The sequence below is a fragment of the Triticum aestivum genome, chromosome 5A (genome assembly GCF_018294505.1).
Source record: "Triticum aestivum cultivar Chinese Spring chromosome 5A, IWGSC CS RefSeq v2.1, whole genome shotgun sequence".
Taxonomy (NCBI): domain Eukaryota; kingdom Viridiplantae; phylum Streptophyta; class Magnoliopsida; order Poales; family Poaceae; genus Triticum; species Triticum aestivum.
Genome location: NC_057806.1, coordinates 67670919 through 67743007, shown reverse-complemented (window position 1 = coordinate 67743007; position 72089 = coordinate 67670919).

The following is a 72089-nucleotide window of genomic DNA, read 5'->3' as shown; positions in this document are numbered from 1 at the left end:
TAACATACCAATGAAAAAGGGAACAACGTATGTTGTTATCTGGTTTGACCGATAAAGATCTTCGTAGAATATGTTGGAGCCAATATGAGCATCTAGGTTCCGCTATTGGTTATTGACCGGAGACGTGTCTCGGTCATGTCTACATAGTCCTCAAACCCGTAGGGTCCGCACGTGATACGTCTCCGTCGTATCTATAATTTTTTTTGTTCCATGCCAATATTCTACAACTTTCATATACTTTTGGCAACTTTATATACTATTTTTGGGACTAACATATTGATCCAGTGCCCAGTGCCAGTTCCTGTCTGTTGCATGTTTTATGTTTTGCAGAATATCCATATCAAACAGAATCCAAATGGGATAAAAATGGATGGAGCTTATTTTTGGAATATTTGGAAAATTCCGGAAGAAAAATCCACGCGAGACGGTGCCCGAGGTGGCCACGAGGCAGGGGGGGCTCCCCTGGCCGTCGTGGGCCACCCGTAAGGGGTTGATGCCCTTCTTCGGCCACAAGAAAGCTAATTTTCGGAAAAAATCACGGCGAAGGTTTCGATCCAATCGGAGTTACAGATCTCCATATATACCCAAAACGGTGAAAGGGCAGCAGAATAGAACACAGAAACAGAGAGAGACGAGAGAAAGATCCAATATCGGAGGGGCTCTCACCCCTCCCATGCCATGGAGGCTAAGGACCAGAGGGGAAACCCTTCTCCCACCTAGGGAGGAGGTCAAGGAAGAAGAAGAAGGAGGGGGGCTCTCTCCTCCTCGCTTCCGGTGGCACCGCAGTGCCACCGAGGGCCATCATCATCACCGTGATCTACACCAACACCTCCGCCATCTTCACCAACATCTCCATCACCTTCCCCCCTCTATATACAGCTGTCCACTCTCCCGCAACCCGCTGTACCCTCTACTTGAACATGGTGCTTTATGCTTCATATTATTATCCAATGATGTGTTGCCATCCTATGATGTCTGAGTAGATTTTCGTTGTCCTATCGGTGGTTGATGAATTGCTATGATTGATTTAATTTGCTTGTGGTTATGTTGTTGTCCTTTGGTTCCCATCATATGATTGCGCGCATGGATCACACACCCTAGGGTTAGTTGTATGTTGATAGGACTATGTATTGGAGGGCAAGAGTGACGGAAGCTTCAACCTAGCATAGAAATTGATGCATACGGGATTGAAGGGGGACCAATATATCTTAATGCTATGGTTGGGTTTTACCTTAATGAACATTAGTAGTTGCGGATGCTTGCTAATAGTTCCAATCATAAGTGCATAGAATTCCAAGCCAGGGATGACATGCTAGCAGTGGCCTCTCCCACATAATACTTGCTATCGGTCTAGTAAAGTAGTCAATTGCTTAAGGGGCAATTTCACAACTCCTACCACCACTTTTCCACACTCGCTATATTTACTTTATTGTTTCTTTATCTAAACAGCCCCTACTTTTTATTTACGTACTCTTTATTATCTTGCAAACCTATCCAACAACACCTACAAAGTACTTCTAGTTTCATACTTGTTCTAGGTAAAGCGAACGTCAAGCATGCGTAGAGTTGTATCGGTGGTCGATAGAACTTGAGGGAATATTTGTTCTAACTTTAGCTCCTCGTTGGGTTCGACACTCTTACTTATCGAAAACTGTTGTGATCCCCTATACTTGTGGGTTATCAAGACCTTTTTCTGGCGCCGTTGCCGGGGAGCAATAGCGTGGGGTGAATATTCTCGTGTGTGCTTGTTTGCTTTATCACTAAGTAATTTTTATTTGCTGTTCTTAGTTTTTTTCTATCTTTAGTTATGGGTAGGAAACGCAAAATACCAAAAAAATTAGTTGTACCTCCTAAACCAATGGTTGAAGAACCACTCAAAATCTATCACACTGCTGAAGCTTATTACTTGGATCATCTTCGATCCCTATGTGCTCGTGCTGAAACCCCAACTAGCTTAGTTGAGGGCAAATCTTTAGATGAACATGCTTGTTATGTGCGACACCAAATATCTGAAAAAGGGAAACTTTTACTGGATCAAATTCATCGTTTGCAATGCTATGCTTGGAATATATGTGAAATATATGATTATATTTGTTGTTCTGAAGACCCTAAGAAACACCTTCCCTACCAATGTTTGTTTAATGATAATGGAATTGTATCTTCTTATGCTAAGGGTGTTTATAATTACTATGATGTTCAACAAATTGAAGAATTTGTTGCTTTTAAGGGTGCTTACGAAATTTCTTCTTTGATTGAAAAGTATGATGCTACTCTTTACAAATCTAAAATTTTTTCCATACTTAAATATTTCTATGATAATTATGCTTCTAATGCCTATGTTGAACCATATATTGAGGACTACTCCGCTGTCCAAGAAGAGACTAATATTTTGCAGGAGTTTATGGAAGAAGAAATTGATGAAACTGTGAGCTCATTGGATGAAAAAGATGATGAGGAGAGCGAAGAAGAAAAGGAGGAAGAGAGGATTAGCTACCCATGCCCACCTTCTAATGAGAGTAACTCTTCAACTCATACATTGTTTAATTCCCCTTCGTGCTTACCGAAGGATGATTTCTATGATGACTATTATGATCCCTTTGATTCTCTTGAAATATCCCTTTTTGATGATGCTTGCTATGCTTGTGGCCAAGATGACAATATGAATTATACTTATGGAGATGAACTTTCTATAGTTCCTTATGTTAAACATGAAATTGTTGCTATTGCACCCACACATGATAGTCCTATTATCTTTTTGAATTCTCCCAACTACACTATATCGGAGAAGTTTGCTCTCATTAAGGAATATATTGATGGGTTACCTTTTACCGTTGCACATGATGATTTTGATGAATATAATATGCATGTGCTTTCTGCTCCTACTTGCAATTATTATGAGAGAGGAACTATACCTCCACCTCTCTATTTTTCCAATATGATAAAATTGCAAGAAAATGTTTATACTATGCATTGGCCTTTACTTTGTGTGCATGAATTGTTCTTTTATGACATGCCGATGCATATGAAGAGAGTTAGACTTCGTCATTACATGATATATGTTACCTTGTGCTCACCACAAAATTACAAATCATTGTTAATTAAAATTGGCTTTGATATACCTTGGGATCCGGGTGGATCCATTACTTGAGCACTACATGCCTAGCTTAATGGCTTTAAAGAAAGCGCTGCCAGGGAGACAACCCGGAAGTTTTAGAGAGTCAATTATTTCTGTTGAGTGCTTTTATATAGTTTAAAAAACAAAAATAAAGAGGGGAATCCAAAACTTTTTCAAAAAGGAAAGCGAAAGTGAGAAAGACAAGCATTGTTGAAGTGGGAGCTAGCCTTGGACTTTGTTCATGCTCACGGAAACTTTGTGAATCTTGATTACAGAAACTTTTCAATAAAAATAATTATCCCCTTGTACAATTCCTTGTATTATAAAAATAATGTGCCAAGGTTTGCCTTTAGGATGTTTACATTTGCTTGATGGTTTGTATGGTGCAGGACAGAAACTTTGGCTGTAGTGCGTGATTTTACATTTTTTGCTGGAATGTCAAATGGTTCTGATTCTTTCTGCACTGTCTTCCTATACAAATTGTTTATTTTCCTAATTTTGGTAGAATTTTCAAGTGTTAGAAGTATGGTGAATGTTCATATTATTACAGACTGTTCTGTTTTAGACATATTCTGTCTTTGATGCATAGTTTGCTTGTTTTGATGAAACTATCAATTCATATCTGTGGATTAAGCCATGAAAAAGTTATATTACAGTAGACACAATGCAAAAACAAAATATCAATTGGTTTACAATAGTAATTAGTGTAGTGATTTTCTTCATTATACTAACGGATCTTACCGAGGTTTCTGTTGAAGTTTTGTGTGGATGAAGTGTTTGATGATCGAGAAGGTCTTGATGTGAGAAGAAGGAAGAGAGGCAAGAGCTCAAGCTTGGGGATGCCCGAGGCACCCCAAGTAAATATTCAAGGACACTCAAGCGTCTAAGCTTGGGGATGTCCCGGAAGGCATCCCCTCTTTCTTCAACAAGTATCGGTATGTTTTCAGGTTCGTTTCGTTCATGCGATATGTGCAATCTTGGAGCGTCTTTTGCATTTAGTTTTCATTTTTATTTTATGCACCATGATGGTACGAGATAGTCCTTGGTTGATTTACAGAATGCTCATTTCACTTCACTTATACCTTTTGAGTATGGCTTTATAGAATGCTTCATGTGCTTCACTTATATCATTTGAAGTTTGGATTGCCTGTTTCTCTTTACATAGAAAACCGCCATTTGTAGAATGCTCTTTTGCTTCACTTATATTTGTTAGAGCGTGGGCATATATTTTGTAGAAAGAATTAAACTCTTTTGCTTCACTTATATCTATTTAGAGAGATGATAGGAATTGGTCATTCACATGGTTAGTCATAAAATCCTACATAAAACTTGTAGATCACTGAATATGATATGTTTGATTCCTTGCAATAGTTTTGCGATATAAAGATGGTGATATTAGAGTCATGCGGGGGCAGGGGGCACCTCTAGACACACAAGTTGATCTGTTGATCTCTCCCAGCCGTGTGCGGTGCCCCCCTCCACCATAATCCACCTCGATCATATCGTAGCGGTGCTTAGGCGAAGCCCTGCGTCGGTAGCATCATCATCACCGTCATCACGCCATCGTGCTGACGGAACTCTCCCTCGAAGCTCTGCTGGATCAGAGTTCATGGGACGTCATCGAGCTGAACGTGTGCTGAGCTCGGAGGTGCCGTATGTTCGGTACATGGATCGGTCGGATCGTGAAGACATACGACTACATCAACCGCGTTGTGCTAACGCTTTCGCTTTCGGTCTATGAGGGTACATGGACACACTCTCCCCTCTTGTTGCTATGCATCACCATGATCCTGTGTGTGCGTAGGAAATTTTTGAAATTACTACGTTCCCCAACAATATTATAGTTCAGCACGAAGTTCTAGTAACTTGGAGATAGTGACTAGAGAACTCTGTCAATCACTATGTTATCTAGAAGATTAACTCCCACTTGATTCAAGTGATTGTAGCACTCAGACAATCTGAGCACAGGCTCACTGGTTGAGCTATTCTCCTCCATCTTGTAGGCAAAGTACTTGTCAGAGGTCTCATACCTCTCGACTCGGGCATGAGTCTGAAATCCCAATTTCATATCTTGAAACATCTTATATGCTCTGTGGTGTTCAAAACGTTTTTGACGTCCCGGTTCTAAGCCGTAAAACATGGTGCACTAAACTATCAAGTAGTCATCATACCGAGTTCTATCAAATGTTCATAATGTGTGCATCTGCTCCTGCAATAGGTGTGTCACCTAGCGGTGCATCAAGGACATAATTCTTCTATGTAGCAATGAGGATAATCCTCAGATCATGGATCCAATCCGCATCATTGCTACTAACATCTTTCAACTTTATTTTCTCTAGGAACGTATAAAAAATAAATGGGGAGCTACATCGCAAGCTATTGATCTACAACATAGATATGCAAATACTATCAGGACTAAGTTCATGATAAATTAAAGTTCAATTAATCATATTACTTAAGAACTCCCACTTAGACAGACATCCCTCTAATCATCTAAGAGATCACGTGATCCAAATCAACTAAACAATGACTGATCATCACGTGAAATGGAGTAGTTTTCAATGGTGAACATCACTATGTTGATCATATCTACTATATGACTCACGCTCGACCTTTTCGTCTCAGTGTTCCGAGGCCATATCTGCATATGCTAGGCTTGTCAATTTTAACCCAAGTATTTCTGTGTGTGCAAAACTGGCTTGCACCTGTTGTATGTGAACGTAGATCTTATCACACCCGATCATCACGTGGTGTCTCGGGACGATGAACTTTGGCAACGATGCATACTCATGGAGAACACTTGTACCTTGAAATTTAGTGAGAGATCATCTTATAATGCTACCATCAATCAAGCAGAATAAGATGCATAAAGGATAAACATCACATGCAATCAATATAAGTGATATGATGTGGCCATCATCATCTTGTGCCTGTGATCTCCATCTCCAAAGCACCGTCATGATCACCATCTTCACCGGCACAACACCTTGATCTCCATCGTAGCATCATTGTCGTCTCGCCAACTATTGCTTCTATGACTATCGCTACCGCTTAGTGATAAAGTAAAGCAATTACAGGGCGATTGCATTGCATACAATAAAGCGACAACCAGATGGCTCTTGCCAGTTGCCGATAACTCCATTACAAAACATGATCATCTCATACAATAAAATATAGCATCATGCCTTGACCATATCACATCACAACATGCCCTGCAAAAACAAGTTAGACGTCCTCTACTTTGTTGTTGCAAGTTTTATGTGGCTGCTACAGGCTGACCAAGAACCGTTCTTACCTACGCATCAAAAACCACAACGCTGTATAGTGATTGCTTTTTGATCTTCATAAAGAACCCTGTTCATTGAATCTGATTCAACTAAAGCTGGAGAAACAGACACCCACTAGCCACCTGTGTGCGAAGCACGTCGGTAGAACCAGTCTCGCGTAAGCGTACACGTAATGTCGGTGTCGGGTGGTAGGTGCGACATATGCCAACGGGTGGCTTATCATTGTGGGAACCAGTAAGACGTCGCCGGTGCCTGGAAGCGGGATGAGGCGAAGACATGCATGCCGGCGAATCTTACCCAGCTTCGGGGCTCTCCGTGGAGATAACACCCCTACTGCTGCTTGGCGGGGTCTCCGCATGATCGCTAGATGAACAAGTAGCTACACGATGCTCCTTGAGCTGTTTTGTGAGGAGAAGAAGTAGAGCACGGCTAGCCCTCCTCCCCTCTCTATGTGGTGTCTAGAACTAGCTTGGATCAACCCTTTGCATGGGTGTCCCGGGGGGTTTATATAGGCCTACCCCCCGGGGGTACAATGGTAATCCGGCTAGGTGTGGGGCCCAGCCGTCTGGGTCTACACTTGCCGGCTTCTGCGCCGGCTGCTGGGGCTCGCCGGCTGGTGGGTCCCGCCGGCTGCCAGCTCCTTGGTCGACAGGCAGGCCCCACTATCCAGTGCCTTGTCGGTGGCTGGTTGCTGTTGCTCAATCCTGGTGACGAGGGCTTCGCCGAGGTGGGCGTGGCTACAGTGCCGCCGTCCGGCGGGTGATCGTTGTAGCCTCACCGCGTCTTGTCTCCTTAATGGGGCGTCTCCTTCGAGGGAGGTGGCAAGCCGGCTGTGGAGAGCCGGCTCTGTCTTGGGCCGACTGGGGGAGGCCTGGCCGCCTTCGGGTGTCTCTCTGCCTAAAAGGGCCCACCGCCCGTGGGCCACACTGGCAGCCCGTCATGGATGACATCAGGGTCAATGTGGCGACAGTGCCGCGCCAGACGGGTCATGGCCACCCGTACGGCGCACTGTGCCAGGCGTGCTCCGGGATTCGGGGGTGGCAGGCTTTACTGTAGCCACGCCCCGTCACGTCGCCGTTATGTGGATGCAGACTTCGAGGGTACGATCTTGACCGCTTTGTGGGATCCGGCTTCTTGGAGTTGACCTTCTCGCGGCCGGCTTCTCGGAGCCGGCCCTCCCGCGGCTTTCTTCATGAGGGCTAAAGTCGGGTCGCCTTCCGATAGCCGGCTTGGGAGACAACCGGCAAGGGGAAGGCGGACCCACGTCTTGGATTCTTGAGGGCTGGATCAGCTCGTAATTTTTTCAGAAGGGCTAGGGGGAGCCGGCTAGGCTACCCGTGGTCATTTACTCCGACAGTAGTCCCCGAAGCTGATCGAGCTTCAAGGCTGACAAAGGGACGAGAAGCTTGGTCAGCCTCCTATCCTGAGGGGCCAGCTTTGCTTGTGTGCGCCTCCTTCGGAAAGCCCCGTTCCTCATAGGCGGGAACGCGGGTCGGCCCGCGAGCTTACTGCGCGCCATCACGCGGGCCACGTGGCAAGGAAATCCTGCCAACGCACGCGCGCGACGGGACGCCGCCGCAGGCCCGGGCCCGCCACTCCCAGGCCTCGGCCCGAGCGCGGATCTTCTGCGGCCCACACGGACCACTCGCCTTCCCGCGGTGGTTTTATTACGCCATCAGGGCGCAGTAATCGCGGGACATGGGGGAGTGGGCGCAGTTGATCCCCACGTTCCCCCACGCCACGCCTCCTCGGCTCCGCCGCGCGGGTCTATAAGTAGGGGGAGGAGGGGGAGCGGCAGAGGCTCGCACGCTCTCCCTCGCTCCGCCCCTTCTCGCCTTCCTTCTTCTTCCTTCCGCCGCCGCAGCAACCCATTGCCGCGCCGTTCCGCCGCCGGACCTCTCGGCTCCCTCGGTCCCGCCGCAGCGGGGTCGTGCACGTCTCCGCCGTCGCATCGTCTTGCTCCTCTCCGTGTCGCTCCCATGGCGCTGTCGATCTCGTGGGATGGCTCCAACGTCCACGAGGACCACGTCGAGTTCCTCCACCGGACGCAGCGCCTGCTGGGCGAGAACTTCATGCGGGTTCGTTAAGCGCCGGCGAGGGAGATTTCGCCGGCACCGGAGGAGGGCGAGCGGGTGATCTTCCGCTCGCACTGCCTGCGTGGCTTCGGCCTCCCGGCGAGCGGATTCCTTCGAGTCTTCCTTGAATTCTACCACCTCCAGCCGCATCACCTCATGCCCAACACGGTGATGCTGCTATCGGCTTTCGTCACCCTGTGCGAGGGCTTTCTTGGGGTTCTCCCCACGCTCGAGCTCTGGGGGGAATTCTTCCAGAGCAAGCTCAGCACCGTCGTCGCGGGCGTGCCCGCCCCCTGCGGAGCCTTCATTGCCATGAGGCGGGCGGGCGACAACAATCCGTTCCCGCCCATCCCGCTGATCCAGTCGGTGAAGCTCTGGCAGAAGTCCTACTTTTACGTGAAGAACGTCGCCCCGCAAGACGACTACGTCAACCTGCCGGCTTACGTAGCCGTCCTGCTGGCTGGGAGGCAACCTTCGTGGAGCTACCGGACCAGGTCGCTGTCTCAGGCCGGGAACGCAGCCGTCTCCCGGCTCCGGGTGATGATCCAGTCGGAGGGCCTGACCGGAGCCGACTTGGTGGCCGCCTTCATGGAGCGCCGGGTACTTCTGCTCCAAGGCCGGCCTCATATGATTTGCCAGATGAGCGGCCGCTTCGACCCATGCTGGCTGAGCACCAGGGAGATGCCTCATGTAGAGGTGTCTTACATGGTGAACTACATCTCCAACTGCAAGATCGCCGAGGACTGGCGATACGGCAAGGAGCCATATTCTCGCGCCAACCCTCCGCCTGCCGTAAGTTTTTCTTCTTTTCTTCCTTTTTGTAGCCGGCCTCATGATAGCCGACCTCTGATCAGTTGGTTTGCCTTTAGCAGAACCCTCTTCTTCGTCCGACAGCCGGGGCCATAGGGATAGAGCGCCAACTCCTCCCCGACCGCACGGTGGACGACGCCGACGAGCTGGACCTGGGAGCGGCCGCCATGGAAGACGCCATCGTGGGGGAAGGCGATGAGGCCGGAGGCGCGGGGCTCGGGGCAGGCTTCGAGGACTGGCCGGACGACGATGAGGTCGAAGCCGCCCCACACCGCCAGCCGGCGCTTGATCATCAAGGCACGGGCCCGTCTGCCGCGCCGGCTGCCCGTGGCGGCGCGCAGAAGCGCCGGGCCGCGTCGACCTTCTTCGGCAGCCGGCCGAAGAAATCCAAGGCTTCTATGGCGGCGACCAAGCGGGATGAGGTGGCCGTGAAGGCGGCCCGCTTCCGCAAGGCGGTGAAACAGCCGCAGGCGATCTCGGCGTAAGTCGTCGAACGTCTTGTGTATATATATTTTTTGTTGTCCTTTTCGATTGAAGCTCTTCTAAAACTTTCTTTGCTCGCAGGACAGGGCACTGCTTTCCCTTGAGCGGGGTCCTGGCGGCTCCGTAGTTGGGCCGACTGGAGGGTCTTCAGGCTCCCACCGCGTGGATCCCCACGCCGACCTTAGGGAGGCCACGGAGCAGAACGCACGGGAGGCGCGGGAGGAGCGGGAGGCGGCGGAGCGAAGGACCGCCCAGGCGGCGAAGGAGCAGGCCGATGCGGCAGCCAAGGCCCGGGCGAAGGCGGCAGCCGCGGAGACGGAGGCGGAGGCCTCGCACAACCAGCCTCCGCTGCTCGTCGTTCCCCTCCGCGCCGTGGCCCCCGACATCCCCGTGCCCCCGTCGGAGGAGGTCGACCAAGACCCGCCGGTGATGGAGAGGAGGAAGGACCACGTGATCTTCGTGGAGGGGGCGCCGCAGGCGGCGCTGACTCGAGCGGGCCAAAGCGGCCAATCAGCTGCGGCGCCAGAGCAGCCGGCCGGGGGCGAGCCGGAGGCAGGGGCCGGCCTCGAGGTGCAGCCGGCAGTGCACCGGCGCGCAGGGGGAGGCACCTCCGCGCCGGAGCCGCACCGAGCTGCGGGCGCCAGCCAGACGGCGGAGGCCCTGGAGGCGGCCAGCGCCAGCACGTCCGAGTGGACTCCCAGCGGAGGGACGGGCGAGCTGAACGCGGCGGCCCAGGAGGTCCGGAACCGGCTTCAAGCCCAGGCCGCCTCGCTGCAGCGATACACCCAAGAGTTCCTTGCGACGCGGGCCGTCATCCGGGTGAGTCTTCTGGCCTTGGTTGTTTTGCTCTTTTTGATTTCTTTCGTGGGGGCGCGTCAGTGCACCCACTGGGTGTAGTCCCCGAGTTCTGAGTCGGCTGCTGCGCAGGAGGCATGGAACTTACTAGGTCCTGACAACTGTCTTATTCTCGCCTCCTGTCTGATTTTCCGCGCTGCTGCCTTCAACTCCCAGGCTCAGGAGCTGGGCCAGAGAATCGAAGACCTGACCAGCAGCAGGAGTGCGTGCTTGGTTTCGTTCATTTCCTGTGGGGGCGCGTCAGCGCACCCACTGGGTGTAGTCCCCGAGATTCGGGCCGACTGCTGAGCAGCCGGGTCGGATCTTCCTTGACGACTTCTTCCTTATTGATTTTTCCTTTGTCTTCATGCTTCTAGGAGCCAATGCCGACTTGAGGGGGCAGCTCAGCGGGGCCTAGGCCGCCCTTCGCGCCAAGGAAGCCGAGTACAATGCCTTGGTCCTGGAGCGTGACCGCCTGGCCAAGAAGTTGGCCGACCAGAAGGAGAGCCACAAGGCGGCCCTGAAGAAGGCGCAGGACAGCGAGGACGCCCTGAAGGCCGATTTCGAGACCGAAGCGGCGGGCTGGGCTGAGGCGAAGCAGGCGTTGAGCGAGGGCTTCGGTCGTATCGAGGATCTGATCGATGGTAAGCCGCCTTCTTCACTCCTTGCTTGCCCCTTGATCCCTGATTTGTGTTCTGACTTGTGTTGCTTTTTGTTCTCTGTGCAGACTACTTTCCCGGCTATCGCTCAGCGCGCTTCAACGATCGCCGAGTGCACTGACATCAGCGTCTTCGCTCCTAAAATTAATGACGACGGCGTTGCCCAGCCAAAGGAGTGGTTCGGGCTGGACCCGGCAGCGGGTGAGGACTCGGCAGAGGAGATCGCCTCCAGCGATGAAGGCGAAGACGACGAAGGAGAGGAAGGCGAAGACGTTGAGCCGGCCGGTAGAGCGGCCAGCCAGCCTCAGCCTGACCGTGCTTCCAGCAACGAGGCACGTGCTAGCGCGCCCTCTGCGGGAGGCGGTGATCATGCCGAGGTTCGTCAGCCGGCCACTCCTCCAGCCGGCACTACCGTCTCCATCGACCTTCCTGACTCGCCAGTCGCTCCCCTGGCTTAATCTGCCATCCTTGTTTTTCCTGCTTGTTATCCTTTGAACAATTTTTATTAAACTTGCGCAGTTCCACCCACTGGGGGTGTATTCGAACTATGTTGAATGCTGGCCTTTTGAAGGTCTTTTGTGTAAATATGATTGTGTGCGTGTTTGGTTTCCATTCATGTATGCTTTTTATCCTTAGGATGTTTCCTTTGTTGCCTTCCCCTTTTGGGAAGGCAAGTACTCGAGCTTTCTTAGATTGAAGCGAGGTGAATGGAAGCCGGCCGGCCAGCTACTCTGGTAGTCGGTCGGTGGTGGGAGAAAAATCGGCTTTTGTTATATTAGTCTGTTAGTCCCTAGCCGTTTTTCGTGTGGGCGTCCTTTCCTGCCTTTAACTCTTGCCAGCCGGACAGCCGGTTCTTCGAACTGCGACTTTTGGCAAGAGAAGGCTTGGGTGCCAGCACACTACTTGTCTGGCCGCGGGTAGGACTTTTAATATAACTCTAGGCGGCCAGTCCCTGGGCCGACTAGTCGAACCCGGTGCCGGACGAAAAAAGTAAATGTAATGACAAGGTCATAAGCATGCTATTCTTCATTCATAGATAAAAGATGGCAGTCCCTGAGCTCTCCTCGGGGGGCCTATTGTCTCGTACTTAGTACAAAAGTTAGCGTGATACATACTGCATTTCAACAGTAAAATCTTCGGAGGAGGTTGGCGTTCCATGGTCGTTCCGACTCCTTGCCGGAGTCGTCTCTCTTTCGTGCCTTCGGCTTCTGCGCGTCGATCAGGTAGTAGGAGTCGTTGCCTAAAGCTTCGCTAATGAAGAAGGGGCCCTCCCAAGGGGCCGAGAGCTTGTGCTGGCCGGCTGTTCGCTGGATCAGCCGGAGCACAAGATCGCCCTCTTGGAAGGATCTTGGCTTGACCTTCTGGCTGTGGTAGCGGCGCAGGCCCTGCTGATAGATGGCGGACCGGCTGAGGGCTAACAGCCGGCCTTCTTCCAGCAAGTCGACGCTGTCTTCTCGTGCTTCCTTGGCCTCTGCCTCCGTGTACATGGTTACCCGAGGCGAGTCGAGCTCGATGTCAGTTGGGATGACCGCCTCGGCACCATACACGAGGAAGAAAGGAGTGAAGCCAGTTGACTTGTTTGGGGTAGTGCGCAGACTCCAGAGGACGGCCGGCAGCTAACGAGCCAACAGCCGGCCGAACGCTCTAGTGGTACGACCAGTCGGGGTTTGATGCCAGAAAGGATGAGGCCGTTGGCTCGCTCGACCTGGCCGTTTGACTGCGGGTGGGCAACGGACGCCAAGTCCAACCGGATGCCTTGCGTCACGCAGAAACGTGCCAAGGCTCCCTTGGCGAAATTCGTGCCATTGTCGGGGATGATGCTGTGTGGCACGCCGTACCGAGTTGTTATTTCTACGATAAATGTCACGGCACTCGGCCCATTCAGCTTCTTGATCGGCTTTGCCTCAATCCATTTGGTGAATTTGTCCACAGCGACAAGCAGATGTGTCATGCCTCCACGCGCCGTCTTGAATGGGCCCACCATGTCTAGTCCCCAAATGACGAAGGGCCAAGTGAGGGGAATGGTCTTGAGTGCTGAAGCCGGCATGTGTTGCTTGGAGCTGAAGAGTTGGCACCCTTTGCAATTTTTAACTAACTCCTTGGCGTCATCCAAAGCAGTCGGCCAAAAGAAACCATGGCGGAAAGCTTTGGCGACGAGTGATCTTGAGGCCGCATGGTGGCCGCATTCTCCTTGGTGGATGTCTCTGAGGATTGCAATGCCCTTTTCTTGCTCGATGCATCGCTGGAGGACTCCAATGACACTGCGCTTGACGAGCTCTCTATTGATGATAGTGTGTGCTCCGGCTCGGCGTTGGACTTGTCTTGCCTCTGTTTCGTCAGCCGGCAGATCTTGGTTTATTAGGAAGTTGAGGATGGACTGAGCCCATGATGGAGCTGCGACTTCTTCTATTGCCAACACGGCTACTGCGACCAGGGTGGGCGGGCTGGGTGGTGAAATGCTGGAGTCGGCCGCCGCCTGCTGTGTTGGTGCAGTCTCCGGGCCGACTACCGCAGTCCCCGAGCCGGGTGTGGCAGTCCCCGGGTCGGGTGTAACTACGGAAGTCCCTGAGCCTCCTGCTGATGTCCCCTGGCCGACTATCGAAGTCCCTCGGTCACCCTCTTGGTTCTTCGAGCCGGTCCCGGCTGTATCGGGGTCAGGCGGCACGAAGATGGAATCGGACTCTGGAGACGGCTTGACAGACGGCTTCAGGAGGCGTTGTAGAGAGACACCGGTTGGTATTGCTTGCCGAGTGGAGCCTATTCGAGCCAGGGCATCAACTGGCTCGTTGTTGGCTCACGGTACGTCGAGGAACTCACATCCTTCAAAATACCCACTGATCTGCTGAACGAGGAAGCGGTAGCTTGCCATATTTGCATCCTTGGCATCCCAGTCGCCGGATGATTGCTGGACCACCAAGTCCGAGTCGCCATAACATAGGATCCGGCGAATGCCGAGCTCTTTGGCAAGCCAGAGCCCGTGTATGAGCGCCTCGTACTCGGCCACGTTGTTGGAGGCGGCAAAGTGAATTTGCAGCGTCTATCTGAGCTTGTCGCCTTTGGGAGAGGTGAGGATGACGCTGGCTCCCAAGCCGGTGCGCATCTTGGACCCATCGAAGTGCATGCGCCAATGAGTGGAGTCGGGAGCTGGCGGCAGGTACTGGGTCTCGGCCCAGTCGACGAGGAAGTCGGCCAATGCTTGGGACTTCATGGCGGTGCGAGGCTGGTAGAAGATCGTGTAAGGGGCCCGCTCGATGGCCCATTTCGCCACCCGGCCGGATGCATCCCGGCTGCCTATGATCTCGGCCAGTGGGGCGGTGCATACGACCATGATGGGATGCTCTTGGAAGTAGGGCTTCAGCTTCTTGGCGGCGAAGTACACGCCATAGCACATCTTCTAGTAGTGCGGGTAGTTCTGCTTCGAGGCGGACAGCACCTCGCTCAAGTAGTACACCGGCCTCTGGACCGGCTGGGCTCGGCCCTCTTCTGGGCATTGGACTACGATGACGGTGCTGACCACCCGGCTGGTTGCGGCAATGTAGAGGAGCATGGGCTCTTTCTCAGTCGGTGCCGCCAGGATAGGCGGCGTGGCCAGCATCTTCTTCAGCTCGTAGAAAGCTTGGTCGGCTTGGTCATTCCACTCGAAGTGAGTGGTCTTCTTCATGAGGCGGTAGAGGGGGAGAGCTTTCTCTCCGAGCCGGCTGATGAAGCGGTTCAGGGAGGCCAAGCATCCGGTGAACTTCTGGACGTCTCGAAGTTTGGTGGGAATCGCCATTCTCTCAATGGCCTTGATCTTTACTGGGTTGCATTCGATGCCGCGTTCGGAAACCAGGAAGCCTAGGAGTTGGCTGGCTGGCACTCCGAACACGCATTTCTCGGGGTTGAGCTTGATTTGGAACCGGCGTAGGTTCTCAAATGTTTCCTTGAGGTCTTCCAACAAGGTGCCGCGCTTCTCCATCTTCACCACAATGTCGTCTACGTCGACGTGGGCATTTCGGCCGAGCTGCTTGAGGAGGCACTTCTGCATGCAACACTGAAAAGAGGCACCGGCATTTCTCAAGCCGAATGTCATAGTCAGGTAGCAGAAGGCTCCGAATGGCGTGATGAAGGCGGTCTTCAGACGGTCTGCCGGATCTAACTTTATCTGGTGGTATCCTGAGTAAGCATCCAAGAAACTCAACAGCTCGCATTCGGCCATGGAGTCTATCACTTGATCAATTCTTGGCAGGGCAAAGGGATCTTTGGGGCAGGCCTTGTTGAGGCTCGTGTAGTCTATGCACATGCGCCACTTGTTGTTCTTCTTTAGCACGAGGACCGGGTTGGCGAGCCATTCTGGAAAGAAAACTTCCATAATGAAGCCGGCTGCCAGAAGCCGGGCTATCTCTTCTCCTACGATCCTTCTTTTCTCCTCTGATAATCGGCGGAGGGGTAGTTTGACTGGTTTTGCGTCTTCTCGGACGTGTAGCTTGTGCTCGGCGAATTCCTTCGGAACGCCCGGCATGTCCTTGGGGGACCATGCAAGGATGTCCCGATTCTCACGGAGGAAATCGGCGAGCTCGCCTTCCTATTTGCTGTTTAGGTTTGCCCCGATGATGGCAAACCTCTCTGGGTGCTCGGGGACAAGAGGTATCTTCTTCGTCTCCTTGGCCGGCTAGAAAGATCCTTGGGCATCATACTCCTTGGGATCGGGGGACAAGGCCGACTGTTTGCCGGCCATGGCCATGACTCGGTCCAACATCTTCTTTTCTTCGGCAATCACAAGGGACTTGGCCAACCGGCTGCTGGCTGCTGCGCACTTGGAAGATTTCTTGTAATCGCCGGCTATGGTGATGATGCCTTTGGTGCTCGACATCTTCATCTTGAGGTAAGCATAGTGGGGAACAACCATGAACCTGGCCAAGGCAGGTCGGCCAAGCAATGCATGGTAGGGGCTCTCCAGGTCCACCACTTCAAACCAGATCGCCTCCCGGCGGAAATGCTCCTTGTCCCCAAAAAGTACATCAATCTTGATCTTGCCAATGGGGGCGCATGACAGGCCGGGTACGATGCCATGGAACACAGTCCGAGTAGGCACGAGTTGCTTCGTCTTGACGTTTAGCTTCTCCAGGGTGTCACGGTACAGGATGTTGATGCTGCTCCCGCCGTCTATCAGCACGCGGGAGAAATGGGCGGCGCGTCTATCCGTTGCAAGGGTGGCATCCAGAACCAACACATAAGAGCCGGGAGATGGCATCACCTCTGGGTGGTCGGCCCGGCTCCAGCTGATAGGTTTTTTTGACCAGTGCATGTGCTCGGCAGGGTTGGCAGCGACCATGCTGACCTCCTGGTGCTCTTGGCATCTACCGCGCCGGTCTTCGGGCTGGCTTGTAAAGACGACATAAGCGGCATGCTCGTCGGGGAACTCATCATGCATGGCTCCGACTGCAGGCCGAGCGGTCGGCGGCTGAGGGAGTCCTGGATTAGGGGGTGTCCGGATGGCCGGACTATACTTCCAGCCGGACTCCTGGACTATGAAGATACAAGATTGAAGACTCCGTCCCGTGTCTGGATGGGACTTTCCTTGGCGTGGAAGGCAAGCTTGGCGATGCGGATATTCAAGATCTCCTACCATTGTAACCGACTCTATGTAACCCTAACCCTATCCGGTGTCTATATAAACCGGAGGGTTGTAGTCCGTAGGCAATCAACTCCATATACAACAATCATACCATAGTCTAGCTTCTAGGGTTTAGCCTCCTTGATCTCGTGGTAGATCTACTCTTGTACTACCCATATCATCAATATTAATCAAGCAGGACGTAGGGTTTTACCTCCATCAAGAGGGCCCGAACCTGGGTAAAACATAGTGTTCCTTGCCTCCTGTTACCATCCGGCCTAGACGCACAGTTTGGGACCCCCTACCCGAGATTCGCCGGTTTTGACACCGACATTGGTGCTTTCATTGAGAGTTCCTCTGTGTCATCGCCTTTAGGCCCGATGGCTCCTTTGATCATCAACAACGATGCGGTCCAGGGTGAGACTTTTCTCCCCGAACAGATCTTCGTCTTCGGCGGCTTCGCTCTACGGGCCAATTCGCTCGGCCACTTGGAGCAGATCGAAAGCTACGCCCCTGGCCATCAAGTCAGGTTTGGAAGCTTAAACTACACGGCTGACATCCGCGGAGACTTGATCTTCGACGGGCTCGAGCCACGGCCAAGCGCGCCGCACTATCTCGAGGGGCATGATCTAGCTCTGCCCCCGGATTGTGTCCTGGAGGCCGCACACGCATCGGTTCCGACCCCTAAATCGGAGCCTATTGCACCAATCGAGGATGGGCGGTTGGACGTCACCTCGGGGGCTGCGATCCCGAAAGCGATCGAGCCGAACGCTAGCCCCGCACTCTGCACGACCCGTGACTCCGAGGATCCGGACTCCTCCCTGGACTCCGAACCCCCCGCGCCCCTGCCAATCGAATCCGATTGGGCGCCAATAATGGAGTTCACCGCCGCAGACATCTTTCAGCATTCGCCTTTTGGTGACATCCTGTACTCTCTTAAGTCTCTCTCTTTATCAGGAGAGCCCTGGCCGGACTACGGTCAGCGAGGGTGGGATACGGATGATGAGGAAATTCAAAGCCCACCCACCACCCACTTTGTAGCCACTGTCAACGATCTAACCGACATGCTTGACTTCAGCTCCGAAGACATCGACGGCATGGACGACGATGTAGGAGACGAATAGGAACCAGCACCTGTAGGGCGCTGGAAGGCCACCTCGTCATATGACATATATATGGTGGATACTCCAAAAGATGGAGATGGCGATGGAACAGTGGGGGATGACGCCCCCAAGAAACAGCCAAAGCGTCGGCGTCAGCGGCGCCGCTCTAAATCCTGCCAAAGCAAAAACGGTGATTCCGGCACGGGAGATAATACTACCCCGGATAGCGCCGAAGAACACCCACCTCAGCAAGATTCGGCACAGGAAGATGGAGAAGCCAGCCCTCATGAGAGAGCGGCAGACCGAGAGGTCGAGGATGATAACTATACGCCTCCCTCCGAAGATGAGGCAAGCCTCGATGACGACGAATTCGTCATACCATCAGACCAAGACGAACAAGAGCGTTTTAAACGCAGGCTTTTAGCCACGGCAAGCAGCCTCAAGAAAAAGCAGCAACAGCTTAGACCTGCCCAAGATTTGCTAGCTGACAGATGGACTGAAGTCCTTGCAGCCAAAGAGTATGAACTCGAACGCCCCTCCAAGAGTTACCCGAAGCGCAGGCTGCTACCCTGATCAGAGGAGGAAGCACCTACATCACCAGCGCATGACATGGTAGACCGGTCACCTCGCGGCCGCGATAGAGAGGCCTCTCGGCCCTCCACCCAAGCCATGCCCCGACGCCGCTCAACTAAGGCACGGGAAAATGTGCCCGACCTGCGAGACATACTGGAGGATAAGGCAAGACAAACAAGATCGATCTACGGATTGCGCAGGCGCCCTACGGCATGTGACAATGATCTTCACTCCGGATACAACAAATCCGGCCGGGCCGAACACAACAGACATAGCTCTTCCGAGCTGCGCTGTGATATAGCCCAGTACAGAGGCGCTGCACACCCGCTATGCTTCACGAATGAATTAATGGATCATAAAATCCCAGAGGGTTTCAAACCCGTAAACATCGAATCATACGATGGCACAACAGATCCGGTGGTATGGATCGAGGATTATCTCCTTCACATCCACATGGCACGCGGTGATGATCTACACGCCATCAAATACCTCCCGCTCAAACTTAAAGGACCGGCCCGGCATTGGCTTAACAACTTTCCAGCAGACTAAATCGGTTCTTGGGAGGACCTGGAAGCCGCATTCCTCGAAAACTTCCAGGGCACTTACGTGCGACCACCGAATGCTGACGACTTAAGCCACATAATTCAGCAGCCAGAGGAATCGGCCAGACAATTTTGGACACGGTTCCTAACAAAGAAAAACCAGATAGTCGACTGTCCGGATGCAGAGGCCCTAGCAGCCTTCAAGCATAACATCCGCGACGAGTGGCTTGCCCGGCACCTGGGACAGGAAAAGCCGAAATCCATGGCAGCCCTCACGACACTCATGACCCGCTTTTGCGCGGGAGAATACAGCTGGCTAGCTCGCGGTAACAACCTATCAAAGAACCCTAGTAATTCGGATACCAAGAAAAAAAGTGGCAGGACACGTCGGAATAAGCAAAAACGCCGCATTAGCAGCGACAACAATGAAGACACGGCAGTCAATTCCAGATTCAAAGGCTATAAATCCGGTCAGCGAAAAAAGCCATTCAAAAAGAATACTCAGGGCCCGTCCAGTTTGGACCGTATACTTGATCGCTTGTGCCAGATACATGGCACCCCCGAAAGGCCAACCAATCACACTAACAAGGATTGTTGGGTGTTCAAGCAGGCATGCAAGTTAAGGGCCGAAAACAGAGACAAGGGGCTGCACAGCGACGACGAGGAGCCCAAGCCGCCGAACAACAATGGACAGAAGGGCTTTCCCCCACAAGTGCGGATGGTGAACATGATATACGCAACCCACATTCCCAAGCGGGAGCGGAAGCATGCGCTACGGGACGTATACGCGATGGAGCCAGTCGCCCCAAAGTTCAACCCATGGTCCTCCTGCCCGATCACTTTTGATCGAAGGGACCATCCCACTAGCATCCGTTATGGCGGCTTCGCCGCATTTGTTCTCGACCCAATCATCAACGGATTTCATCTCACAAGAGTGCTCATGGACGGCGGCAGTAGCCTGAACCTGCTTTATCAGGATACAGTGCGGAAAATGGGCATAGATCCCTCAAGGATTAAGCCCACAAGAACGACCTTTAAAGGCGTTATACCAGGTGTAGAAGCCAACTGTACAGGCTCAGTAACACTTGACGTGGTCTTCAGATGCCCGGACAATTTCCGAAGCGAAGAGTTAATCTTCGATATAGTCCCGTTTCGCAGTGGCTATCACGCCCTGCTCGGACGAACCGCATTCGCAAAGTTCAATGCGGTGCCGCACTACGCATACCTCAAGCTCAAGATGCCAGGCCCTCGAGGAGTAATTACGGTTAACGGAAACACCGAACGCTCCCTCCATACGGAGGAGCATACGGCGGCTCTCACAGCGGAGGTACAAAGTAGCCTTCTCAGGCAATTCTCCAGTCCGGCCATTAAAAAGCCAGACACTGCCAAGCGTGACCAGAGTAACCCATAGCAGGACTGCCTGGCACACTCTGAGCAAGCGTAGCAATGCGGCCCCAACCCCAGCTTTCGCAACATAGCGAAACCAGTACCTCGCGTACATAACTACGCCCTTGAAATACCATGGGCATAGGGGAAGGGGCACAATAACGGCACGCCCAAAATACGGCTTAAAACGTACTAGGGGCTGTCAGATTCTTTTTTTAATTTTTTTCTTACTTTCAGGACTCCATACTTCGGACGACCTGTTCGGCAATTCGACTACCGCACAAACGATACAAGATCCAGGGAGGCAGACAAGCCATGTCGCATTATGGAACTCCCAGGTGGTCTCTGTTACGAGCGGTATACCTGTTTTAAACACAATTCCGCGGCCTGCCCCTGGTCAGGACATACTGAATAGTCCAATATCTTTTGCTTAGCGCACTATTTGTATCGTTTGGCTTTGATAAATAGCCTCTCTATAAACAATGCTTAGCTTCTTGTCTATTTTTTGCATTATCTTCTATTCACATTTATGTTTATTAAATGACATGATTGCACCCGTACACCATGGTACGGCAAACACGCCAGGGGCTTCAGTACCCCTCATAATGGTGTGAGAAGTCCGTACACTTTCACAAGTGCGGCACCCCGAACTTATAGCACTATATGCATCGGCTCCGAATCATGATTTGGGTCAATAGTTGGGTTTGCCCGGCTCCTATGTTTTGGTGCCTTACGTTCCGCTCTATCGGCTAAGGTAGCACTAGGAGAACCACTGCGATTGTGCCTCGGTTCAGCTGGGTTAAGCACCTCAGTGGAGAAAGCTAAAACTGACTGTCATGATGTGGCGAGAGACCGGTCGCTGTTGGAGAGGTTTTTCGAGTCCCTAAAGGCTTACGCCGCTTCGAGCGAGGAGCTGGCTTTGTCCGGCCAAGGCGTGGATAGCGCCCCGAACTCGGTCTTCCGAACTAGGGGCTTCGCCGAAATTTAAAATTATAGAGTTCTATGGCTAAGTGAGAGTGTTCAAGCATTATAGTCCGATTGCCTGGTTCGTTGTGCTGAGTGCCTCCCTCGAAGGACCCAACTATGGGAAAAAGAGCGCTCAGGTTTATCCCGAACACCCCAGCACTAGTGGCATGGGGGCAGAAGCCGACGACTGGCCATCTCTCAATTTTTGATAAACGGCCGCACAGAAAGTAATATTTTAAATTCAATAAGCATTGCTTAGCGCATATGAACAAGTTTTCAGCGCACAGGATAAACACGAGCGAGTTCATTCAAATATCACATCCTTGGTACATTCATCCACCACAAGGCGGGCACCTGCAAGAACATCCTTGTAGTAGTTCTCGGGCTTGCGATGCTCCTTCCCCGTCGGCGGCCCGTCCTTCACAAGCTTCTCACCGTCCAGCTTACCCCAGTGCACCTTTGCACGAGCAAGGGCCCGACGGGCACCTTCGATGCAGACGGAGCGCTTGATGACCTCAAGCCTCGGACAGGCCTCCACCAGTCGCTGCACCAGCCCAAAATAGCTCCCAGGCAGGGCCTCTCCAGGCCACAGCCGCACTATGAAGCCCTTCATGGCCTGCTCGGCCGCCTTGTGGAGCTCGACCAGCTGTTTCAGCTGGTCGCTCAAGGGCACAGGGTGTCCGGCCTCAGAATACTGAGACCAGAACACCTTCTCCGTCGAGCTACCCTCTTCAGCTCGGTAGAATGCGGCGGCGTCGGATACGCTGCGGGGAAGATCTGTGAATGCCCCTGGAGAGCTCCGGATTCGGGTAAGTAACAGGTTGTTCACTTTTATATTTCTGCTTTGCATAAAGAATGCCTTACCCGCTGCTATCTTCCTCATCCCCTCCAACTCTTGGAGGGCCTTTTGGGCTTCGGCCTTGGCAGACTTGGCAGCCTCTAGGGCCGTTGCAAGCTCGGATGCTTGCGCCTTCGACTCCAGCTCCAACCTCTCATGTTTTTTCATGAGAGCGTCAAGCTCATGCTGCACCTCGCCGACCTGAGCCCCAAGTCTGTCTCGCTCGGTGCGCTCCGCGGCTGTTTTCTTTTCAGCCTCAGACAGCGCCTGCTTAAGGGTCACCACCTCAGTCGTGGCCCCTACAATAAGCAGTACAATCCTGTTACTCTTTTTTGCAATCAAGCCTTTTTATAGGCACTTTTTCTGTAAGGTATTTCTTACCTTCTTCCTCCTCGAGCCGCCGCTTGGCAAGGCCGAGCTCTTGCTCGGTCCGCTCGAGGTCCTGCTTTAGGACACCCACCTCCGCAGTCAGTGTGGCGGTGGATAGCAACGAAGCCTGCATACGCATATTGACTCTTTTTTTAGACTCCTGCGAAATTTAATAGATCCTCTATTCGGCTTTTCTTTCCGAACGCCAAACAGAGCATCAGGGGCTATTGTCTATGCAGTAATATTTTTACATATTTTTACTTACCTCGAAGCCTGTTAGAAGGCTAGCGCAAGCTTCAGTCAGTCCGCTCTTGGCGGACTGAACCTTCTAGATCACCGTACTCATAATAGTATGGTGCCCCTCGTCGATGGAGGCGTCGTCAAGCACCTCCAGCAGATTGTCCGGCACCTCCGGTTGGACGGAGGCCGCCGGCTCAGAAGGCTTGCTCCTCTTGGAAGGAGTTCGCCTACCGCGGTCCGGAACTGATTCCGGCGCGGTGTCCGGCACAAAGCCGGACTTAGATCCCTAGGGAGCCTTATCCACTTCACTCCTGGAGTCTGGGAGGTTCCCTTGCGGCTCCTCCGGGACCACCTCCTCCTGCCCCGGAGCTTGTCATGACGCCACTTCGGCGTCGTCTGCAGTGCGGGGGGAGACAGCGGGCGGAACTGAGTTCACGTCCGATGAGTCCAGGGAGCCGCCCGACGATTCATCGAATTCGGCCCAGGGCGGACTGCATAATTACATTCGACATTAGGGAAAGCTGTGCAACAAAGGAACATCATGAGTTACTCTGATATCCGAACTTACGATCTCGCCGGACGCTTGGCCCTGTTTGGCCACTCCTCTTTGCCCTCTTCGGCGTTGGGGGCGTAGTCCGGTGGAGGGGACTTCCTTTTCCTAGACCCTTCGGCCTCCCCCGTTGGGGCGGCCTTCCTCTTCTCTCCTCCCTCCGCTGGGGGGGGGAGTTTTCTTCTTCCTCCTCCTCGTTTTTGCGGGAGGAGGGCGTCTCGGATTCGTCAGATGACGAGTCCGACACCAACAGGTTGCGGGCACTCTTTCGAGTCCCCGTGGTCTTCTTCTTCTTGGACTTCTTCTCCAGAACCACATAAGGCGCCGGAACCAGTAGCTTCACTAGTAGAGATGGGGCTGGGTCTTCGGGCAGCGGAGCCGGACAATCAATCGGTCCGGATATCGCCCGCCAAGCCTGTCAAAGGTAAGGGAGTTTAGATCCCGCATAGAGTCAAACTATGAAAAAAGCTTAACATCCTGTAAAAGGTGTAGATGGCTTACCTCGCTAGCGTGACGCTGCGAGCTGTATCCGTGGTCCTCGGAAGTGGATGCGGGAGCCTCGGCACCCTTGAATAGCATCTTCCAGGTGTCTTCGTATGTCATGTCGAAGAGCCTGCTGAGGGTTTGATGCTGCGCCGGGTCGAACTCCCACAGATTAAAATCCCGTTGTTGGCACGGGAGGATCCGGCGGACGAGCATAACCTGGATTATATTAACAAGCCGGATTGGCTTGTTCACCAGGGACTGGATGCATGTTTGCAATCTGGTCACCTCTTTTTCGTCACCCCACGACAGGCCCATCTCTTTCCAGGACATAAGCCGCGTGGGGGGTCCGGATCGGAACTCGGGGGCTGCGGTCCATTTCGGAGCGCGCGGCTCGGTGATATAGAACCACCCGGATTGCCATCCCTTTAGGGTCTCCACGAAAGAGCCCTCGAACCATAGGACGTTGGCCATCTTGCCCGCCATGGCGCCTGCGCACTCCGCCTAGCTGCCGTGCACCACCTTGGGCTTGACGTAGGGGCGGAATGGGGGCGGACGCGGAGAAAAGCCTCGCACACGACGATAAACGCCGAGATGTTGAGGACGAAGTTCAGAGCCAGATCGTGGAAATCCAGGCCGTAGTAGAACATGAGCCCCCGAACAAATGGGTGGAGTGGAAAACCCAGTCCGCGGAGGAAGTGGGGGAGAAATACTACCCTCTCATGGGGCCTTGGGGTGAGGAGAAGCTGCCCCTCTTCGGCAAGCCGGTGCGCGATGTCCTTGGACAGGTATCTGGCCTTCTTTAGCTTCTTGACTTTACCCTCCGTGAAGGAGGAGACCATTCACTTGCCTCCCGCTCCGGACATTGCTGGAGAACGTTGAGGTGGGAAGTGCGGGCTTGGGCGCTGGAGCTCGGGTGCGCAGGAGATGGATAGGCAAAGGAGGAAGAAGGCGTAGGTAAAAAGGTGGATCCTTGTCCCCGTATATGGGCGGATGCGATTGTGCGTCCCCACCTGCCTAGTAAAACTCGCTTGCCTCCCAAGTGCCGTGATAAGTGGCGCGGTTGGGTTACCCACGTCCGTATTGATGAGAATCCCATAAAAGGGGGGTACACGATCTCTGCTTTGACAAGACATGCCAAGGAAACCGCCTCGCAAAACACGCTGAGGTGGAAAAGTGAAAACGATTCGAGTGAAGGACTTGGCTGTAGTGTGATGACGCACTACGGAATACGTCAGCAGATTTGATTTGTGTTAATATTATTCTCTCTATGGCAATATGTGGAAGCTTATTTTGCAGAGCCAGACACTACTCTTGGTGTTTACAATCTTCTATGAAGGACTTGGAGGAGGAACCCGCCTTGCAATGCCGAAGACAATTTGCGCGCCGGACTCGTCGTCATTGAAGCCTGGTTCAGGAGCTACTGAGGGAGTCCTGGATTAGGGGGTGTCCGGATGGCCGGACTATACTCCAGCCGGACTCCTGGACTATGAAGATACAAGATTGAAGACTCCGTCCCGTGTTCGGATGGGACTTTCCTTGGCGTGGAAGGCAAGCTTGGCGATGCGGATATTCAAGATCTCCTACCATTGTAACCGACTCTATGTAACGCTAACCCTATCCGGTGTCTATATAAACCGGAGGGTTGTAGTCCGTAGGCAATCAACTCCATATACAACAATCATACCATAGGCTAGCTTCTAGGGTTTAGCCTCCTTGATCTCGTGGTAGATCTACTCTTGTACTACCCATATCATCAATATTAATCAAGCAGGACATAGGGTTTTACCTCCATCAAGAGGGCCTGAACCTAGGTAAAACATCGTGTTCCCTGCCTCCTGTTATCATCCGGCCTAGACGCATAGTTCGGGACCCCCTACCCGAGATCCGCCGGTTTTGACACCGACAGCGGTCGCGGAGCCGGAGGCGGCGGACCGGCAGGCGGAGGCGGCGCGAGCCCTTCGCCTTTGGAGATTCGGGTGAGCTAATGGCACTTCCGGGTTGTCTGGTTGGACGGCTTCGCACCACTGTGGAACTTGCATGGGGCGTCGAGAGTTTGCTCGTAGGAGAAGGCCGGCTGCCACGCCGGCTTGCCGCCCCTCTGCTTCTTGGGTGCGGGCCGCCTTTCGGGCTGCTCGTCTTCGACTGTGGCCACCTGCCGACTGGTGGAGGGCGACACGGGGCCCTTGCGCTTGTGGTCGTTCTGGTGTGGGTGTCGGCCGGAGTCCCCAGCCGGCGTCTTGGGCACCGGGTTGAGTACTTTCTCGGACGCGTCTACCCGGAGCTTGGTCTTCAATGAGGAGTCGGCGGTGGCGTACTTGTCCGCTATGTCCAGTAGCTCGTCGAGGGTAGTCGGCTCGTTGCAGAGAAGCTTGTGCTTGAGGAGGGTGCCTTCTCGGCACCCGGCAGTGAAGTATTCTATGGCTTGCACCTCGTGCACCCCTTCGCAAGAGTTGCGGAGCTTGGCCCAACGCGTGAGGTAGTCGCGAGTGGACTCGGCGGGGCCTTGTACACATAAGGAGAGCTGTCTGGGCTTGGGAGCCCGCTTGTAGGTGCTGGTGAAGTAGCGGACGAAGGCTTCTGTGAAGTCTAGCCAGCTGTTGATGCTGTATGGCTTGAGGCTGTTGAGCCAGGTCCGCGTTGTGCCTTGCAGCATGAGGGGCACGTACTTCACGGCAATGCGCCTGTTGCCGTTTTCTATGCTAACCGCCGTGGAGTAGTCGATCAACCAATCTTCCGGCTTCATGGAGCCGTTTTACATGGGCGTGTCTCTTGGGAGCGAGAACCCTTTGGGGAAAGGCTCGTCGCGGATGCGGGGGCCGAAGCAAGGCGGGCCGACATCATCTTCTTCTTCCATCGCCAGGGATCGCGCTAGGCGGTCGATCCGATGGCGGGCGTCGTTCTCGCCGACTCCTTCGCGGCGGGCTAGTCGGCCGCTGAGAGTCGGATGCGCAACAGGCGGTGGGGTGGGATATCTCTCCCCACGGGGCCGAGGCGGAGGCGGGTTGCCCCGCCACTCCACGGCCTGGGGATGGCCTTCTGCGTCTCGCTCGATGGAGATTCAGGTTCGGCTTCGGCCGGCAGCCGACTCTTTCTCGTGCCGCGCGCGGGTTTTACCTGCAGTCAGCATCCGGGACGTCGCGCCGTGATCTCGGCGCGGGGGAGGGCTTTGCGCGCGGGCGTCGGCTTCGTGTTGCTGCGTGGCCGCATCGATTAGCTGCTGGATGTGTCTGGTCATGTGGGGGAGTTCTTCGGCCCCCAATCCGTCTAGCTCGTCTACGGCCGCCTGGGCGGCACGCAGGTTCTCGAGTGGAGTGGCGTAGACTGGGCGGTCGACTCCTAGCGTGTCGGCGACGACAGCGCCGCGCTGCCTGACAACACTGGCCCGGTTGGGCCCGCCTGGGGGCGGCGTGCAAAAGGCGGCGCGGTCGGCTTTGCGCCGGTGGGCCTCAGTGAGGCGTCTCATGGAAGCCAACTTCCGGCCCTCCGCGAGGAGGGCGAGGCGGCGAGCCTCCAGTGCTTCGGCATCGGCATCGGCCGGGAGGGGGATGGTCAAGTCGCGGACCGCCGCATGTGGGGCGTCGTGGGCGCTCTCGTCAGAAGCGTCGCCGTGGCCGATGACCATCACCTCGGTGGTGACAGCGTCGCAGCCATCGGCCCGGGGAAGCGGGTCATTGTAGATCGTGACGTCGGTGGGGAAAGTGTCGAGTGAGGCCGTGTTGGAGTCGACAGGCATCGGATCGGTGGAGCCGACCGACTCCAAGTCCACAGCAGGCTCGCCAGAGACGTGGAGCTGGCCGAGGAGGTTGACGAGGTGGTCGGTGCCCGCGTCGGAGGCGAGCTCGTCAGAGATGAGGGTCTTGTCAAGGAAATTGGCGAGGCCGCTCGCTGCGCAGACCTTGGTGACGCCTTGCAGCGCGTCGTGGCAAGCGCCATCGGGCGTGCCAGGCTGGCTACGCTCGCTGGGGAGGAAGAGGGTTCCCATCCAGAACATGTCTCCGGGCGACGGTGCACCTGGCCCCACAGTGGGCGCCAAATGTCGGGTGGTAGGTGCGACATATGCCAACGGGTGGCTTATCATTGTGGGAACCAGTAAGACGTCGCCGGTGCCTGGAAGCGGGATGAGGTGAAGACATGCACGCCGGCGAATCTTACCCAGCTTCGGGGCTCTCCGTGAAGATAACACCCCTACTGCTGCTCTGCGGGGTCTCTGCATGATCGCTAGATGAACAAGTAGCTACACGATGCTCCTTGAGCTATTTTGTGAGGAGAAGAAGTAGAGCACGGCTAGCCCTCCTCCCCTCTTTATGTGGTGTCTAGAACTAGCTTGGATCAACCCTTTGCATGGGTGTCCCGGGGGGTTTATATAGGCCTACCCCCGGGGGTACAATGGTAATCCGGCTGGGCGTGGGGCCCAGCCGTCTGTGTCTACACTCGCCGGCTTCTGCACCGGCTGCTGGGGCCCGCCGGCTGGTGGCTCCCGCCGGCTCCTTGGTCGACAGGCAGGCCCCACTGTCCAAGGCCTTGTCGGTGGCTGGTTACTGTTGCTCAATCTTGGTGACGAGGGCTTCGCCGAGGTGGGCGTGGCTACAGTGCCGCCGTTCGGCGGGTGATCGCTGTAGCCTCACAGCGTCTTATCTCCTAAATGGGGCGTCTCCTTCGAGGGAGGTGGCAAGCCGGCTGTGGAGAGCCGGCTCTGTCTTGGGCCGACTGGGGGAGGCCTGGCCTCCTTCGGGTGTCTCTCTGCCTGAAAGGGCCCACCGCCCGTGGGCCACACTAGCAGCCCGTCATGGATGACATCAGGGTTAACGTGGCGACAGTGCCGCGCCGGACGGGTCATGGCCACCCGTACGGTGCACTGTGCCAGGCGTGCTCCGGGATTCGGGGGTGGCAGGCTTTACTGTAGCCATGCCCCGTCACATCGCTGTTATGTGGATGCAAACTTCGAGGGTACGATCTTGACCGCTTTGTGGGAGTCGGCTTCTTGGAGTCGGCCTTCTCGCGGCCGGCTTCTCGGAGCCGGCCCTCCCGCGGCTTTCTTCATGAGGGCTAAAGTCGGGTCGCCTTCCGATAGCCGGCCTGGGAGACAGCCGGCAAGGGGAAGGCGGCCCCACGTCTTGGATTCTTGAGGGCCGGATCGGCTCGTAATTTTTTCAGAAGGGCCAGGGGGAGCCGGCTAGGCTACCCGTGGTCATTTACTCCGACAGCCGGTCTGGGCCGCTTCATCCAACAATGCCGCAGAATCAAGAATCAACTAGTGACAGCAAGCAATATGTATATACCCATGCCCACAACTCCTTTATGTTCTACTCGTGCATATGACATTTACGCATAAACCTGGCTCGGATGCCACTGTTGGGGAACATAGTAATTTAAAAAAATTCCTACGCACACGCAAGATCAAGGTGATGCATAGCAACAAGAGGGGAGATTATGTCTACGTACCCTTGTAGACTGAAAGCGGAAGTGTTAATTGACGCGGTTGATGTAGTCGTACACCTTCACGATCTGTCCCGATCAAGTACCGAACGTACGGCACCTCCGCGTTCAGCACACGTTCATCTTGATGACGTCCTCGCCTTCTTGATCCAGCAAGAGGGGCGAAGTAGTAGATGAGTTCTGGCATCACGATGGTGTGGTGACGGTGTTGGTGAAGAACAATCTCCGTAGGGCTTAGCCTAAGCACTACGAATCTACGAAAACTATTATGGAGGATAAACTAGAGCGGACGGGGTTGCCGACACACGGCTTGGTGTTTCTTGATGTGTCTTGGGTGCTAACCCTACCCCTCTATTCATATGTTGAGCCTTGGGGTCAAAACATGGAGTAAAAGCCTCCACAAAGTTGGTTTCACCTGAAAGGCAAGAGTCCTTCTCGGACTCTAGGGCCAGACGCCAGGGACCCTGCCGTCTGGCCCCTGGACTCCGCAAAACTTCCTTTTGCGCTTTCCAAAAACCTTGTGGGCTTTCCCATTTGGCCCAAATAAAGTGTTCTTGTACCCAAACATTTTGGGAAACATCCGGAACCCCTTCCTGTGAATTCTCCGGACAATTCCGGAGACCAAACACTATTATCCCATACATCAAACTTTATCTCCGGACAATTCCGGAGTTCCTTGTCATGTCCGTGATCTTATCCGGAACTCCGAACAACATTCGTTTACCAACATACATAACTCATAAATACTATATTGTCAACGAACGTTAAGCGTGCTGACCCTATGGGTTCGAGAACTATGTAGACATGACCGAGACACTTCTCTGGTCAATAGCCAATAGCGGAACCTGGATACCCATATTGGCTCCTACATATTCTACAAATATCTTTATCGGTCAAACCGCATAACAACATACGTTGTTCCCTTTGTCATCGGTATGTTACTTGCCCGAGATTCGATTGTCGGTATCTCAATACCTAGTTTAATCTCGTTACCGGCAAGTCTCTTTACTCGTTATGTAATGCATCATCCCGCAACTAACTCATTAGTTGCATTGCTTGCAAGGCTTATAGTGATGTGCATTACCGAGAGGGCCTAGAGATACCTCCCCGACAATCGGAGTGACAAATCCTAATCTCGATCTATGCCAACTCAACAAGTACCATTGGAGACACCTGTAGAGCACCTTTATAATCACCCAGTTACGTTGTGACATTTGGTAGCACACAAACTGTTCCTCCAGTAATTGGGAGTTGCATAATCTCATAGTCATAGGAACATGTATAAGTCATGAAGAAAGCAGTAGCAACAAACTAAACTATCATCGTGCTAAGCTAACGGAATGGGTCAAGTCAGTTACATCATTCTCTAATGATGTGATCCCGTTAATCAAATGACAACTCATGTCTATGGCTAGGAAACTTAACCATCTTTGATTCAATGAGCTAGTCAAATAGAGGCATACTAGTGACACTCTGTTTGTCTATGTATTCACATATGTACTAAGTTTCTAGTTAATACAATTCTAGCATGAATAATAAACATTTATCATGATATAAGGAAATAAATAATAACTTTATTATTGCCTCTAGGGCATATTTCCTTCAAGATAGACATCCCTCTAGTCATCTAAATGATCACGTGATCCAAATCAACTAAACCATGTCCGATCATCATGTGAGATGGAGTAGTTTTCAATGGTGAACATCATTGTGTTGATCATATCTACTATATGATTAATGCTCGACCTTTCGGTCTCAGTTTTCCAAGGCCATATCTGCATATGCTAGGCTTGTCAAGTTTAACCCGATTATTCTGCGTGTGGAAAACTAGCTTGCACCCGTTGTATGTGAACGTAGAGCTTATCACACTCGATCATCATGTGGTGTCTCGGTACGACGAACTATAGCAATAGTGCATACTCAGGGAGAACACTTATACCTTGAAATTTGGTGAGAGATCATCTTATAATGCTACCATCGTACTAAGCAAAATAAGATGTGCTACCTCTTTAGCACTGCGTTGATTTTCCCTTGAAGAGGAAAGGGTGATGCAGCAAAGTAGCGTAAGTATTTCCCTCAGTTTTTGAGAACCAAGGTATCAATCCAGTAGGAGATCATGCTCAAGTCCCACGCACCTACACAAACAAATAAGAACCTCACAACCAACATGATAAAACATAATTTTTGATGTGGAATGCTACCTAACATATTTATCTATGTAATTCTTTTTATCGTGGTAATAATATTCAGATCCATAAGATTCAAGACAAAAGTTTAATATTGACATAAAAATAATAATACTTCAAGCATACTAACTAAGCAATTATGTCTCTTCAAAATAACATGGCCAAAGAAAGCTATCCCTACAAAATCATATAGTCTGGGTATGCTCCATCTTCACCACACAACATATTTAAATCATGCACAACCCCGATGACAAGCCAAGCAATTGTTTCATACTTTTGATGTTCTCAAACTTTTTCAATCTTCACACAATACATGAGCGTGAGCCATGGACATAGCACTATAGGTGGAATAGAATGGTAGTTGTGGAGAAGACAAAAAGGAGAAGATAGTCTCACATCAACTAGGCATATCAACAGGCTTTGGAGATGCCCATCAATAGATATCAATTTGAGTGAGTAGGGATTGCCATTCAACGGATGCACTAGAGCTATAAGTGTATGAAAGCTCAACAAAAGAAACTAGTGGGTGTGCATCCAACTTGCTTGCTCACGAAGACCTAGGGCATTTTGAGGAAGCCCATCATTGGAATATACAAGCCATGTTCTATAATGAAAGATTCCCACTAGTATATGAAAATGACAACATAGGAGACTCTCTAACATGAAGATCATGGTGCTACTTTGAAGCGCAAGTGTGGTAAAAGGATAGTAGCATTGCCCCTTCTCTCTTTTTCTCTCATTTTTTTATTTGGGCCTTTTTATGGCCTCTTTTTTTCTCTCACTTTTTCGTCCGGAGTCTCATCCCGACTTATGGGGGAATCATAGTCTCCATCATCCTTTCCTCACTGGGACAATGCTCTAATAATGTTGATCATCACACTTTTATTTACTTACAAATCAAGAATTACAACTCGATACTTAGAACAAAATATGACTCTATATGAATGCCTCCGACGGTGTACCGGGATGTGCAATGACTCAAGAGTGACATGTATGGAACAATTATGAACAGTGGCTTTGCCACAAATACGATGTCAACTACATGATCATGCAAAGAAATATGACAATGATGAAGTGTGTCATAATAAACAGGATGGTGGAAAGTTGCATGGCAATATATCTCGGAATGGCTATGGAAATTCCATGATAGGTAGGTATGGTGGCTGTTTTGAGGAAGGTATATGGTGGGTGTATGGTACCGGCGAAAGTTGCACGATACTAGAGAGGCTATCAATGGTGGAAGTGTGAGAGTGCGTATAATCCATGGACTCAATATTAGTCATAAAGAACTCACATACTTATTGCAAAAATCTATTAGTTATCGAAACAAAGTACTACGCGCATGCTCCTAGGGGGATAGATTGGTAGGAAAAGACCATCGCTCATCCCCGACCGCCACTCATAAGGAAGACAATCAATAAATAAATCATGCTCCAACTTCATCACATAACGGTTCACCATACGTGTATGCTACGGGAATCACAAACTTCAACACAAGTATTTCTCAAATTCACGACTACTCAACTAGCATGACTCTAATATTACCATCCTCATATCTCAGAACAATCATTAAGTATCAAACTTCTCATAGTATTCAATGCACTCTATATGAAAGTTTTTATTATATCCCTCTTGGATGCCCATCATCTTAGGACTAGTTTCATAACCAAAGCAAATTACCATGCTGTTCTAAAGACTCTCAAAATAATATAAGTGAAGCATGAGAGTTAATCTATTTCTACAAAATAAAACCACAACCGTGCTCTAAAAGTTATAAGTGAAGCACTAGAGCAAATGACAAACTACTCCAAAAGATATAAGTGAAGATCAATGATTAGTTGAACTATTATGCAAACATATGAAGACTCTCTAACATTTAAGAATTTCAGATCTTGGTATTTTATTCAAACAGCAAGCAAGTCCTAACAAAATAAATTGACGCTCCAAGCAAAACACATATCATGTGGTAAATAAAAATATAGCTCCAAGTAAAGTTGCCGATGAACACAGACGAAAGAGGGGATGCCTTCTGGAGCATCGCCAAGATTAGGCTCTTGGTTGTCCTTGAATATTACCTTGGGTTGCCTTGGGCATCCCCAAGCTTAGGCTCTTGCCACTCCTTATTCCATAGTCCATCTAATCTTTACCCAAAACTTGAAAACTTCACAACACAAAACTTAACAGAAAACTCGTAAGCTCCGTTAGTATAAGAAAATAAATCACCACTTAGGTACTTTTGTGAACTCATTCTAAATTCATATTGGTGTAATATCTACTGTATTCCAACTTATCTATGGTTCATACCCTCCGATACTACTCATAGATTCATTAAAATAAGCAAACAACACATCGAAAACAGAATCTGTCAAAAACAGAACAGTCTGTAGTAATCTGGATCAAACGTATACTTCTGGAACTTATAAAATTCTATAATAAATTTCTGGACGTGAGTAATTTATCTATTAATCATCTGCAAAAAGAATTAACTATATACCACTCTCCAATAAAAAATGGCAGCAATTCTCGTGAGCGCTAAAGTTTCTGTTTTTTACAGCATGATCGCAAAGACTTCACCCAAGTCTTCCCAAAGGTTCTACTTGGCACAAACACTAATTAAAACATAAAACCACATCTAAACAGAGGATATATAAATTATTTATTACTAAACAGGAGCAAAAAGCAAGGAAAAAAAATAAAATTGGGTTGCCTCCCAACAAGCGCTATCGTTTAACGCCCCTAGCTAGGCATGATGATTTCTATGATGCTCACATAAAGGATAGGAATTGAAATATAAAGAGAGCATCATGAAGAATATTACTAGCACATTTAAGTATAACTCTCTTCCTATGCATACAGATTTTGTGAGCAAACAACTTCTGGGAACAAGAATCAACTTGCATAGGAAGGTAAAACAAGCATAACTTCAAAATTTTAAGCACATAGAGAGGAAACTTGATATTATTGCAATTCCTACAAGCATATGTTCCTCCCTCATAATAATTTTCAGTAGAATCATGAATCAATTCAACAATATAACCAGCACCTAAAGCATTCTTTCATGATCAACAAGCATAGAAAATTTACTACTCTCCACATAAGCAAAATTCTTCTCATTCGGAATAGTGGGAGTATCGTAAGAGACTTGAATACAATAAATTGTTTCCACATTAAAAGATTAATGTTTAGAGAATGGGTAATCATAATCATGACAAATTTTATAAATATAATCACTACTTTTTATAGCATAAGTATCATCACAATAATAATCGTAAATAGGAGGCATGCTATCATCATTATAAATTTGCATATCAAAACTTGGGAGACTAAAAATATCATCTTCATTAAACGTAGCATCCCCAAGCTTGGGACAAACATTAATTGCAGCAAATATATTCTCAAAAGCATCATCTTCGTCAAACATAGCATCCCCAAGCTTGGGCCTTTTCATATCATAAGCATAATCACTCTCATCATTAATAGTATGGATAGCACCAATAGTATAGCAATTATCATATTCTTCCAAGAAAGTGCCAAAAAGATTTTCAAGATCATAAGAAGTATCATTATCTTCCACAATTATATTTTCATGAGGCACAATAGTAATAGGAGCAGCACTATTTGGGATAGATATCTTTTTACCTCTCTTCCTTTTTCTTTTCTTCTTCTTCACCACATCATGTGTGGGTTCAATCCTCCTTTTGGAGCTCCTTATTAATGAGATTCGTTGAATAGGAGGCTCCTCCTCGTTACCTGATTCATCATAAGAAATAATAGGAGGATATTGGGAAGTCTCTTCCCTTTCATTAGTATTCTCTTCATCTTCTATTTGTTTTCTTTTCTTTATGTAGTTGGCAATATAAGGATTTTCAATACAATTCACCGCACAATACATATAAATTTCATCTAGATCAAAATGAAGAACTCTATCAAGGGCAAATTTTGGAATATCCTTAGTTATACTTTTCATTTCTTCATAACCCAAGAGCAAACTAAGTTCATTATGATGTGCAAGGGAAATCAAGTCATCACAATTTTTGGACACGATACGATCATGAAACAATTTGCATTGGGTAGTGAAATGATCATGTTCATTGCAACGCTCACAAGTATGGCCAAGATAATTTAAATTTTCAGCACATTCATCTAGCCTTTCTTGCAACAATTTAGTTTCTAAGTACTTATGCCTCTTGCAACATCTATCTTCCCTATTTGGTGTGTACTTACAAACCCAATGTACTCCACAAAAATTGACATGTTTATACGAGACATTTTCATCATAACTAGTGCAATCATCATTAGTATCATGGATATTCAAATAATTCGTACTAACAACATTGCAATCATGCTCATCATTCACATATTTTATGCCAAGCATTCTATGTAATTCTTCTTCTAGTATTTGAGCACAATTTTCCTTTCCATCATACTCACAAAACATATTAAAAAGATGAAGCGTATGAGGTAAACTCAATTCCATTTGTTATAGTTTTCTTTTATAAAATAAACTAGTGCTAAAACAAGAAACTAAAAGACTCGATTGCAAGATCAAAAGATATACCTTCAAGCACTCACCTTCCCGGCAACGGTGCCAGAAAAGAGCTTGATGTCTACTACACAACCTCCTTCTTGTAGACGTTGTTGGGCCTCCAAGTGCAGAGGTTTGTAGGATAGTAGAAAATTTCCCTCAAGTGGATGACCTAAGGTTTATCAATCCGTAGGAGGCGTAGGATGAAGATGGTCTCTCTCAAGCAACCCTGCAACCAAATAACAAAGAGTCTCTTGTGTCCCCAACACACCCAATACAATGGTAAATTGTATAGGTGCACTAGTTCGGCGAAGAGATGGTGATACAAGTGGTATATGGATGGTAGATAAAGGTTTTTGTAATCTGAAAATATAAAAACAGCAAGGTACCTAATGATAAAAGTGAGCGTAAACGGTATTCCAATGCGTAGAAACAAGGCCTAGGGTTCATACTTTCACTAGTGCAAGTTCCCTCAACAATAATACCATAATTGGATCACATAACTATCCCTCAACATGCAACAAAGAGTCACTCCAAAGTCACTAATAGCGGAGAATGAACGAAGAGATTATGGTAGGGTACGAAACCACCTCAAAGTTATTCTTTCCAATCAATCTATTGGGCTATTCCTATTAGTGTCACAAACAGCCCTAGAGTACGTACTAGAATAACACCTTAAGACACAAATCAACCAAAACCCTAATGTCACCTAGATACTCCAATGTCACCTCAAGTATCCGTGGGTATGATTATACGATATGCACCACACAATCTCAAATTCATCTATTCAACCAACACATAGAACCTCAAAGAGTGCCCCAAAGTTTCTACCGGAGAATCATGATGAAAACATGTGCCAATCCCTATGCATAGGTTCATGGGCGGAACCCGCAAGTTGATCACCAAAACATACATCAAGTGAATCACGTGATATCCCATTGTCACCACAGATACGCACGACAAGACATACATCAAGTGTTCTCAAATCTTTAAAGACTCAATCCGATAAGATAACTTCAAAGGGGAACTCAATCCATTACAAGAGAGTAGAGGGGGGAAGAAACATCATAGGATCCAAATATAATAGCAAAGCTCGCGATACATCAAGACCGTACCACCTCAAGAACACGAGAGAGAGAGAGAGAGAGAGAGATCAAACACATAGCTAGTGGTACATACCCTCAGCCCCAAGGGAGAACTACTCCCTCCTCATCATGGAGAGCACCGGGATGATGAAGATGGCCACCGAAGAGGGATTCCCCCCCCCCTCCGGCAGGGTGCCGGAACGGGTCTAGATTGGCTTTCGGTGGCTACAGAGGCTTCTCGCGGCGGAACTCCCGATCTATTGTGTTCTCGGATGTTTTTAGGGTATATGGAGATATATAGGCGGAAGAAGTACGTCAGGGGAGCCACGAGGGTGGAGGGCGTGCCCAGAGGGGGTGGGTACGCCCCCCTGCCTCGTGGCCTCCTCGTTGATCCCCTGATGTGCACTCTAAGTCTCCTGGGCTTCTTCTGATCCAAAAATGGGTTCCGTGAAGTTTCAGGTCAATTGGACTCCATTTTATTTTCCTTTTCTGCGATGTTCTAAAACAAGGAAAAAAACAGAAACTGGCACTAGGCTCTGGGTTAATAGGTTAGTCCCAAAAATCATATAAAATAGCATATAAAACATCCAAGGTTGATAATATAATAGCATGGAACAATCAAAAATTATAGATATATTGGAGACGTATCATGGATATATATAGGAGGAAGAAGTAAGTTGGTGGAGCAATGGAGGGCCCACGAGGGTGGAGGGCACGCCCAGGGGGGTAGGCGCGCCCCCCCTGCCTCGTGCCTTCCTAACTTGTTTCTTGACGGCCACTCCAACTCTCCTGGGTCACGTTTGTTGAGAAAATCATGTTCCCGAAGGTTTCATTCCGTTTGGACTCTGTTTGATATTCCTTTTCTTCGAAACCCTAAAATAGGCAAGAAAACAACAATTTGGGTTGGGCCTTCGATTAGTAGGTTAGTCCCAAAAATGATAAAAGTGTAAAATAAAGCCCATTGACATCCAAAATAGATAATATAATAGCATGGAGCAATCAAAAATTATAGATACGTTGGAGACGTATCAAGCATCCCCAAGCTTAATTCCTGCTTGTCCTCGAGTAGGTAAATGATAAAAGAAGAATTTTTGATCTGGAATGCTTTCTAACATATTTCTCAATGTAATTTTTCTTTATTGTGGCATGAATGTTTAGATCCGAAAGATTCAAGATAAAAGTTTAATATTGACATAAAAATATTAATACTTCAAGCATACTAACTAAGCAGTTATGTCTTCTCAAAATAACATGGCCAAAGAAAGTTATCCCTACAAAATCATATAGTCTGGCTATGCTCTATCTTCACCACACAAAATATTTACATCATGCACAACCCCGATGACAAGCCAAGCAATTGTTTCATACTTTTGATGTTCTCAAACTTTTTCAATCTTCATGCAATATATGAGCGTGAGCCATGGATATAGCACTATGGTGGAATAGAATGGTGGTTGTGGAGAAGACAAAAAGGAGAAGATAGTCTCACATCAACTAGGCGTATCAACGGGCTATGGAGATGCCCATTAATAGATATCAATGTGAGTGAGTAGGGATTGCCATGCAACGGATGCACTAGAGATATAAGTATATGAAAGCTCAACAAAAGAAACTAAGTGGGTGTGCATCCAACTTGCTTGCTCATGAAGACCTAGGGCATTTTGAGGAAGCCCATCATTGGAATATACAAGCCAAGTTCTATAATGAAAAATTCCCACTAGTATATGAAAGTGATATCATAGGAGACTCTCTCTATGAAGAATATGGTGCTACTTTGAAGCACAAGTGTGGAAAAAGGATAGTAACATTGTCCCTTCTCTCTTTTTCTCTTTTTTTATTTGTGACTTCTTTCTTTCTTTTTTCTTCTTGGCCTCTTTTCTTTTCTCTCTTTTTATTTTCGTCCGGAGTCTCATCCCGACTTGTGGGGGAATCATAGTCTCCATCATCCTTTCCTCACTTGGGACAATGCTCCAATAATGATGATCATCACACTTTATTTACTTACAACTCAAGAATTACAACTCAATACTTAGGACAAAATATGACTCTATGTGAATGCCTCCGGTGGTGTACCGGGATGTGGAATGATGCATCAGTGGCATGTATGAAGAATTATGAACGGTGGCTTTGCCACAAATACGATGTCAACTACATGATCATGCAAGCAATATGGCAATGATGAAGCATGTCATAATAACGAAACGGTGGAAAGTTGCATGGCAATATATCTCGGAATGGCTATGGAAATGCCGTAATAGGTAGGTATGGTGGCTGTTTTGAGGAAGGTATATGGTGGGTTTATGGTACCGGCCAAAGTTGCACGATATTGGAGAGGCTAGCAATGGTGGAAGGATGAGAGTGCGTATAATCCATGGACTCAACATTAGTCATAAAGAACTCACATACTTATTGCAAAAATCTATTAGTTATCGAAACAAAGTATTACACGCATGCTCCTAGGGGGATAGATTGGTAGGAAAAGTCCATCGCTCGTCCCCGACCGCCACTCATAAGGAAGACAATCAATAAATAAATCATGCTTTGACTTCATCACATAACGGTTCACCATACGTGCATGCTACGGGAATCACAAACTTCAACACAAGTATTTCTCAAATTCACAACTACTCAACTAGCATGACTCTAATATCACCATCTCCATATCTCAAAACAATTATCAAGTATCAAACTTCTCATAGTATTCAATGCACTTATATGAAAGTTTTTATTATTGCCATGTTGTTCTAAAGGACTCTCAAAATAATATAAGTGAAGCATGAGAGAAGTTTCTATAAAACAAATCCACCACCGTGCTCTAAAAGATATAAGTGAAGCACTAGAGCAAAAGCTATATAGCTCAAAAGAGATAAGTGAAGCACATGGAGTATTCTAATAAATTTCAATTCATGTGAGTCTCTCTCAAAAGGTGTGTACAGCAAGGGTGAATGTGGTAAACTAAAAATCAAATACCCAAATCATACAAGACGCTCCAAGCAAAACACATATCATGTGGTGAATAAAAATATAGCTCCAAGTAAAGTTACCGATAGACGAAGACGAAAGAGGGGATGCCTTCCGGGGCATCCCCAAGATTAGGCTTTTTGGTGTCCTTGAATTTTACCTTGGGGTGCCTTGGGAATCCACAAGCTTAGGCTCTTGCCACTTCTTGTTCCATAACCCATCAAATCTTTACCAAAAACATGAAAACTTCACAACACAAAACTCAAAATAGAAAATCTCGTGAGCTCCGTTAGCAAAAGAAAACAAAAAACCACTTCAAGATACTGTAATGAACTCATTCTTTATTTATATTGGTGTTAAAACTACTGTATTCCAACTTCTCTATGGTTTATAAACTCTTTTACTAGCCATAGATTCATCAAAATAAGCAAGCAACACAAGAAAAACAGAATCTGTCAAAAACAAAACAGTCTGTAGTAATCTGTAGCTAACGCAAGTTATGGAACCCCAACAATTCTAAAATAAATTGCTGGACGTGAGGAATTTATCTATTAATCATCTGCAAAAATAATTAACTAAATAGCACTTTCCAAATAAAAATGGCAGAAATTCTCGTGAGCGCTAAAGTTTATGTTTTCTACAACAAGATCAAAAAGACTTTCCCCAAGTCTTCCCAACGGTTCGACTTGGCACAAACACTAATTAAACACAAAAAACACAACCAAAACAGAGGCTAGATAAATTATTTATTACTAACCAGGAGCAAAAAGCAAGTAATAAAAATAAAATTGGGTTGCCTCCCAACAAGCGCTATCGTTTAACGCCCCTAGGTTGGCATAAAAGCGAAGATAGATCTAGGTATTGCCATCTTTGGTAGGCAATCCATAAGTTGCTCTCATAATAGATTCATATGGTAATTTAATTTTCTTTCTAGGGAAGTTTTCCATGCCTTTCCTTAACGGAAAGTGGAATCTAATATTCCCTTCCTTCATATCAATAATTGCACCAATCGTTCTAAGGAAAGGTCTACCAAGAATAATAGGACATGAAGGATTGCAATCTATATCAAGAACAATGAAATCTACGGGCACATAGTTCCCATTTGCAACAATAAGAGCATCATTAATTCTTCCCATAGGTTTCTTAATAGTGGAATCCGCAAGGTGCAAGTTTAAAGAACAATCATCAAAATCACGGAAACCTAGCAAATCACACAAAGTTTTTGGAATCGTGGAAACACTAGCACCCAAATCACACAAAGCATAGCACTCATGATCTTTAATTTTAATTTTTATTGTAGGTTCCCACTCATCACAAAGTTTTCTAGGGATAGAAACTTCCAACTCAAGTTTTTCTTCATAAGATTGCATCAAACCATCAACGATATGTTGAGTGAAAGCTTTATTTTGACTATAAGCATGAGGATAATTTAGCACGGATTGCAACAAGAAATACAATCTATCAAAGAGCAATTATCAGAATTAAATTCCGTGAAATCTAAAATAGTGAGTTCATTGATATTTAAAGTTTTGACCTCTTCAATCCCACATTTAACAATTTTAGCATCAAGATCTAAAGACTACGAATTTTTGGAATGCCTTCTAGGTAAAGGTGGCTCATCTTCAGCCCCATTATTATCAAGATTCATATTGCAAAAGAAAGATTTAATAGGAGACACATCAATAACTTTTAGAACTTCATCTTTATTATCGTCAAAACTAGAAGAACATGCTTTAACAAAGAAATCTTTCTTGGCACGCATCCTAGCAGTTCTTTCTTTGCACTCATCAATGGAAATTCTCATGGCTTTGAGAGACTCATTGATATCATGCTTAGGTGGAATAGATCTAAGTTTCAAGGAATCAACATCAAGAGAAATTCTATCAACATTCCTAGCCAACTCATCAATCTTAAGCAATTTTTCTTCAATCAAAGCATTGAAACTCTTTTGCGAAGTAATAAATTATTAGAGGAATTACTAGGAAACAGCCTAGAATTAAAAATACTCTATACATAGACATTATTATTCTCAATTGTTCCTACCAACAAAATTCACATCCATTATTATTCTCAATCAAAGTAGACAAAGGCATATCATTAGGATCATAGGAGCACTCTTATTAGCAATCAATTTCATAAGTTCATCCATCTTTCCACTCAAAACATTAATTTCTTCTATCGCATGCACTTTTTTATTAGTAGATCTTTAGGTGTGCCATTGAAAATAATTAACCATAATATTATCTAGGAGTTTATTAGCTTCTCCTAAAGTGATTTCCATAAAAGTACCTCCCACGGCCGAATCTAAAAGATTTCTAGAAGCAAAATTCAATCCGGCATTAAAGTTTTGTATAATCATCCAAAGATTCAAACCATGTGTAGGGAAATTACTATCATTAATTTCATCCTCTCCCAAGATTGTGCAACATGTTCTTGATCAAGTTGCTTAAAATTCATAATATTGTTTCTAAGAGAGATGATCTTAGCGGGAGGGAAATACTTAGAGATAAAAGCATCTTTGCACTTATTCCATGAATCAATACAATTTTTTGGCAAATACGAAAACCAAGCATTAGCACGATCTCTAAGCAAAAACGGAAATAGCTTCAATTTAACAATATCATTATCCACATCTTTCTTCTTTTGCATATCACACAAATCAATAATGTTATTTAGATGGGTAGTGGCATCTTCACTAGGAAGGCCGACGAATTGATCTTGCATGACAAGATTCAACAAAGCAGCATTAATTTCACAAGATTCAGCATCGGTAAGAGGAGCAATCAGAGTGCTAAGAAATCATTGTTGTTGGTATTGGCAAAGTCACACAATTTAGTATTATCTTGAGCCATCGTGACAAGCAAGCAATCCAACACACAAGCAAACAAGAAACGGGCAAAAGAGGCAAATATAAAAAGAGAAGGGGAACGGAGAGAGAGGGCGAATAAAATGGCAAGGGTGAAGTGGGGGAGAGGAGAACGAGAGGCAAATGGTAAATAATGTAATGCAAGGGATAAGAATTTGTGATGGGTACTTGGTATGTATTGACTTGACTTGGTGCGAATCTCCCCGGCAAACGTGCCAGAAATCCTTCTTTCTACCTCTTGAGCACTGCGTTGGTTTTCCCTTGAAGAGGAAAGGGTGATGCAGCAAAGTAGCATAAGTATTTCCCTCAGCTTTTGAGAACCAAGGTTTCAATCCAGTAGGATATCACGCTCAAGTCCCACGCACCTACACAAACAAATAAGAACCTCGCAACCAACGCGATAAAGGGGTTGTCAATCCCTTGACGGTCACTTACGAGAGTGAGATCTCATAGATATGATAAGATAATATTTTTTGTATTTTTATGATAAAGAGAAATAAAGATGCAAAGTAAAATAAACGGGAAAGGAAATAACTAAATGTTGGAAGATTAATATGATGGAAGATAGACCCGGGGGCCATAGGTTTCACTAGTGGCTTCTTTCAAGAGCATAAGTATTACGGTGGGTAAACGAATTACTGTTGAGCAATTGATAGAATTGAGCATAGTTATGAGAATATCTAGGTATGATCATGTATATAGGAATCACGTCCGTGACAAGTAGACCGAAACGATTCTGCATCTACTACTATTACTCCACACATCCACCGCTATCCAGCATGCATCTAGAGTATTAAGTTCATAAGAACAGAGTAATGCTTTAAGGAAGATGACATGATGTAGAGGGATAAACTCATGCAATATGATATAAACCCCATCTTTTTATCCTTGATGGCAACAATACAATATGTGTTGGTTCCCTTTCTGTCACTGGGATCGAGCACCGCAAGATTGAACCCAAAGCTAAGCACTTCTCCCATTGCAAGAAAGATCAATCTAGTAGGCCAAACCAAACTGATAATTCGAAGAGATTTGCAAAGATAAACCAATCATACATAAAAGAATTCAGAGGAGAATCAAATATTGTTCATAGATAATCTAGATCATAAACCCACAATTCATCGGATCTCGACAAACACACTTCAAAAGAAGATTACATCGAATAGATCTGCAAGAAGATCGAGGAGAACTTTGTATTGAGATCCAAAGAGAGAGAAGAAGTCATCTAGCTAATAACTATGGACCTGTAGGTCTGAAGTAAACTACTCACACATCAGCGGAGAGGCCATGGAGTTGATGTAGAGGCCCTCCGTGATCAATGCCCCCTCCGGCGGAGCTCCGGAAAAGGCCCCGAGATGGGGTCTCTCGAGTACAGAAGGTTGCAGCGGTGTAATTAGGTTTTCATGGTGCTCCTAGATGTTGGGGGGGGGTACGTGGATATATATATAGGAGGAAGAAGTACATCGGTGGAGCAATGGAGGGCCCACGAGGGTGGAGGGCGCGCCCCCTGCCTCGTGCCTTCCTCCCTTGTTTCTTGACGGCCACTCTAAGTCTCCTGGGTCACCTTTGTTTAGAAAATCACATTCCCGAAGGTTTCATTCCGTTTGGACTCCGGTTCATATTCCTTTTCTTTGAAACCCTAAAATAGGCAAAAAACAACAATTTGGGCTGGGCCTCCGATTAGTAGGTTAGTCCCAAAAATGATACAAAAGTGTAAACTAAAGCCCATTGACATCCAAAATAGATAATATAATAGCATAAAAGATACGTTGGAGACGTATCAAGATGCATAAAAGATAAACATCACATGCAATCAAAATAAGTGATATGATATGGCCATCATCATCTTGTGCCTTTGATATCCATCTCCAAAGCACCGTCATGATCACCATCGTCACCGGCTTGACACCTTGATCTCCATCGTAGCATCATTGTCATCTCGCCAACTATTGCTTCTCTATCACTACCGCTTAGTGATAAAGTAAAGCAATTACATGGTGATTGCATTTCATACAATAAAGCGACAACCATAAGGCTCCTGCCAGTTGCCGATAACTTCTACAAAACATGATCATCTCATACAACAATTTATATCTCATCACGTCTTGACCAGATCACATCACAACAAGCCCTGCAAAAACAAGTTAGACGTCCTCTACTTTGTTGTTGCAAGTTTTACGTGGCTGCTACGAGCTTCTAGCAAGAACCGTTGTTACCTACGCATCAAAACAACAATGATTTTTCACCAAGTGTGCTATTTTAACCTTCAACAAGGACCGGGCGTAGTCAAACTCGATTCAACTAAAGTTGGAGAAACAAACACCCGCCAGCCACTTGTGTGCGAAGCTCGTCGGTAGAACCAGTCTCATGAACGCGGTCATGTAATGTCGGTCCAGGCCGCTTCATCCAACAATACCGATGAATCAAAGTAATACGTTGCTAGTAAGCAGTGTGACTATTATCGCCCACAACTCTTTGTGTTCTACTCGTGCATATAACATCTACGCATAAACCTAGTTCTGACACCATTGTTGGGGAACACCGCATTTCAAAAAAATTACCTACGACCACGCAAGATCTATCTAGGATATGCATAGCAACGAGATAGGGAGAGTGTGTCTACATACCCTCATAGACCGAAAGCGGAAGCGTTTAGTAACGCATTTGATGTAGTCGAACGTCTTCGCGATCCAACCGATCCAAGCACCAAACATACGGCACCTCCGCGTTCAGCACACGTTCAGCTTGATGACGTCCCTCGAGCTCTTGATCAAGTTGAGGATGAGGGAGAGTTCCGTCAGCACGATGGCGTGGCGACGGTGATGATGAAGTTACCAGCGCAGGGCTTCGCCTAAGCACTACGATGATATGACCAAGGTGTCTAACTGTGGAGGGGGGCACCACACAGCTAAGAGAAGACTTGGTGTGCCTTTGGGGTGCCCCCTTCCCACGTATAAAAGGGGGGAGGAGAGGTGGCCGGCCCAGGAGGGCGCCAATGGGGGAGTCCTACTTGGAATCCAGGTCCAAGTAGGATTCGGCACCCTCCTTTCCTTTCCGGAGAAGGGGGAAGGGGAAAGAGGTGGAGGAGAAGAAGGAAAGCCCCCCAACCCTAGTCCAATTCGGTTTGGGCTTGGGGGGCGCGCGCCTGCACCTGGCCGCCGCCTCCTCTCTCCACTAGGGCCCATGAAGGCCCATTAACTCCCCGGGGGGTGGGGGGGTTCCCGTAACACCCAGTACTCCAGAAAATGTCCGAACCTTTCCGAAACTATTTTGGTGTCCAAACATAGCCTTCCAATATATTAATCTTTATGTCTCGACTATTTCGAGACACCTCATCATGTCCGTGATCTCATACGGGACTCCAAACAATCTTCGGTCATCGAAACACATAACTCATAATACAAATTGTCATCAAACGTTAAGCGTGCAGACCCTACGGGTTCGAGAACTATGTAGACATGACCGAGACACATCTCCGGTCAATAACCAATAGTGGAACCTGGATGCTCATATTGGCTCCTACATATTCTACGAAGATCTTTATCGGTCAAACTGCATAACAACATATGTTTTTCCCTTTGTCATCGGTATGTTACTTGCCCGAGATTCGATCGTCCGTATCATCATACCTAGTTCAATCTTGTTACCGGCACGTCTCTTTACTCGTTCTATAATGCATCATCCCACAACTAACTCATTAGTCACATTGCTTGCAAGGCTTATAGTGATGAGCATTACCGAGAGGGCCCAGAGATACTTCTCCGATACACAGAGTGACAAATACTAATCTTGATCTATGCCAACCCAACAAACACCTTCGGTCCCAACTTGAGGTATGCTGGGATTCGTGAAGAGCAGCACCTTACGATGTTCATGACCAATCGAATCTTGACGTACCAGTAGGTACCAGAGGAGATCGCTATGATGGTTACTGTATCCATATAGAAGAGATGCGACAAAGTGTTCAAATCATTGTGGAATGTCCTAATCAAATGCATAGTGTTATGGTCAAAGCCAATGATCGTAAGCTATGTCCTCCATCATGATCTCGAATGAAACTATCCATGAAATCATGCGTCGTGTGAAACGTAGATCATCGCCATTCTTAACCGAGACTCAGGTTAAGCTCCGTCTCGAAACCGCCGTGGGGTTAGGAGTAAAGTATCCCGAGGTTGGCGCATCTCGTTGGGCATGGAGAAGCATTGGGAACCCCAATATCTTTCTTTGAAGCAGTTTCTTTTCCCGTCCCCTCACCCCAGCATAGCGCTTCGCTTTCGGCTCTTTGAAGGAATCAACTGACTTCTCCCTTCTTCATTGATCTGGGGGAAAGGGAAACGTCTACCAGTTGGGAAGCTAGACATCAAGGTTGTGGCTTGATGAGGATAACTAAGCTGACACGCCGGAGTTGGTTGCTGGCGCAACAGGGTGGTGCCTTGCCGCACCGCAGGCGCATGCACGGTAACATTCGTGGTGGTGCTTCAGGATTCCAATGTACTGCGTCCAGGATCAGAACGAGCTTGCCGGCGGACCACTGTCGTCCCATTCTTTAGTGAGCTGGAGCACTGCCATCTTATCCACGGAAAATGCGTCAAGCTATACGCCTGTAGAGCATCTTTATAATCACCCAGTTAAGTTGTGATGTTTGATAGCACACAAGGTGTTCCTCCGGTATTCGGGAGTCACATAATCTCATAGTCAAAGGAACATGTATAAGTCATGAAGAAAGCAATAGCAATAAAACTAAACTATCATTATGCTAAGCTAACGGATGGGTCTTGTCCATCACCTCATTCTCTAATGATGTGATCCCGTTCATCAAATGACAACACATGTCCATGGCTAGGAAACTTAACCATCTTTGATTAATGAGCTAGTCAAGTAGAGGCATACTAGGGACACTCTGTTTGTCTATGTATTCACACATGTACTAAGTTTCCGGTTAATACAATTCTAGCATGAATAATAAACATTTATCATGATATAAGGAAGTATAAATAACAACTTTATTATTGCCTCTATGGCATATTTCCTTCATCTCGGTCATGTCTACATAGTTCTCGAACCCGTAGGGTCCGCACGCTTAACGTTCGTTGACGATATAGTACTAGATGAGTTATGTATGTTGGTGACCAAATGTTGTCCAGAGTCCCGGATGAGATCACAAACATGACAAGGAGCTCCGAAATGGTCCAGAGGTGAAGATTGATATATAGGATGATATGGTTCGGCCAAGGGGTAAAGCACGCGGGGCTTTAGGTCGGTGCAAAAGGAGTCTTGCGGAGGCCAGGGGGCCAAACGCATGAGACCCTGGCGTCTAGGCCAGACGCCAAGGACTGTGGCGTCTAGTCTTGGAAGTCCGAGAAGGACTCTTCCTCGCAGGTAAAACCGACTTCGAGGTGGCTTTTACTCCAAGTTTCGACCCCAAGGCTCAACATATAAATAGAGGGGCGGGGCTAGCACCCAAGAGACATCAGGATTCACCAAGCCATGTGCTGGCAGCCCCGTCCCCTCTAGTTTATCCACCATCTAGTTTCTGTATTGCTTGGTGAAGCCCTGTGGAGATTGCTCTTCATCACCAACCGTCACCACGCCGTCGTGCTGCCGGAACTCATCTACTACTTCACCCCTCTTGCTGGATCAAGAAGGCGAGGACGTCATCGAGCTGAATGTGTGCTGAGCGCGGAGGTGCCGTACGTTCGATACTTGATCGGGACGGATCGTGAAGGTGTATGAATACATCAACCGCGTTGATAAACGCTTCCGCTTACGGTCTACGAGGGTACATAGACACACTCTCCCCCTCGTTGCTATGCATCTCCATGGATAGATCGTTGTGTGTGCACATATTTTTTTGTTTTCCATACGACGATTCCCAACATCAAAACCTCTGACAGCAGGACCTACATGTGCAAGACCAAATTGTTAAAAACCTAATATTTTTAAAAAAGAAGTGGAAAGGTGTGCTATTACCAACATGCCTAATGTTTAAAAACAAGCAAACATAGTCATTCAAACTTGTATTGTGCAGGTCTAAGTACACTAATTATTGTCCCTGTTTGGATCCATGGGTTAGAGTTAGTTTGGGCTCAAATAGCCCTAAAGTATCCAAACATGAGGGCTAGTTTGAGCTACTTGCGTCAAACCCACCCAAAACAACTACCACCCAAGAGGTGCTGATTGGGGCTAGTTCTGCTAGTGCATTTATTGTCAATCTAACACTAGCATCCAAACACCTCTTTGGCTAGAGTTAGTTCAGGGTTAGTCATTGTTGAGGATCATTGTTATTTAGGAAATGTAGGATAGCATAGGATTTATTCTACCTTGACCTGTACTCTCCATGATGACCATGTACTCCTATATATATGCCCACGAGGCTCAAGCAATACAATCAACTATTCCACCAATCTCTCTCTCTCTCTCTCTCTCTCTCTCCCTTTTAACTGTCATGAGCTATAAACTAACTCTAACCTCTAGCTAAGCTATTGTATCCAAACAGTGCCATTGTTAAATCAAATGGAAAGGCATGTTCAATACTCCCTTCGGTCCTTTTTACTCTGCATATAAGAATTGCCTGAAGTCAAACTTCATAAAGTTTGACCTTATTTATATGAAAAAATATCAACATATAGCATGCTAAAGTTATACAATATGAAAATTTAAGTCATGCCACATGTACTGATATTTATTTCATATTGTGAATGTTCATATTTTGTTCTATAAATTTGGTTAAACTTTAAGAGGCCTGACTTTAGACAAATCTTATATGCGAACTAAAAAGAGTCGGAGGGAGTACAACATGCTTAACAACAACCAAATATAGTCATTCATAGAGCTATTGTTAATTTTGGTATTGATGAAATTGAACTGCACAGTTCATACTAGCACATATAGAACATCACACTGTTAATAGCTGAAATAAACAAGGCATACTACGAACAACCAAAGATGGCAATTGAAACTGGACATATGCTAACTACAAACAACCGAATAACCATAAACCGTAAAAATAAACAAGGCATAATGCAAATGACCTAATATAGTAATAAATACCGGACAAGTTTTCACTACAAAAGGGGTTCAAGAAAAGTAATCATGGGTTTCCACACTTGTCACAGGTTGGCTCCCTCCTCGTGCTCGCCGTCGATGAGGCCTGACTTGCCAGTTGAGGATCCCAGGCCAGTGTCGCAGAATGTGTCCTTCAAAAATGACAAAAGGGGCTCCATGGTGATGAAGGATGGCAAATTTCTCATAACGAGCCGCGGGAGATCAGCGGCAGGGCCATCGATGAGATCGACGGCTATAGAACCCGAAGAGTTGGGGGTGGGCAACTTAACCTGTGACATAACCCACGTCAAGCCATCGGTGCTGACGACCTCGATGTCGTAGCCGGTGTCCGAGACATGGCAGAATACTCTAGCACGCTAATTGAAAGGCTTAATCCTGGTCCAGTCATCGTCGTCAGCTTCCTCGGCGGCCACCTCGCCGATGTCGGGCGAAGAGGCCGCAATAAAGCTCTTTTAGGCCATTCGCTCCTCGAGCTCCCCGGGAAGCATAGCCAGGCTTAGGCTGCGACGCTCTAGAGTGGGGGAGGGAGTGGGGATGGGAATCTTTGGGAAAGGGGGGTTTCGCAGGCGTCATCTAAGAAACTCAGGGCGGCGAGGGTATGTATATCGGTGGGTAAACTGCACGGGCAGACCTAGCTAGGTTTGTAGCGAGGGAGGGGTGGTGTGTATGTGTGTGAGCGAAGGATTTGGGGTGTGTGTGTGTGGAGGGGGTCCAAGGTGGTGTTTGAGGAAATGTCATGGGTACTGAAAATTTTACTAGGCGGGAGTAAAATGGCGGGGCTACCAAAAATTTGGATCAAGGGATTGAAGCAGAGCGGGGCGGGAGTAAAATGTCGGGGCTACTGAAAATATGGATCTACCGATTGAAGCAGAGCGTGAGTAACAGACATCACACACGGTCCAGACACACTAATCGTGTCCCATCAAACAGAAAAACCATCTACGCGGATGCGCGTAGATATTTTTGAGATTGCGAGGGAGTAGATATTTTCAAGAGGGGGAGGGAAGCCTCGTGGATCCCAATCTACTGTGATCATGTGGGTGACAGGGGCAGGGGCACGGCATACGGGTAGTCCTAGTTAACCGTGTTTGTTTTGTACCCGATCGCAGACGGTTGCTATGTCTGACTCATCTGTTGTTTATAAATTTGGCCAAAAACGCGGGAAAGGGTCAGAACACGAACACACTTGCATGTGGACCAAATATATGTATGAAAAAGGTGGTTTGATGTTCAAATACCCAATGCACAACTTTGATGTGGCACTTGTCGCACAAAGCGCACGTTATTATTGATAGCCCCCCCAAACACACACACTTCATGTGCCGGGAGGGGAATCCTAGCTATGAACGCATGCCCCCAAATAGCTAGGTCTGACATCTCACCGTACCGTAACATAAAACCAAAAGAAGTACATCAACCCCGACCCCCTTCCCCCTTTGCTTCCGATCAAATGTGGACCATGTGCGGGCCCACAGATGTGTTCTTCTGCGTTAGATGGGTGACACCACTTACCAACCACACCTGCAGGCGGCCCAATGTGTGTGTGCTTGTGCGCGTGCGTGTGCACATGTGTGTGTGTGTGTGTGTGTGTGTGAAAACGATGTGCTATGACATTTAAATAACCAAATCACAAATTTGATGTGGCACATTTGCATCGAAAATTAACCGGGCATCCCCAACCCCACGGAGGTTCATATAGTACGAAGTAGTACTGTGCCCCCCCCACACACACACTTTGAGTCGGTGGGAGGGGGCTGAGGGAGTCCTGGACTAAGGGGTCCTCGGGCGTCCGGCCTGTTAGCTATGGGCCGGACTGATGGGCTGTGAAGATACGATGACCGAAGACTGCACCCGTGTCCGGATAGGACTCTCCTTGGCGTGGAAGGCAAGCTTGGCGACCGAACATGTAGATTCCTTTCTTTGTAACCGACCTTGTGTAACCCTAGATCCTCCCGGTGTCTATATAAACCAGAGGATTTAGTCCGGAGGGGAGAGATACTCATTATCATAACCATACAAGCTAGACCTCTAGGGTTTAGCCATTACGATCATGTGATAGATCAACTCTTGTAATACTCATATTCATCAAGATCAATCATGCAGGAAGTATGGTATTACCTCCATAGAGAGGGCCGGAACCTGGGTAAACATCGTGTACCTTGTCTGATGTTACCATCGACCTTAGACGCACAGTTCGGGACCCCCTGCCCAAGATCCGCCAGTTTTGACACCATCATTGGTGCTTTCATTAAGAGTTCCACTGTGCTGTCACCAAAAGGTTTGATGGCCCATTCAATCGTCAATAATGACGTTGTCCAAGGAGAAACTTTCCTACCCGGACAAATCTTTGTGTTTGGTAGCTTCGCACTGCGGGCTGATTCGTTCGGCCATCTGGAGCAGATCAAAAGCTACACCCCTAGCCGTCAGGTCAGATTTGGGAGCTTGAATTACATGGCGGACATCCGTGGAGATTTGATCTTCGCCGGATTTGAGACCGTGGCTACCACTCCTGGTCACCCCGATGGACATGACCTAAATCTGTCATCGGACCGCATCCTGGAGACAGCTCCTGTTACCGCTCCGGCCTTAGATCCGGGGCAGACTGCGCCATCCAAGGACGGGAAGCTCAACCCCTCCATGGAGGCCACAGATTCCCCGGTGTTGGAGCCGCACATAGACTTAATCTCACACGATACCTGTGCCACCGGAACTCCGGACTTGTCTCCGGTCATAATTTCCGAACCATGTGAGCTCACAGATGCCGAACTTGATCGTTTATTAATCTTCAAATTCAACGCTGCAGATATCTTCTAGCACCCTCCTTTGGGCGATGTGCTAAATTCATTAAAGAACCTGTCCTTCGCAGGGGACTCACAGCCGAACTATGTTCGGTTCGAACTAGGGGCTGATGACGGAGAATCTTGTTTCCCACCCGCCACCCACTCCATAGTCACTGTCGAGGACTTAATCAACATGCTCGATTACAGCTCCGAAGACTTCGACGGTATAGACGACAATGCCGAAGAGGAGTAGGGCCGAAACCCACCACTCACCGGACGCGTGACGGTCACTTCTTCATACTACGTATACATGGTGGATACACTTGAAACTAACGACGATGACAAAGAAGATCCAGTTGAGGATAAACCTCCTGAGACACAGCCCAGACGCCGGCGTCAGCGGTGCCGCTCTAAGTCACGTCACGCAAAAGACAGCAATACCGGCACCAGAGAAAACAACACCCCAGACGATACCGAAGACAATGAAGCCCTTGTTGGGGCAACATCTGAACAGGATGAACTGGAAGACGGGCACGACAGCTCGTATGAACAGGCCACACACGAAGACTCGGAGGACAATAATTATCTTCTGCTCTTCGAGGATGAGGAGAACCTCGGCAACGAGGATTTCACCGTGCCTGAGGAACCTCTTGAGCAGGAGCGCTTTAAACACCGGCTATTAGCCACGACAAGGAGCCTGAAAAAGAAACATCAGCAACTTCAAGCGGACCAAGATCTGCTCAATGATAGATGGACTGAAGTCCTGGCCGCCGAAGAATACAGCCTTAGTGGCCCAGCCAAAAGCTACACAAAGCGTAGATTGCTACCTCAGTGCGACGACAAGGCGCTGGAGCCCATACCATCATCGCACAATGCGGCAGGTCGACCACAACTTGGTCCAGATAAACTGACAACTCAAGCCAAACACCAAACCGCCCCACCTCGCCGTAAAGACAAGAATAAAACAGCTCGGGGTGGTACATACGACCTTCAACAGGACTTGGATAGTAGAGCAGGACACACAAGATCGATCTACGGATCGCGAGGACATGCCTCAACACGCGACGACGGCTACCTATTCGGACGTGACAAACCTAGCCACGCCCGGGCCGAAAACCGCAAATAGACTCCATCGGAGGTACGTCATAGTGTGGAACAACATAGAGGCGCCGCACACCCTCTTAGCTTCACCAACGAAGTAATGGAGCATGAATTCCTAGACGGGCTAAAACCCATGAATATCAAATCATACGACGGAACAACGGATCCCGCGGTATGGGTCGAGGACTTCCTCCTCCATATCCACATGGCCCGTGGAGATGACATTCATGCCATCAAATACCTACCACTAAAACTCAAAGGACCAGCTCGGTACTGGTTAAACAATCTGCCAGAAAACTCTATTGGCAGCTGGGAAGATTTGGAAGACGCCTTTCGCGACAACTTCCAAAGAACATATGTCCGGCCACCGGACGCCGATGACTTAACTCACATTGTCCAGCAGCCCGGAGAGTCAGCCATGAAGCTTTGGACTAGGTTCTTAGTTAAAAAGAACCAAATCATCGACTGTCCGGACGCGTAATCCCTTGCGGTCTTCAAACACAGCGTTTGGGATGAATGGCTTGCACACCACCTCGGTCAAGAAGGACCTAGATCCATGACAGCCCTTACCACTCTAATGACCCGCTTTTGCGCGGGAGAAGATAGCTGGCTCGCTCGTAGAAGCAACCACGCCAACGATTCGGGCACTTCTGAAATCTGAGACGGTAATGGCAAGCCATGACCAAGCAAACACAACAGTCGCAATGATAATGAAAGATCACGTGACACAGTGGTCAACGTCAGATTTAGCAATCCCAAGCCCGTCAACGGAAAAAGCCGTTCAAGGCGAACAGAGACGGACCATCCAATCTAGACAGGATACTGGACCGACCCTGCTAGATTCACGGCCACCCCGATAAACCAGCTAATCATACCAACAGAAGCTGTTGGGTCTTCAAGCAGGCCGGCAAGCTCAACGCCGAACACAAGGGAAGGGGGCCGCCAGGCAACATGGATGACAGAGTAGTTCACCAGCCAAATGCCGGGGGTCAGAAGCAATTCCCCCCCGAGGATAGATCAAATTCGGAGCAGAAATAGCAGTTCGGCTTCCGCTGCCCACCTCATATACCCGTTAAATCTGTACCATGCATACATAACTACGCACTCAAGATACAATGGGCATTGGCGGAAGCACAATACGGACAAGCCTGCAAGTACTCCGATAACCTTCTCTTTTTCTAACTATTTTTTCTTCTTCCTTTTTTCTTGTTCCCCTCCATAGGTGGCTCAATGGCTGGCCTCGGACTCTATCAGAGTTCGGGTTCGTACACTCACCCAAGAGCTATTTCCGTCAAGGAGTCCCTTCACCGAGGACAGGTGGCACAGACGTGCGACGGGAAGTCCAACATAACTTTTTGCAACCGCACTCTCTATTTCGAGCCTGTAAAGTGCCTTTTTCCTCCGCCTTCGACCTCTGGCATATCAAATAGTCGGGTTTGCGGCTTTTTATCTATATACACGAGTGGCACATCGCTCAGATCCCAGTAAAAATAAATCCATTCTTTTCTAAAGGACCGAGTTTTGCCCCTACGGTTGTTTCAAACATACACCTCGGCATAACTTGCCAGGGGCTCGATATGGGAACAAACGAGTTGCCGACAAGTCCGAACAGCCCTATAAGCGTACCTCGGCGTCACGAGTTTGGCCTTATATGCATCAGCTCCAAATCATGTCTTGGGTCAATAGTTGGGTTCCCGACTCCTATGCTTGCTATCCTATGTTCCGCTCTATCAGCTAGGGTTGTAAAGGGAGAACTACTACGATTGTGCTTCCGGTTCACCTGGTTAAGCACCTCAGTAGAGAAAGCCAAAAACTGACTGTCATGATGTGGCGAGAGCTGGTCAACCATTCGATGACTTATTGGAATCTTTAGAGATTCCTCCGTGTCACATGAAGGACCTCTTTTCGGTCAAATATGTAAACACATCATATGAATAAGCCACATACATACCAGGGGCTATGTCGTAGACCTGCCATAAAACTGCTATGGCTAAGTGAAAGTGTTAACGCCCTATAGTCTGGTTGCCTGGTTCGCCGCATTGACACCTCCTTCACGGACCAAGACGTTGGGCCAAGAGTGATCAAATGCTTTTTCGAACATCCCCGTACTTCCTACGAGGGGGCTGAAGCCGACGACTGGAAAACTTTCAGATTATATTAAAACGGCCGCACAGGAGGAACACAAGCTTTCGAGCAAAATATAAAAATAGATTAACTATAAAATTGTCTTTTACAATTCTCATACACCCCACTCGAACATTATGTCTTTCGAGCATTGACCCTCTATCAAGCGGGCGGCCTCTAGGACGTCTTCAAAATAATGCTCCAGTTCATAACGGTCCTTGCCCTTGGGTGGACTCTTCACCGCAAAACATCGATGGCCTTCATCTTCCCCCAGAATGTCTTGACTCGGGCAAAGGCCATCCGTGCACCCTCAATGCACACCGACCGCTTCACAACATCGATACGTGGCACCACATCAACAAGCCGCTGCACCAAGCTGAAGTAGCTATTCGAAACAGGCTCAGTTGGCCACAACCAGATTATGACGTTCTTCATGGCAGCGCCAAATATCCTATGAAGCTCGGCCCATTGGGACATCTGTTCATTCAGCAACAGAGGGCACTTCGACGCGCGAAATTGTGACCAGTAAAGCTTCTCCGTTACATACCTCTCTCGCACCTGGTAAAACTGCGATGCATCGAAAGAACTCTTCGGCAAGTCTAAAAATTCGTCTGGAGAACTCCACACTTGGTTAAGCTGAGCATAGTTAGGATCGCCGAACTTAGTCCATAACAAAAACGACTTACCAACCGCAATCTCCCCAGCTTGCCAGATCTCCTCACGGCCTGCTCTGGATTCAGACCGCTCTTCTCTTGCCTCTCGTAAGGCCTTGTCAAGTTCAGCCGTTTTGGCTTCATTCTCCTTCCCAAGAAGTTCACAGCGGCTAGCAGCATTTTTTAGTTCGAGCGCCATCATGGATATCTTCTCCTCCTCTTGGCGCCGAGCATCCTGTTTGGCTTTTAACTCAGCCGATGCCTTTTCAGCAGCCGCATTACTAAACCAGGCCTGCTCCTTGGCCTGGGCCAGCCCCGCCCGAAGAATTTCAACGGCGGCATCACCATCTGCAGCCATGCATATTCCACTATATAACTTTCAGCGTCATGCTTATATCACAAAAATGTATGTGAAGGGACTGCCTCGAATACATACCTTGCGACTCGTCAAGATGCATATTGATTAATGCAATGTCATCTCCGGCCACATCAAGCTTCCGCTGCAGCTCGGCAATATCCGTAGTCTGGGAAGTAGCCAGGGGGAAGCAGCCTGTGTTCAAGCTAATCATATTAGTCCTTGAATGATTCTTCTTGATCCTCCGTTCGCCTCCCATGGGAAGCCAACCCGAGTGCCAGGGGCTACTACCTATACACAGGCGCATCTTTGCAAATAAAATATAGTTGAAAACATTACATCACAAACCTCGAAGCCTCTTAGCAGGCCCATGAAGGCCTCATTCAATCCGCTTTTCACGGAGAGGACCTTTTTGACCATCGTGCCCATCAAGGTACGACGTTCCTCTGAGACAGTCGTGTGCCGCAGCATGTTCGTCAATATATCCGGTGCCTCTGGGTCTCCGGAGGCTGGTTCGGGGCCTTCATTATTGGTCCTCGGACCCTGGGCCACCGATGTATCGCCTTCGGGTAGTATCTTCGTCATCCCTCTCACCACCTATTGATCGGGGGAGACCCACCATGATGACACCTCGAAGTCGTCCGCCCTGTTGGGCGAGGAGACCGGTGGAGGCTTTTCGCTTTCCATCATCTCCGGGAGAAGATCCCCCGAGGAAGAGGATTGTTGACTGCATGCCGAACTGCAAAAAACATATATTCTAGACGTTACAAGAAAGGAACGAGACGTGTTTAAAACACTCTTGTTCACTTATGGTTCGACCGGAAGCTTATCCTTGTCACGGGACTGCGCAACGACATCGTCCTCCAAGTCCAGGCCACCCGTCAGAGGCATCTTGCCTCGCTTAGGAGCCTTTCCTCCCAATCTTCGGAGGCGACCCTTTTCTTTCCATGGGGGGAAGAGACGTTGACTTCCCTTTCAATTTTATCTTCAGACGTGGGAATCTTGATTCCTCTGGACACAATGTCTGATACACCTTCAGGATGGAGGCCATCTTTGGTCCCCTCTGCCTTGCCCTCCTTCACAGGTATCTGGTATGGTGCCGGGGCCAGCATCCTTGTTAATACAGGATCCGCTGAACCTTCGGGAAGGGGGGCCGATGATACGTATCCGTCGTATCTACTTTTCCAAACACTTTTGCCCTTGTTTTAGACTCTAACTTGCATGATTTGAATGGAACTAACCCGGACTGACGATGTTTTCAGCAGAATTGCCATGGTGTTATTTTTGTGCAGAAATAAAAGTTCTCGGAATGACTTGAAAATCAACAGAGAATTATTTTGGAATATATAAAAAAATACTGGAAGGAAGATCCATGTCAGGGGGGCTCCACCTGTCCACGAGGGTGGGGGCGCGCCCTACCCCCTAGGCGCGCCCCCTGCCTCGTGGGCCCCCTGACGCTCCATCGACCTCAACCTTGACTCCATATATTCACTTTCAGGGAGAAAAAAACCAAGGAGAAGGATTCATTGCATTTTACCATACAGAGTCGCCGCAAAGCCCTAAACACTCACGAGAGGGCTGATCTGGAGTCCGTTCGGGGCTCCGGAGAGGGGAATCCGTCGCCATCGTCATCATCAACCATCCTACATCACCAATTTCATGATGCTCGCCGCCGTGCGTGAGTAATTCCATCATAGGCTTGCTGGACGGTGATGGGTTGGATGATATTTATCATGTAATCAAGTTAGTTTTGTTAGGGTTTGATCCCTAGTATCCACTATGTTCTGAGATTGATGTTTCTATGACTTTGTTATGTTTAATGCTTGTCACTAGGGCCCGAGTGCCATGATTTCAGACCTGAACCTATTATGTTTTCATCAATATATGAGAGTTCTTGATCCTATCTTGCAAGTCTATAGTCACCTACTATGTGTTATGATCCGGCAACCCCGAAGTGACAATAATCGGGACCACTCCCGGTGTTGACCGTAGTTTGAGGAGTTCATGTATTCACTATCTGTTAATGCTTTGGTTCGGCACTCTATTAAAAGGAGGCCTTAATATCCCTTAGTTTCCAATAGGACCCCGCTGCCACGGGAGGGTAGGACAAAAGATGCCATGCAAGTTCTTTTCCATAAGCACGTATGACTATATTCGGAATACATGCCTACATTACATTGATGAACTGGAGCTAGTTCTGTGTCACCCTATGTTAGGACTGTTACATGATGAACCCCATCCGACATAATTCTCTATCACTGATCCATTGCCTACGAGCTTTCCTTATATTGTTCTTCGCTTATTTACTTTTCCGTTGCTATTGTTACAATCACTACAAAACACCAAAAATATTACTTTTTCTACCGTTACTTTTGCTATCCTTACCACTACTATCATATTACTTTGCTACTAAATACTTTGCTGCAGATATTAAGTTATCCAGGTGTGGTTGAATTGACAACTCAGCTGCTAATACTTGAGAATATTCTTTGGCTCCCCTTGTGTCGAATCAATAAATTTGGGTTGAATACTCTACCCTCAAAAACTATTGTGATCCCCTATACTTGTGGGTTATCAAGACTATTTTCTGGCATCGTTGCCGAGGAACATAGCTCTATTCTTTGAGTCACTTCGGATTTATATCTGCTTATCATTATGAAGAACTTGAAAGATCCAAGTACCAAGATTTATCCCTCAACTACGAGGGGAGGTAAGGAACTGCCATCTAGCTCTGCACTTGATTCACCTTCTGTTTTGAGTAAACTTGCGACACCTACACCTGCTATTTATTCTAATATGTCGTGTGTTACGAATGATGCCACTTCTGCTATGCATGATACTTATGATGAAACTACTTCTATGCTTGATACTACTGTGCTACTTGGTGAATTTCTTGATGAACAACTTGCTAGGGTTAGAGAGAATGAAAATATTGAAACCGATAATATTGATGAAAGTGATGATGAAGACTCTCCCTGGATATGAATTACTTGTTGTGCCTGAGGGCTATGTTATGGATGAAGAAACTGCTAGAGATTTTCTTGCTTGCAATGATAGGAGTGATCTTAAGAAACTTTTAGCTAAGCTGAAACAAAAGACTTTGAATGCTAGAATGAAATATGATCCTGCTTATGCTACTTCACCTATCTTTATTACTGATAAGGATGATGAATTCTCCGTCGACCCTGAGATAATTACTTTAGTTGAATCTGATCCTTTCTATGGCTATGAATCTGAAATTGTTGTGGCACATCTTACTAAATTAAATGATATAGCCACCCTGTTCAGTAATGATGAGAAAACTTGCTACTATTATATCCTTAAGATATTTCCGTTCTCATTAAAGGGTGATGCTAAGATATGGTTTAATTCTCTTGATCCTGGTTGTGTGCGTAGTCCCCAGGATATGATTTATTACTTCTCTGCTAAATATTTCCCTGCTCATAAGAAACAAGCCGCTTTAAGGGAAATATATAATTTTGTGCAAATTAAAGAAGTGAGTCTCCCACAAGCTTGGGGGAGGCTTCTCCAATTACTTAATCACTACTGGAATCAGCTAGTTTTCCATCTGCCAGTTCTTTGCCGTCCGCTAGCGGACGGCAAAGAAGCTCTTTGCCATCAGCTTCCAAAAAGCAGACGGCAAAGAACTAGCCGATGGCAAAGACCAAGTTTGCCATCAGCCAGTTCTTTGCCGTCGGCTAGCGGACGGCAAAGAGGGAGGGGCCCCACTGACAAACTGCAAAAAAAACCTAACGGGCCCCCTCTTTGCCGTCCGCTAGCGGACGGCAAAGAGCAAGAAGGCGGACGGCAAAGTGCCGCGGACGGCAAAGAGGGAGGCCCCACGTAATGTTAACGGGGCCGCGCCCCACACCCCCCCTCTCTCTTTCTCTCCCACCTCTCGCCACCCCGTCGCACCACGCCCCGCCGCCGCCCCAGCGCCCCCCGCCGCCGCCCCAGCGCCCCCCGCCGCCGCCGCGGCGCCCCCCCGCCCCGTCGCCCCCGCCGCCCTGCCGTCTGGGCGTCGGCACCTCCGCTCCCCGCCGCCCCGGCCGGGCCCGGCGCCGCCGCCCCAGGCCGCCCCGCCCCCCTCCTCCGCCGCCCCAGGCCGCCCCGCCCCGCTCCTCCGCCGCCCCAGGCCGCACCGCCCCCCTCCTCCACCCTGCAGGTGAGCTTCTTCCTTTTTTTCCTTTTTTCTATTTTTTTAGTTTTAGGTTTATGTTTAATTTAGATTTAGTTTTAGTTTTAGGATTAGTTTTTAGGTTTATAGGTTTAGTTTTAGTTTAGTTTTAGGTTTAGATTTAGTTTTTTTCTTTTTCTGTTTTTTTAGTTTTAGGTTTAGGTTTAGTTTAGTTTTAGGAAAGAAGAAAAAGAGAAAAAGAAGAGATCAGGAGAAGAAGAAGAAGAGGAGGAGGAGAAGAAAAAAGAAGAAGAGGAAGAAGAAGAAGAAAAAAGAGGAGAGGAGGAGAAGAAGAAGAGGAAAAAGGAAAGGAGGAAGAAGAAGAAGAAAAAAGAGGAGAGGAGGAGAAGAAGAAGAGGAAAAAGGAAAGGAGGAAGAAGAAGAAGAAGAAGAAGAAGAAGAAGAAGGAAAAAAAGGAAGAAAAGGAAAAAGAGGAAGAAGAAGAAAAGGAAAAAAACCCGACCCGACACGGTACCCTGACCCCGACCCGGCACCCCAACACGACACCCCGACCCCGAGACCCCGACCCCGACCCCGACCCCGACACCCCGACTCCGACCCCGACCCCGACCCCGACCCCGACACCCCGACCCCGACACCCCGACCCCGACCCCGACACCCCGACCCCCCAAGCCTGACCCGACACCCCGACCCCGACACCCCGACCCCGACCCGACACGGTACCCAGACCCCGACCCGGCACCCCGACACGACACCCCGACCCCGAGACCCCGACCCCGACCCCGACCCCGACACCCCGACCCCGACCCGACACGGTACCCAGACCCCGACCCGGCACCCCGACACGGCACCCCGACCCCGACACCCCGACCCCGACCCCGACCCCGACACCCCGACCCCGACCCCGACACCCCGACCCCCCAAGCCTGACCCGACACCCCGACCCTGACCCCGACACCCCGACCCCCCGAGCCTGACCCGACACCCCGACCCCGAGCCTGACCCGACACCACACCCCGATCCCGAAACAACACCCCGACACCGACACGGCACTACCCCGACATCGACATGACACCCCGACCCCCCGACCCCGAAACAACACCCCGACCCCGACACGGCACCCCGACACCGACAGGACACCCCGACCACCGACACCTCCCGAAAAGGTGTTCTTTGGCCTTCCAGAGGCCGACGGGGTCATATATTTGTGAATTATTAGTTAGGTCATATATTTTTCGATTTTGTTATGAAAAACATCATATATAATTGTGTTGATCGTGTAGTTTTAAATGTGCAGTTGTTTCATCGCTGCGAGGTTTGGTGTTCGACGACCTCGCCGTGCGTTTGACGAGCTCTGCCCCTTCGTTCGTGGGTGAGCACAAATGACAAGTCCTCCTCCCCCATTAATTATTTGATCTATTCCGATGAAACTTGATAGCTAGCTATATATGTGTCTTGAATCATCAGTATGCGTAACCAATATGTGTCTCCCGTTCGAAAGCGTCATAGTTATAAATATGCATGCATTTGCATATTTATAACCTTGATTCTTTCGAATTGTCCAACGCTATCCATGGACAGCCCGAGTATGTGTAGATTGGGTTCGTTTTCCCATATGCTTTGCTCCGGATCCGACGCATATATTTCGTCAGTGCCTCCCCTGTTGTTCTCCGGGTACACATCCTCTCTGTTTATTGCAGAGACGTGTATCAGGAGAACAGCGGGGAGGTGCTGCCGAAATTTTGCGTCGGATCCGGAGCATAGCATGGGAAAATAAACCCAATCTACACATACACGGGTGGGATTAGGACCTATCATTACCTATTAGAGTGTAGGTTGCATGGACGTAATAAAATTGACAAAGTAGATCAACTGATGAATATATACATGGTGAATTACATATATAATTGTTGTGTGTCCAGTAGCTCTGAAAGTCAAGATGAGTGACCGTGCTTGGATGTATACCGGTCACACTGGTCAGAACAAATGGAGCGCTGAATGGTTCACAAAAACTAAGGGGTTTGTGCAAGCCGCATTTGCAAATGGCCAAAAGAAAACCTGGTGCCCCTGTTTCCGGTGCGGCAATTGGGAAAAGAAGACAGAGGCTGAAATGGGCAAACACCTGCAGAAGAGTGGTTTTACGCCCGATTATACGGTGTGGACATTTCATGGTGAGTCTGCCCAACGTGACCGAGCTGAGGTGGATCGTCGTCGCACCGACGAGCATGGTACCGGGATGGAAAACATGGTGCAAGGCTATGATGATGCTCGGGATTCGGACGAGGAGATGGAGGAATCTGCAAAGGCCTTCAATGAAATGTTGGAGTCTTCGAAACGTCCGCTCCACGAGCACACTGAGCTTTGTCAGTTGGATGCCATCTCACAAGTAATGGCTCTGAAGGCTCAGTTCAACTTGGGCAGAGAATGCTATGACGCAATTATGACAGTATTTGGACGCTTTCTACCCAAAGGCCATGTAATGCCTGCAAACCTGTACCAGTCGGACAAAATCCTCCGTGCACTGAAGATGCCCTATGAGAAGATACATGCCTGTGAGAAAGGATGTGCCTTATTTAGGCTTGACTATGCGGACTTGAACTATTGTCCCATTTGCAAGTCTTCCAGGTATATTGTGGTAGACAACGGTATGGGTGAGAAGACACAGACCAAAATCCCCGTTAGTGTTCTTCGGTATATGCCAATCGTACCAAGACTTCAACGTCTTTTCATGGTCGAAGAGACGGCCAGACAGATGACATGGCACAAAACAGGCAAAAGAACCGAACTAGATGCAGATGGGAATCTGATGATGGTACACACATCGGATGGTGTTGCGTGGAAAAAGTTTGATGAATTACATGCTGACAAAGCGGCAGATCCGAGGCATCCTCGAGTCGGCATCAGCACGGATGGGTTCAGTGTGTTTGGTATGACGGCAGCCCAATACAGTTGTTGGCCCGTATTTGTCTTTCCACTCAATCTCCCCCCCCGGACAGATTATGCAAAGAAAGAACATTTTCCTGACGTTGATAATTCCAGGACCCAACTATCCGGGCAAAAATATGAATGTGTACATGCAGCCGCTTAAGGACGAATTGCAAGAAGCCTGGGATAATGGGTTCAAGACATACGACGCCTTTAGCAAACGGAACTTCATAATGCGTGTCTGGTACATGTACTCGACGCATGACTTGCCGGCGTATGCGCTATTCGTTGGCTGGTGTGTGCATGGAAGGTTCCCGTGCCCCACATGCAAGGGAGCTCTTGAGTTTCGTTGGCTTCAGGCCGGTCGCAAGTTTTCTTGCTTCGACATGCATAGACAGTTCCTGGATCCTCGCCATAAGTTCAGGAAAGACAAGAAGAACTTCATCAGGGGTAGAGTTGTCAAAAACTCTGCACCACCTGCATTGACAGGCCAACAGACCCTGGATCAGTTAAACGCTCTCGAGCCAGATCCACAACGTCCAGGGTACTTCAAGGGGTATAATACTAAGCACGCGTGGACTCACAAAACATGCTTATGGGATCTGCCTTACTTCAAAGACCTCCTTTGCCCACACAACATCGACGTGATGCACACTGAGAAGAATATCGCCGAGGCACTTTTTGGTACATTGTTCGGCATAGATGGGAAGTCAAAGGATAATACTAAGGCTAGAGTCGATCTGGAGGCGCTATGTGATAGGCCGTTACAAAACATGAAAGAACCGAAAGGAAAGCAGAACTGGACGAAGCCAAAGGCATGGTTCAATCTTGGAAGGCCAGCTATGAGGGAAATTCTCTTGTGGGTGCAACAGCAGTTGATGTTCCCCGATGGGTATGCAGCGAATCTAAAGAGGGGAGCGAATCTTGATAAACTGAAGATATTTGGTCTCAAGAGTCATGATTGGCACATATGGATTGAGCGGGTAATGCCGGTGATGTTGCGTGGCTTCATCCCTGAGGATGAATGGCTAGTACTGGCAGAACTCAGCTATTTCTTCCGTGTTCTTTGTGCGAAAGAACTATCGCCTGGCGTGCTAGAAGAAATGGAAGAGTTGGCGCCGGAGTTGATCTGCAAGTTAGAGAAGATCTTTCCACCGGGCTTCTTTAATCCAATGCAGCATTTGATTTTGCATCTCCCGACCGAGGCAAGATTGGGGGGGCCCGTGCAAAATCGTTGGTGCTACCCAACTGAGAGGATGCAGAAGACGCTTCGAGAAAAATGTAAAAATAAACGTAGAATTGAAGCATCGATGGCTGAGGCATTCATCACAGAGGAGGCGGCAAACTTCGTAACAGCGCACTACGAAGCCAAAAATCGTCATTTGCATAATCCGAAGCCTCGGTACAATGCTGACGAGCCTAAAAAGGGTGGATCCAACCTCAGCCTATTCAAAGGGAATCTCGCACCAGCTAGTGTTTCACATCCAGTATCTTTGGATAACGAAGAATGGCGGACCATTTCGTTGTATATCTTCAACAACCTGATAGAAGTGCGGCCGTACATCGAGTAAGTTCTCGGTACATTGTTTCGCAACTTCTATTTCCTTTGAACTACTCTTATTCCTGGATATGTCATACAGTCGATACGTCACCATATTCTCGTATGGAGCGGAGATCCAAAAGGATTCCGTCGAAGAGTATGAGCTTCTCGCAAAGCAAGGAGGTGGCTATCCCGGTTTCATCTCTTGGTTCAAACAAACGGTAATTTCTATTAGACAATTTCATATCATTCGCTAATTTGTGCATAATGCAACAATCCTTTCATATTAAACTTGTAGGCTAATTCAGAGTCTATGGACGCCGAATTGAGACAAGTCGCTAATGGTTTTGACTATAAGGTCCGTTCATTTGACAAGTACGACATCAACGGGTATCGCTTTCGTACCTATGGCAAAGAGCTATCTATGGCCGACCGAAAGTCAACAAATTGTTGTGTATCTGCTATCGGCGAAGGAGGTACCGAGTATTATGGGAGAGTTGAAGCAATTTATGAACTTCTGTTCTATGGTGAAAATCCACCGAATGTCGTAGTCTTCAAATGTTATTGGTTTCAGCCGAAGGAGACTAGAAGGACTCATGAACATGTAGGGCTAGTTGAAATCAACCAAAGCACTCATTTAGATGTTCCTGATGTCTATATTATGGCTCAACAGGCGACCCAAGTATTCTATCTACCGTGGGCCTGCCAAACTAATCCAAATCTGAAAGGTTGGGATGTCGTTTATGAAGTGCCGCCACGTGCTAGACTTTCTCCCCCAAAGGAAGAGGATTATGAACCTCACATTAACCCAGACACATATGAAGGAGAATTCTTCCAAGAGACACGTCTTTCCAAAAAGCGTTTCAAGAACCGCTATACTTCACCCCAAAACATTGAAGTAGACAGCGACAATGAATCCGACATCACCCCAGAGGAGGAACAAGAAGAGCCGGAACAAGAAGAGGTTACTGCTGCGGATGACCTGTCAATGCTTGACCGATTACGTCAAGGTGGCCTTGCACATGTTGATGCCAATGAACCCTATGAGCCCGTCATTGATTATAGTGATGATGATGATTATGCATTTATTGATGATACTGATCGAGATTATTAGTAGTGTCAGGTATTACATTTTTTTATGTTGTACTTGATGATGATACACTTAAGTGATACACATATTATTATTCATGTCGGTCTTTTTTTATGTTGTACTAATTTCGTTTACTGTTTGTCATGGCAGGTGTTGAAAGATGGTGGGCGCTGGTCGGGAGCGTGGTCTGAGGTCTTCCATTCCAGACGCACCTCTCCGCGAGCGTTGCTGGACAGTATGGCCACACCGCCGGGCCCTTCTTCGTCGACCGCGGTGCCCAGCAGGGGACGAGGTAGGAAGAGAGGAGGTGGGGCACGTGGTCGTGGGAGAGGAGGTAGGGTGACTGCTACGGCGCCTTCCTCGCCGCCACCCCCAGCCGTTTCACCCGAGCACGTGACTGCTAGGGTGGACTCGTCCGAGGAGGAGGCTACACGGACTCCGGTCCACGAGCCTCCGGTCCACGGGTCTTGGGCCCACGAGCCTCGGGTCGACTGGCCTTCGGCCCACGAGAGTTCGGCCCACGTGACCCCGGAGGAGCACACGTCCGGATGGGGTACCTGGCCGGATCAGCCCGAGGAGCCGAGTGGCCATGCTGATGATGGCGGGGAGCCGACTGATCTTGAGGAGGAGGGGGGCACCGTCTACCAGCGTGGTGCTACACGGCTCCCGTCCGTGCCGGTGACCCGCGAGCAGAGGTGGTTGATTTTCCCTGATGGGGAGAGGTACGTAAGTGCATTTAATATTTTTGTACCTTGTGCATTCACGTTTTTTCAAATAACTAATGCGTTGGCCTTGTCATGCTGCAGGGGTTGGGACCACCATCATAGTGTCCGCCGGCCCAACTCCGTCCTTGGAGTTCTTTGCCGGCAAAACTTCCCGGGGTTTGTCACGTTGCCTGGTGAGGGTCGGCTTCCAGAGCTTGGATTGAGCTGGGAGCACTACGTGGCTGCCCCGGCCCCGCCGGATGAGATTATCGACGGTGTCGTGTGCAACACGAGGGCAGACATGGTGATCAGAAAGTTCTGGGTAATTTCTCCTTTACACATTTAAAAATCTTCAACTAGCTAGTTATTAATTGTACTAATCAATATTGTCTCATTTGATTGCAGACATTCTACAGGTGTGAGGAGGGATACGAGGAGGACGCGGCACATGTTATCGAGAACGTCTGCAAGCGCCTACTCCAGAACTTACGGCACGAGGCTCGGGTGCAGGCTGTTCGAGACTACTACGCCTTGCGTGGTATCAAGAAGACCAAGCCGGCGTGCCGCGATAAGTTCCTGAGTAAGGAGCAGTACATGAAGGTAATTCTTAAGGCCTTCTCTACTTAAGTTCCTTCATTTAGTAATTCTTAGCCGTAGCGCTCAAGTTTCTATTTGCTAACTTAGGCGCCTCCGAGATGGTGTGCGGATCGGATGGATTGTTGGGAGGTGTTGGTCGATGAGTGGTGCTCACAACGATGGCTAGCCCTCCACAACGAGGCCAAGGACAAACGTGCCCAAATGGAAGGTGTGCCACACCATCAAGGCAGCTCCAACTTATATCAGTTCGGGCGCAACTGGGTATGTGGTTTGCTTCATGATTCATGCAATTCATTCATCATGCTAGCTTGAGCCCTTTAATTACTAATTTTCATTGTTTCTCTCTTTCAGGCACGCTACAATAAGGCGGATAAGGTGCCAGAGGTGTACGACCTGTATGCCATGGCCCACACTGCCTCTTTCAAGAAAGTCAAGGCTTTCTCTCAGTCTGACCTCGATGATGCAAACAACTTCACCAACATCTCCTCCCACAACAAGCTCGTGAGATATAGAGATGAGGGGAAGGCGAGGAAAGGGGAGGACTTTAACCCGAGCCAGGGTCCCATTGATCCAGAGCTGTTGATGATATCTGGTGGCGGGAGGTCCCATGGCTCCATAGCCATTGGAGATGGACTTATCCGTTGTCCTAGCACTCTCCCGGAGATCAAGGCGCGCCAGTCGAGCTCCGCTCCTGAGATAAGGCCTCGTGAACGGCCAGTGCAACTCGCCATCAAGGTTAGTGATACGTACTCAGTTATCTTTCTCCATTACATTGTGTGCGCTTCCATCAATGATTACAAATGGTCATGTGAGTGGTGTTGCAGGCTGCTATACAGAGTGAGAGAGATAGAACGGAGAAACTTCTGGCGGAGGCGGCGGAGAGGCAGCGGGAGTTGGAGGAGAGGACGACAAAGATGATGGAGGAGGAGAGGGCACGGAATGACATGCAGGCAAGGGCCATGTACGAGCTCCTTGTGGTAAGTTTCTTCTGCAGATTAGCCAAAACATTCATGTAGTGTTTGTCTCATTACTAACTAGTATGACTGAGTCGTCAAAACCAAATGTGCAGTCTGTGTGCGAGAAGACAGGTCAGACCGCTCCGCCGATGCCAGTGATTGCTCCTGGGACCACGGTGAGTTTTATTTGAATGGACATTACTTGCTAGTCTTAACATTTGAGTGTCATCATGCTAACAAGACATTGGAAATGATCTTTGGTGCAGCGTAACTCCAGACAAGCATCGCACGATCCTTCTCCAGCTACCGACACGAGCCACCCCGCTCCTACACCTCCTACATCTTGGTAAGTTTATCTAGTGTTTTGCTTAACACATGCATAAAGACCTAGACTTAGCTTTATTTCCTCCAATGCTTACCATAATGACCTAGACTTAGCTTCTTCACCTCCAAAATGACTTAATAAGCTTACTGACCTCCAAAACCATCCATTTTACCTAAGTTAGCTCTAAAACGATCTGTACTTAGCTTACTTATGTCAAAAATTGCATAATTAGCTTAGTTAGCTTATAGACGATCCATTTTACCTAAGTTAGCTCTAAAATGACCCATTTTACCTAGGTTAGCTTATAAATGATCCAGTTCATCCAAGTTAGCTCAAAAATGACCCATTTTACCTAGATTAGCTCCTAAATGATCCATTTTACCTACGTTAGCTTTAAAATGACCCATTTCACCTAGGTTAACTCCAAAATGACCAATCTTACCTAGGTTATCTCATAAACGATCCATTTCAACTAATTTAGCTCATAAACGATCCATTTCACCTAGGTTACCTAAAAAATGATCCATTTCACCTAAATTAGCTCTTAAATGATCCATTTCACCTAAGTTAGCTCAAAAAGATCCATTTCAACTAAATTAGCTCATAAATGATCCATTTCACCTAAGTTAGCTCAAAAACGATCCATTTCAACTAAGTTAGCTCATAAATGATCCATTTCATCTAAGTTAGCTAAAAAAGATCCATTTCACCTTAGTTACCTGAAAAACGATCCATTTGACCTTAGTTAGCTCATAAACGACCCATTTCAACTAAGTTAGCTCATAAATGATCCATTTCACCTTAGCTAGCTCATAAACGACCCATTTCAACTTAGTTAGCTCATATATGATCCATTTCACGTAAGTTAGCTCATAAATGACATACTCTTCTTGTTCTAGTCTTCTTCTTGTTCTACTCTTCTTGTTCTAGTCTTCTTCTTGTTCTACTCTTCTTCTTGTTCTACTCTTCTTGTTCTAACTTTCTTATTTTTCATTTTGCAGAGTTCATTCACTTGACGAAAGCTTGCATAGATGGAGTGCTCCTTATCCCTTTCTCTGTTTCTTTTGTATCGTTGAACTATGCATGTATCGTTGGATGAAACTATTGTAATATATATGGTTGGATGCCTCTATGTTGAACTTGTTATGTATGATGGAACTATGCATGTAATATATATGGTTGGATGATGAAGTTATGTGTTGGATATCTTATATGTTTGCTCTGTAATGGCCTTTTGAAATATATCTATATATGTCATCTATATTTGTGATGAAAATTGTTGGATTTAATAAAAAACAGATAAAAGAGCCAATATGCAGGCTCTTTGCCGTCTGCCACCGACGGCAACGGGCTCTTTGCCGTCTGCCGCGGACGGCAAAGAAGGCACGTGGCATCCAGCTGTGCTTCCTGGGAGCTGACCCGTTTGGTCAGTTTGCCTATAGTGGCAGACGGCAAAGACTTTTCCATCAGTGGCAGACGGCAAAGAATCTGCCATGTAGTGACGTGTAGATGACATCATACGGCGGATGGCAAAGACACTAGAAAGTTTGCCGTCAGCGGCGGACGACAAAGGCCTGCCGTTAGCCACTTAACGGACTGACAGCGCAATTATTGCCGTCCGCCTTCTTTGCCGTCTGCCGCGCTCTCTTTGCCGTCTGCGGCGGACGGCAAAGACTTTGCCATCAGTAGCAGACGGCAAAGTAGCTGTTTACCGAAGCCTACTTTGCCGGAGCCTTTTGTCGTCCGCGGCTGACGGCAAAGGCCTTTGCCGTCCGCCGTTCATGCCTTTGCCGTCCGCCGTGGCAGATGGCAAAGTAGCTGATTCCTGTAGTGAATGCTTTGCCTGATCGTCCTCTTAAGAAAAATGAAATACTTGATATCTTTTATAATGGACTAACTGATGCTTCCAGAGACCACCTAGATAGTTGTGCTGGTTGTGTTTTCAGGGAAAGAACACCAGATGAAGCTGATATTCTATTGAATATTATGTTGACTAATGAAAATAATTGGACACTTCCTGATCCAATTGCCGATCCAACTCCTAAGACAACTCCGAAGAAAAGGGGTATTCTATTTCTCAGTCCTGAAGATATGCAAGAGGCAAACAAATCTATGAAGGAAAAGGTATTAAAGCTGAAGATGTTAAGAATTTACCTCCTATTGAAGAAATACATGGTCTTAATTTACCGTCTGTTGAATAAATACATGGTCTTAATCCATCAACTATTGAAGAAACATATGGTCTTGATAACCCGACACAGGTAGTAAAGGTAAATTCTCTCTATCGATATGATAAAGCTGAAATCCCATTTACTAAGTTTGCTAGCCCATGCTTGGATGAGTTTGATGACTCTATGGTTAAACAAGAAAACTTCAATGCTTATTTTGGTAGAGAATTAAAACGCAATGCTGATATGCTTGAACACTTGGGTGATTATATGGCTAATATTAAAGGTGAACTAAAACTTATTAGTAAACATGCTTCTATGGTTACCACTCAAGTAGAACAAGTACTTAAAGCTCAGAATGATTTTCTCAATAAATTAAATACTAAGAATGATAATGTTGTTAGAGTTATGACTAGAAGTGGAAAATGACTCAGGAACCTTTGTATCCTAAGGGCCATCCTAAGAGAATTGAGCAAGATTCTCAGAGAAATAATATTGATGCACCTAGTCCTTCTAAGAGGAAGAAAAAGAAAAATGATAGGACTTTGCATGCTTCTAGTGAATCTGTTATTGACACACCTGAGAATCCCAATGATATTT